This window comes from Phoenix dactylifera, chromosome 15 (assembly GCF_051530095.1).
Source record: "Phoenix dactylifera cultivar Ajwa chromosome 15, Ajwa_hap1_PhDact_Kaust_v1.1, whole genome shotgun sequence".
In the NCBI taxonomy this organism is placed as follows: domain Eukaryota; kingdom Viridiplantae; phylum Streptophyta; class Magnoliopsida; order Arecales; family Arecaceae; genus Phoenix; species Phoenix dactylifera.
The window spans coordinates 8,476,068-8,548,156 of NC_143204.1; the positions used below are offsets into that span (position 1 = coordinate 8,476,068).

The 72,089-nt window shown below is 45.4% G+C and overlaps 1 pseudogene; it reads left to right on the forward strand.

Annotated features, from left to right (window-relative positions):
• The first annotated feature begins 37,017 nt into the window (after positions 1–37,017).
• Positions 37,018–47,187, forward strand: LOC149751208 (DNA replication complex GINS protein PSF3-like; annotated as a pseudogene).
• The last annotated feature ends 24,902 nt before the right edge of the window (positions 47,188–72,089 follow it).

Sequence of the window (72,089 nt, forward strand, 5' to 3'; positions counted from 1 at the left end):
AAAGACGAGGAGCCGCCGCAGAAGAAGCTCCCGCTGCCTCCAGGGGAACGCCACCTCCAAGGGATATTCCGGTCCTCCCCAGTGTTAGGGGAGAGAAGGAATACAAGGGAGAAGAGCATATGGAGGCGCGGTCCTGGATCAAGCGTCTGGCGCGGAGCTCAATCGGGAGGCTGAACTTCAAGGAGGGGAGACGTGATCCCGGATGAAACGCCTAGAGCGGAGTTCCGCCGGGGAGAACCTCCTTGTTGATCCCAGATGAAACGGCTAGTTGGCGGAAGTCGCGAAGGGCGCGCCTCCCATTACTTCGGTAGGGGTCTCTCAACCATGCGCCGGAGAGGAGGCCCACGATCCATGGCAACCTGAACAGCTCCGGCTTGGCAGGCTCCATCGCACCTGCACCTATATTTATAGCCAAACTGCGGCCCCCCGGTCGTTCCGATGCGGGTGGCTCCAATAAATGCGGGTGCATTGAATCCGGAGCCGATCCAGCTCTCGAGGCGTATCTTCCCGCGATTTCCTGAGCGTTATTCTCCTTAATCGCATTCTTTGTGCAGGACACTCCGGGTGGCCTGTACCCCTAGGTCCACGTATCTCCGCTCGCGCCCAGGCCGCATCCGCCTCGAAGAACGCGCGTATCGCGGCCGCTTAACTGACACTCCTCGCAAGCAGCAACTGGCGATCCGATTTCCCAGGTAACCCCTCAATTAGCATTTAATGCCCATCTGGTGTTCCCCAGGCGACGCTTGGAGAGGAGGAGAAACACGATCGCAGCTGGCCACGGAGAAATCCCGTCGGGCGGCAAGCGACAGGCGCACGACCAGCGAGCGGAATTTCTCGAGGCTCGGCCCTCGGATGCCAGGCTAACCCGATGATCATCCCGGGAGCAGACTAGCCTGAAGCCCCGACCGGTCGCCTCGGCTTGCGCCAGCCTTGGCCGACCAACGAGCGGAATTTCCCGAGGCTCGGCCCTCGGATGCCAGGCTAACCCGATGATCATCCCGGGAGCAGACTAGCCTGAAGCCCCGACCGGTCGCCTCGGCTTGCGCCAGCCTTGGCCGACCAACGAGCGGAATCTCCCGAGGCTCGGCCCTCGGATGCCAGGCTAACCCGATGATCATCCCGGGAGCAGACTAGCCTGAAGCGCCGACCGGTCGCCTCGGCTTGCGCCAGCCTTGGCCGACCAACGAGCGAAATTTCCCGAGGCTCGGCCCTCGGATGCCAGGCTAACCCGATGATCATCCCGGGAGCAGACTAGCCTGAAGCCCCGACCGGTCGCCTCGGCTTGCGCCAGCCTTAGCCGACCAACGAGCGGAATCTCTCGAGGCTCGGCCCTCGGATGCCAGGCTAACCCGATGATCATCCCGGGAGCAGACTAGCCTGAAGCCCCGACCGGTCGCCTCGGCTTGCGCCAGCCTTGGCCGACCAACGAGCGGAATTTCCCGAGGCTCGGCCCTCGGATGCCAGGCTAACCCGATGATCATCCCGGGAGCAGACTAGCCTGAAGCCCCGACCGGTCGCCTCGGCTTGCGCCAGCCTTGGCCGACCAACGAGCGGAATCTCCCGAGGCTCGGCCCTCGGATGCCAGGCTAACCCGATGATCATCCCGAGAGCAGACTAGCCTGAAGCCCCGACCGGTCGCCTCGGCTTGCGCCAGCCTTGGCCGACCAACGAGCGGAATTTTCCGAGGCTCGGCCCTCGGATGCCAGGCTAACCCGATGATCATCCCGGGAGCAGACTGGCCTGAAGCCCCGACCGGTCGCCTCGGCTTGCGCCAGCCTTGGCCGACCAACGAGCGGAATTTCTCGAGGCTCGGCCCTCGGATGCCAGGCTAACCCGATGATCATCCCGGGAGCAGACTAGCCTGAAGCCCCGACCGGTCGCCTCGGCTTGCGCCAGCCTTGGCCGACCAACGAGCGGAATCTCCCGAGGCTCGGCCCTCGGATGCCAGGCTAACCCGATGATCATCCCGGGAGCAGACTAGCCTGAAGCCCCGACCGGTCGCCTCGGCTTGCGCCAGCCTTGGCCGACCAACGAGCGGAATTTCCTGAGGCCTAACCCTCGGATGCCTGGCCTAGCGCCGGAAGAAGTTCCTGAGGCCTAACCCTCGGATGCCTGGCTTAGCGCCGGAAGAAGTTCCTGAGGCCTAACCCTCGGATGCCTAGCCTAGCGCCGGAAGAAGTTCCTGAGGCCTAACCCTCGGATGCCTGGCTTAGCGCCGGAAGAAGTTCCTGAGGCCTAACCCTTGGATGCCTGGCCTAGCGCCGGAAGAAGTTCCTGAGGCCTAACCCTCGGATGCCTGGCTTAGCACCGGAAGGAATTTCCTGAGGCCTAACCCTCGGATGCCTGGCTTAGCGCCGGAAGAAGTTCCTGAGGCCTAACCCTCGGATGCCTGGCCTAGCGCCGGAAGAAGTTCCTGAGGCCTAACCCTCGGATGCCTGGCGTAGCGCCGGAAGAAGTTCCTGAGGCCTAACCCTCGGATGCCTGGCCTAGCGCCGGAAGAAGTTCCTGAGGCCTAACCCTCGGATGCCTGGCCTAGCGCCGGAAGAAGTTCCTGAGGCCTAACCCTCGGATGCCTGGCCTAGCGCCGGAAGAAGTTCCTGAGGCCTAACCCTCGGATGCCTGGCTTAGCGCCGGAAGAAGTTCCTGAGGCCTAACCCTCGGATGCCTGGCCTAGCGCCGGAAGAAGTTCCTGAGGCCTAACCCTCGGATGCCTGGCTTAGCGCCGGAAGGAATTCCTGAGGCCTAACCCTCGGATGCCTGGCCTAGCGCCGAAAGAAGTTCCTGAGGCCTAACCCTCGGATGCCTGGCTTAGCGCCGGAAGAAGTTCCTAAGGCCTAACCCTCGGATGCCTGGCTTAGCGCCGGAAGAAGTTCCTGAGGCCTAACCCTCGGATGCCTGGCTTAGGGCCGGAAGAAGTTCCTGAGGCCTAACCCTCGGATGCCTGGCCTAGCGCCAGAAGAATTTCCTGAGGCCTAACCCTCGGATGCCGGGCTTGGCGCCGGAAGAAGTTCCTGAGGCCTAACCCTCGGATGCCTGGCCTAGCGCCAGAAGAATTTCCTGAGGCCTAACCCTCGGATGCCTGGCTTAGCGCCGGAAGAAGTCCCTGAGGCCTAACCCTCAGATACCTGGCCTAGCGCCAGAAGAATTTCAAGAGTCGGGAGTCAGCGAAACGCTACCAAGAGTTAAAAAGAAGAAGGACGAAAGTGAAATGAAGAAACTCTATTTGCATTAACTTTTATTGTTTCAGGGCCGAGACCCATACAACTTGGCAAAACGCCAACACACAAAGAAAAGAACAAAAATACAGAAGGTCAGCTTGGAGGAACCCCCGGGTCGGGAACGCCGGGCACGTCCGCAGGGGGTAGGGAGGCGGTTGGAGAATCAGCAGGCAATGGCGCCGGAGAGGAGTCTAGAAGAGAGATCCCACTCAGGTCAATTTCGGGGTACTTAGCCGACACCCTTGTCAGGCCTTCCTCGAAGCCTAAGATAAAGGAGTCGGACCCCGCGTCCGACATGTCACGGACGAACTCGTCAGACTGACGATAGGCCTGTACCGCCTCCGACATATCACGGGTGAACTCGGCGGACTGACGATAAGCCTGTACCGCCTGACGCCCGATTTCCGCACTCTTCTCGGCCAGCGCCGCCTCTGCCCGCTCCATAATCTGAGCTTTCGCCTCCAAGACCTTCGCCACAATCCGGTCGTCCGCCTCGGAGGAGACCCTCAGCAGATCAGCCTGAGCCTCCTTGTGCTTCGCCTCGGCAGCAATGCGAGTAGCCTCAGCCTCCTCCAGGCGCGAATGAAGCTCCTGGTCGCTCGCGCGGGACTTCTCCAAGGCTGACTCCAATTCGCCCAGCTTGGCTTCAAGAGACCGGGTTCGGTTGCGGGCGTTGTCGGCTGACCGCTGGGCCTTCTCCCACCTCTCCCGGTAGTCGGCAGCCTTCCGGGACTGCTTCTCGGCCCGCTCCTCCGCCTTCTTGATCTCGCCCTCGAGACCCGAGGCGACCTTGAGTTGCTCCTGAGCCTCCAACAGTTGCTTCTCGAGGGTGACGAAGCCGAGTGCCCGCTCTTCGGCCACCTGGAGCCTCATCTCGAGGTCCCTGGTCGTCCTCCCCGCCGCAGCCTGACCTCCCTCCTCTACTGCCTTCAGTTGGCTCTCGGCCCTCGCCAGAAGCCTCGCCTGTTCCTCGTAGCACTCCTCCAGGCGGATCATGTACTGGGCGAGCTAAGAGATAGGAAAAATGAGGGCGTCAGGCGGGGATCAACAGAGCCTATAAATGATGAAAGCGACCAAAAGAACACTCACCGACATGAGACAGACGCAGCTGGCAGCCCCAACGTCAGGGACCCTCATCTCCCGGACCTGCCTGCGGTCCTTCTCCAGCAGCACCGTCTCGATGAGGTTTCGGGCGCCGGCGAAAGTGAAGGCCGACCCCGACTTCTCTCCGGAGTCGGACGGTGGTTCTGCAGCCTTACCCTTACCCATCGCTTGGGGAAGAGTCATGCTGACCATGCTCGGGGCGGGGACCGCCCCTGGAATTGACAGGGTCCCGCTCGGCCGGGGCCTCGGCGCGTCCCTCCTCGTATCATCCGGAGCCGACCGAGTCGAAGGCTGGGTTGGTGACCGATCACGTCCGACCCGTCCATCTCGGGCGCGCCCGGGTGATGCCTCCGGAGAAACGGTAGTCTCGGCATCGGAGGGCTGATACAGCGTCAACTGCCGGTCCGCGCCCGCGGCGTCCCCCTGATCGGTGGGTCCGGACCCGTCTGTCGGCGTCGGAGTCACCTGCCGGCGGGACTTCTTCGCCGGTGGGGCCCCGCTCGGAGGAGCTCGTTTCTTCCTCCGGACTGCTTCCAGTAGGGACGTCCTACCAACAGCCGTTGCCTTGTCCGACCGCATGACGTCGTCGATCTCTGCAAAAAGGACGAGGTGGTCGGAGGTTGAGAAACTGAAGGAAAGAACGAGACGAAAGAGGAGAAAAGAGCTAAAAAAGAAATGGTGGCGGGCTCACGGTCAGCGGGGACTGAGCTCAGACCGACGTTCACCAAGGTATCCTCGGAAATAAGGCGAGCCACCGGGGGGAGCCGGCCCTCGGCAACCAACCCCTTCAAGACGGCGACGCCATCGGATTCCTCCCTCGACAACCTCGATAGGCCAATCGGGGACTTCATCGGCGTCTCCCAGGTTGCCCTGATTCCCCAAGAGGGATCTGCGTCAACGAAAAAGAAGCGCCCCTTCCAGCCGTGAATGGAGGTAGGAGCCTCTTTGACGAAGCCGCACCCTCGCCGCGCCGCAAAGCACCACCACCCTTTGTCCTGGGGGTGGCCGCTCAGGCCGTAGCATTCCCAAAAGACATTCAGGGTGGCGGGAACCTCGTGCATGCGGCAGAGAACCTGAAAGGCCGTCAGGGCGCGCCATGAGTTCGGCACCAGTTGCGTCGGCGCCACTCTTAAACCCCGAAGCACCTGAACGACTAAGTCCGAGGGGGGAAAGCGGAACCCGGCCTGAAGAATGCCCTCATTGATGGCAACCTTCCCTGGAGGAGGATGGGACATCCTCTCCTCAGGCCCCGGGAGCGTAACATTGCAGGCCTCGGGAAGGTGGTATCGAGCCACGAACCTATCTAGGTCTTCGGCGACCAGCTCCGACTTAATGCGGTCTGCTCTCACTTCGCCCATCCCTAATGGCCAGTGAATCTACGGTCAGGACGGGGTCAAGAAGGGGGAAAGGACCGGAACGACTGGAGTACACTAATACAAAAGAAGAAAGTATGGAGAGCCTTAAATTGAAGAATGGGGCAACTCACCGGAAGAGAAGGAAGAACGGCTCCGAGAGCGTCAAAGGAGGAGCAAGCGAACAGTCCGACGGCAATGACGGCAGCGCAAAGGAGAAACTCGAAGATGTCTGTCAAGAGAAAGGCGGACGGAGGAGGGCCCCCGGTTAAATAGGCGGAAAGGTGGGTGACGCCTCGGTGACGCCAGAGGACGCCTGGCTGCCGAAGGGTTGCTCGCGCCCCAAAGGCGAATCGACGCCATTAAGGAAGGATGTCCGCCGAAATCCTCAGACTGCCAAGTCAGCAACAACCGCCATACGCCATAAAGAAGGCGGGGAGCTCGAAGCGCGCGCGCCTCTCCGAGGGATGGCGGCAATCTCGAAGCATCACTCCCTTCACCCGTTCCCCTTTTGGTTCCGGGCTCGGAAGTGGGGGGCTACTGTTACGGGGGAACTTAGCCACTATGCCCCATGTGACCGGCACGCGCGCCCAGGAAGACTACGGCAGCCCCTTGATCCAGCAATCCGACCCCGAGTCGGACATCTTCGGCTCCGCAGCCCGACCCCGAGTCGGCAGCCCCTTGATCCAGCAATCCGACCCCGAGTCGGACTTCTTCGGCTCCGCAGCCCGACCCCGAGTCGGCTGCCCCTTGATCCAGCAATCCGACCCCGAGTCGGACATCTTCGTCTCCGCAGCCCGACCCCGAGTCGGACATCTCTCGACAACGACAGGCTATTCCCCAGAGGCACGCCGCAGCCTCCTGCTCCACTACTCCCTGCAACGGTTGTATCTGGCGCTGCTCCACGATCCCCTGTAACAGCCGTACAAGGCGGAGCTCCACTACGCCCTGTCATGGCCGTACCCAGCGCTGCCCCACGACGCCCTGTAACGGCCGTGTCAGTGGCAGCTCCATCGTGCCCCACGATGACGAACCCCCCTGAAAGACCCCCCAGCCTGGTATATATGCGGCTGGGGGGAGGAGGGGGGGTAAGCAAGAACTTCCAGAGCATTCTCTTACTTGCTACTATTATCTCTCCTTCTCCTCCAATCTCCTCTGACTTGATCGTCGGAGGGCCCCCACTACCCCAGTGGTGGTGCGAGGCTTGCTTGCAGGTTTCCCGGTGGAAGGTGGAGCGCAATCAACACCAACCAAGGCAACTTAAACGGAACCCCGTTCACACCGCTGTGCCAATCGTTCTCGGTTTGGACCACCAGCAACAGTAACATATTAGATCTTAATTACAATAGTTGATTTGTCAGCACAAACTTAGTAATCACTTATTTTAATAAGATAATCAATTATTCTAATAAGGTAATAATTTGCTTAACCTCCAAGAGGTTTATTATATCTTCATTTGGACTTCTCAAGGAGTAATTTTCAGATCCCATTCAAACGAAAATTCAGAAATTGGTTAATCCATAATAACTAATTTAAGTTTGCAGTTAGGCTTTTCTAAAAGTTGAATTTGTGTGATATCTAGTGATTATATCCACTAACTAATAGTATCTAAAAAAAGCTTGTCAAAAAGGCATACGTATCTAAAAGAAGCTGATACTTAAGTGAGCCTAGTGCTCCACCACCGATCTGTAGCTGATCTGGCTATTATCTTTTGGATATATCAACTAGACATCCAAAGTTCAATATAAATATTAGTGCAATCCCTTGACATGAATTTTTTTTCCTTCATACAGGTTTCGGCCCCTTTTCTATATTCTATAACTTTGAACCTATGAACTCTAACAATTGTGAGCACCTTAGTGCCAAACCTGAAAATTTTGATGGCCATAATTTTATTTGGTGGCAGAACCAAATGCGGTTCTAGCTCACCACATTAGGCTTGATCTCAGCCATAGGTGAGAGCACTACTAAAGTTGATAACGGGTCTAATCCAACTGCTTCACGATCTGCTACTTGCCGCAACCTAAACCCGAGTTCTTCTTCCTCCCAGACTGAACCTTCTGCCTCCACCAGCACACTCTCTAGGACACCTGATGAGATCGACTATCATTGCATCCATAGATCCTAGTTGCCTTTTTAGAGATGCTGTATGACATTTATTACATAACCAAAAGTGCCAAAGAACTTTGGGACACCCTAGAAAGTAAATATGGTCTTGATGATGCTGGGGTAAATAGCTTCAAGGTCTCTGACTTCAATAACTTTAGGATGGTGGACTCAAAGCCTATGAATAACCAAATTCATGATTTTGAAATCCTGATCCACCAGCTTAGGGCTAATGGAACCTGTTACGGGGGAACTTAGCCACCATGCCCCACGTGACCGGCACGCGCGCCCAGGAAGACTACGGCAGCCCCTTGATCCAGCAATCCGACCCCGAGTCGGACATCTTCGGCTCCGCAGCCCGACTCCGAGTCGGCTGCCCCTTGATCCAGCAATCCGACCCCGAGTCGGACATCTTCGTCTCCGCAGCCCGACCCCGAGTCGGACATCTCTCGACAACGACAGGCTATTCCCCAGAGGCACGCCGCAGCCTCCTGCTCCACTACTCCCTGCAACGGTTGTATCTGGCGCTGCTCCACGATCCCCTGTAACAGCCGTACAAGGCGGAGCTCCACTACGCCCTGTCATGGCCGTACCCAGCGCTGCCCCACGACGCCCTGTAACGGCCGTGTCAGTGGCAGCTCCATCGTGCCCCACGATGACGAACCCCCCTGAAAGACCCCCCAGCCTGGTATATATGCGGCTGGGGGGAGAAGGGGGGTAAGCAAGAACTTCCAGTGCATTCTCTTACTTGCTACTATTATCTCTCCTTCTCCTCCAATCTCCTCTGACTTGATCGTCGGAGGGCCCCCACTACCCCAGTGGTGGTGCGAGGCTTGCTTGCAGGTTTCCCGGTGGAAGGTGGAGCGCAATCAACACCAACCAAGGCAACTCAAACGGAACCCCGTTCACACCGCTGTGCCAATCGTTCTCGGTTTGGACCACCAGCAACAGTTGGCGCTAGAAGGAGGGCCGAATCTCAGAGCGATCGTAATGGCACGGCGAGGTGGTCGTGGAGCTTCCAATGCCTCCGGTCGCGGGGCCTCTCGCGCCTCCGGCCGGGAGGCCGCTGCGTCTCCAACACATTCTCAGCAACACTCCACCGCTCCACCTCCCATTCAGATGGTCGAAGCCGCTCAGTTCGACCAGTTAGCCCAGCAGGTTTGCACCCTCGCGGAGGCAGTGCAGAACCTGCAGGGTGTGATGTCTCGGGCGCCGCAGCGGGCCCAGGAGCCGCTGCTCCCTGAGCGCTCACCTGTCCTCCTCAACCCGCGCTCCTTCCTCTCCCATGGGGAGGAGCGCCGGCGCGAGGAAGATTCTCGAGCACGGTCCATTCTGCCGGGACCTTCCCATCGGAGCTGCGCGGGGTACGAGAGGCGGGCCCGGGCGCGTTCCTAGACCCCCCAGTCCTCAAGGAACCCGCGCTCCAGTCGGTCCCCCTCTCGGTGCTCCTTGTCTCCCACCCATCGGTCGCGCTCCCTGGACCGGCGGGTGGACGATCTCCACCGACAACTCCAGGTCCTGAAGGGCCACTCCAAAGATCCCTTCGCCGACTTGGAGATCTCCTCCCAGCCGGCGCTTGCCTCGAGGATCCTGCGGACCCCGAATCCGCCGGGGTTTAAAATGCCGGCGATCGAGCCCTATGACGGGGCGGAGGACCCGCGGGATCACGTCGAGAGTTTCAGGACCCTTATGCTCCTCCACGGAGCATCAGATCCTCTCCTCTGCAAGGCCTTCCCGGCGACCCTCCGTGGCCCGGCAAGGGCGTGGATCGCCGGCTTGGAGGCTAACTCAATCCAGTCCTTCGACCAGTTTACTCGCCTCTTCATCACCCATTTCGCCGTCAGTAGCCGGCGGCGACTGGTCTCCGACTCCCTCTTTGATGTCCGGCAAAACGAGGGAGAAAGCTTGCGGGATTATCTTACCCGCTTCAACAAGGCTACGCTGGAAGTCCGGAACCTGAGCCAGGAGGTGGCTCTTTCAGCCCTGAAGCGTGGCTTCCGAAAGGGCAGACTCACCTTCTCCCTGGACAAACGCCTGCCGCGGAGCTTCCCGGAGCTGTTGTCCCGGGCGAACCAGTATGCGGACGCCGAGGAGGCGGCCGCCCACCGGAGCAAGGAGGCCGCCGAAATCCCTCCAAAGCTCGGAAAGAAAAGACGAAAAGAGGCACGCCAGAGGAGGAGCCCGACGCCTCAACGTCGGCGCAGAAGCCTGTCGCCGGCGAGGAACCACGACGCCCTACGCCCTCGTTCTCCGCCCCGACGTTTCAACCGGTACACTCCTCTCCTGACTCCTCGGGCCCAGATCCTCATGGAAATCAAGGGGCGGGAGGACCTCCCGGTCCCGAGACAGATGAAGAAGATTCCTGGGAGGAGGCCCTCTCGGGCGTACTGTGAGTACCACCGAGACCACGGCCACGACACCGAAGACTGCTTCCAGCTTCGGGACGAGATCGAGGCTCTCATCCGCCGGGGGCGTCTCGGTCGATATGTGAACGACCGACGTCCCCCCGCAGACTCGCGGCCGGCCGACCCGGCCCCTCCGGAGCCTCGGGAGCAGAATCGACCCGTCGCGGGCGTGATCCATACTATCACTGGGGGTTGCTCTCGGCCCGTGAGGAACGCAGGGGGCTCGGTGGAAGCATCAGGGGTGGCCGTCGCGAAGAGGCAGAGGGTCGGCAATGTAATCACTTTTTGTGATGAAGATGTAAAGGGGGTTCAGACCCCCCACGATGACGCCATGGTGATCTCCCTCACTATGGCAAACTATGATGTAAAGCGTGTTCTTGTGGATAGTGGAAGCTCAGCTGATATTTTGTTTTACGAGGCCTTCCAAAAGATGAGCTTGTCCAGACAATTGTTGCACAAAACATCCACCCCCCTCATAGGATTCACTGGTGACGCTATCTCGGCCGAAGGTGTCGTTGAGCTGCCTGTGACTGCGGGCGTTGCACCCGCAGAAGCCACGGTGCGGCTCGGGTTCTTGGTCGTCCGTGTTCCCTCGGCCTACAATGCTATCCTCGGACGACCCGGACTGAACGCCCTTCGCGCGGTGGTCTCTACGTACCACTTGCTCATGCGGTTTCCCACGGCGGCCGGGATTGGAGAGGTCCGAGGTGACCAACCGACCGCAAGGCAATGTTTCCTAGCAACTCTCAAAGGGAAGAAGCCTGTAGAAGCCTTAAGCGTCGAGTCCCTCGACGCCAGAGACGAGGTGGCCTTGCGGCACGGGGAGCCGGCCGAGGGTGTGATCGAAGTTCCCCTCGAGGAAGGTCGCCCGGACAGGACGATCCGGGTTGGCGCCAATCTCGACCTGGGAGCTCGGGCCCGGTTGGTGGAATTCCTCCGAGCCAATGTCGATGTGTTTGCCTGGTCGGCGGCCGATGCACCTGGGATCGACCCGGAGGTCATTTCTCACGCCCTCAACGTCGACCCGACCCACCGACCGGTAAAACAGAAGAAGAGACACTGTGCCCCGGATCGGATCCGAGTGGTCGACCAGGAGGTAGACAAGCTCTTGGAGGCAGGATTCATAAGGAAGGTCAGCTACCCCGAATGGCTGGCAAATGTCGTACTTGTCCGGAAGGCGAGCGGAAAGTGGAGGATGTGCTTCGACTACACCGACCTGAACAAGGCATGCCCCAAGGATAGCTTTTCGCTTCCGCGGATAGACCAACTGGTCGACGCGACTTCCGGATATCAGCTGCTGTCTTTCATGGACGCCTTCTCCGGCTACAACCAGATAATGATGGCTCCACAGGACGAGGAGAAAACTGCCTTTATAACAAACCGGGGGCTGTACTGTTACAAGGTAATGCCCTTCGGTCTGAAGAATGCTGGCGCCACTTACCAGCGCCTCGTCAACAAAATCTTCAAAGAGCAAATCGGCCGGAACATGGAGGTGTACGTGGACGATATGCTGGTGAAGAGCCGCCATGCAGACCAGCACATCGTGGATCTGGAGGAGACTTTCGCCACCTTGCGGAAGTTTCGCATGAAGCTGAACCCAGCGAAGTGCGCCTTTGGCGCTTCGGCCGGGAGGTTCCTCGGTTTCATTGTCAACCAGCGGGGGATCGAAGCCAACCCGGACAAAATCAAGGCCATCCAAGATATGTCCCCTTCGACCAAAGTGAAGGAGGTTCAGGAGCTCGCTGGGAGGGTCGCCGCGCTCGGACGATTTGTGGCAAAATCGGCCGAACGCTGCCAACCTTTCTTCAAGGTGTTGAAACGCCCGAAAGACTTCCTCTGGACGGCCGAATGTCAAGCAGCATTCGACCAGCTCAAGGAATACTTGGCGTCTCCTCCCCTGCTGTCCAAGCCGCAAGAAGGGGAGATACTCTACCTCTATCTGGCGGTCTCCCCAACCGCAGTCAGTGCGGTACTGGTTCGGAAAGAGGCAAAGCTCCAGAAGCCTGTGTACTACATCAGCCGGGTCCTACGGGATGCCGAGACGCGGTATACGAAGGCTGAAAAGATCGCCTTCGCGCTGCTGACCGCGACCAGGAAGCTTCGCCCCTATTTCCAGGCCCATTCTGTCACCCTCTTGACCGATCAACCGCTGCGGCAGATCCTCAGCAATCCTGAGAATGCGGGACGGCTGGTGAAGTGGGCAGTAGAACTTGGTGAGTTCGACATCCGCTACCGGCCCCGACCCGCCATCAAGGCCCAGGTGCTCGCGGATTTCCTCGCTGAGTGCACGGTGCAGGAGGCGGAACCTAGGTCGCCGGAAACACCCAGCCTCGACCTCCCGATTTGGACGCTTCACATCGATGGGTCGTCGAACCCCGAAGGTGGAGGGGCCGGGCTGGTCCTTACCAGTCCTGATGGAGTGATAGCCGAGTATGCCTTGAGGTTCGGATTTCCAGTGACCAACAACGAGGCGGAGTACGAGGCCCTAGTCACGGGACTCAAACTCACCAAGGAGCTCGGCATCCGGCGCCTGAAGGTCTTCACCAACTCCCAGCTGGTGGTCGGGCAGGTCCGTGGGGAGTCGTGGCCCGGAACCCGACCATGCAGAATTACGTCCGGAAGGTGCAAGCACTCATTTCCGACCTCGGCAGTGTCGACATCCAGCAGGTCCCAAGAAGTGAAAATGCCAGGGCCGACAGGTTGTCCCGCTTAGTGGGCACAGACGCGCACAACTTGTCGAGGGCGATCTACCTGGAGACCCTGGATGCCCCGAGCATCGGCGAGGCTGGAGCGGTGATGGCGATTGATCCGGAGCCGTCTTGGATGGACCCGCTTGTCGCCTACCTCGCCGAAGGGATCCTCCCTGAAGATGAAGATCAAGCTCGGCGACTTGTTATGAAGTCCGCCCACTACGTACTCTATGAAGGGAGGCTGTATCGGACCTCGTTCACCGCCCCCCTCTTAAAGTGCCTCCGCCCCTCGGAAGCGGCCTACGTCCTCGGCGAAGCCCACGAAGGCGTTTGCGGATCACACTTGGGGGCTAGGACCTTGGCGCACAAGATCATGAGGCAAGGCTATTATTGGCCTACCTTGTTGGAGGACTCAAAGGATCATGTACGGAAATGCGACGCCTGCCAGCGCCACGCCAACGTCCAGAGAGTCCCTTCTGTCCCCTTGGCACCAATCACTGCACCCTGGCCCTTCGCCCAGTGGGGAATGGATATCCTCGGACCATTCCCCGTCGCTTCAGCTCAGCGAAAATTTTTGATTGTTGCAATCGACTACTTCACCAAGTGGGTGGAGGCAGAGCCGCTGGCCACTATCACGGAGGCGCAAGTCCGGAAGTTCGTGAAGAAGAACATCATTGTCCGATTTGGGGTACCTCGGATCCTCATCTCGGATAATGGTCGACAGTTCGACAACAAGCATTTCCGTGACTTCTGCGAGGAGTTCGGGATCGAGCATCGGTTCACATCTGTGTCGCATCCCCAAACCAACGGCGAGGCCGAGGTCACAAATCGGACAATCCTCCAAGGAATCAAAGCGCGAATCGGTCGGACGGGGCAAGCTTGGGTCGAAGAACTCGAGAATGTCCTTTGGGCGTATCGGACCACGCATCGGACCCCTACCGGGGAGACGCCTTTCAGCCTAACCTATGGCACGGAAGCCGTTGTCCCCGTGGAGCTCGGACTCCCCTCACCCCGGGTGGCCGCGCACCGACCCGTGGCCAATTCGGAGCAACTCCGAGGGAACCTGGATCTCTTGGAAGAAGCGAGGGAAATGGCGCAGGTTCGGATGGCGATGTATCAGCGGAGGGTGGCCCGATATTACAACTCCAAGGTCCGACCGAAGCTTTTCAGAATCGGAGATCTGGTGCTAAGGCGAGCTAAAGCATCTCAACCTGCGGAAGGTGGGAAGCTAGCGCCAAATTGGGAAGGCCCGTATAGGGTTCGCTGGGTAAACCGACCTGGCTCCTACCAGTTGGAGGCCCTAGATGGTCGAGAAATTCCAAGGAGCTGGAATTCTGCTAACCTGCGGATGTATTACCAGTAGAACGACAATGCCAGAAAGACAGTTCAAAAATGTATAACACTTTTCATTTCAATAATTTCTGGTTACAATGGCGTGCTCGTGTGATTACAAGGAATTCCCAGAGGGGAATTAGGGTGTAAAGAAAGTAAAGAAGAGGTGGAGACTCCGAGGAGCTGAAGATCTGGGATCCCGAAACCTCCATCCAAAGCGGCTGCAATCCCACCGGAAGTGGGTGCTTCCAACCGGAGGCGCCATCGACGTCTCACGAAAAAGACGAAGAGCCGACGCGGATGAAGAAGAAGTAGACGAAGGAGAAGTCCACACTGCTCCTACCCAGAGGCGCCATCCACGCCTCACGAAAAAGACGAGGAGCCGCCGCAGAAGAAGCTCCCGCTGCCTCCAGGGGAACGCCACCTCCAAGGGATATTCCGGTCCTCCCCAGTATTAGGGGAGAGAAGGAATACAAGGGAGAAGAGCATATGGAGGCGCGGTCCCAGATCAAGCGTCTGGTGCGGAGCTCAATCGGGAGGCTGAACTTCAAGGAGGGGAGACGTGATCCCGGATGAAACGCCTAGAGCGGAGTTCCGCCGGGGAGAACCTCCTTGTTGATCCCAGATGAAACGGCTAGTTGGCGGAAGTCGCGAAGGGCGCGCCTCCCGTTCCTTCGGTAGGGGTCTCTCAACCATGCGCCGGAGAGGAGGCCCACGATCCATGGCAACCTGAACAGCTCCGGCTTGGCAGGCTCCATCGCACCTGCACCTATATTTATAGCCAAACTGCGGCCCCCCGGTCGTTCCGATGCGGGTGGCTCCAATAAATGCGGGCGCATTGAATCCGGAGCCGATCCGGCTCTCGAGGCGTATCTTTCCGTGATTTCCTAAGCGTTATTCTCCTTAATCGCATTCTTTGTGCAGGACACTCCGGGTGGCCTGTACCCCTAGGTCCACATATCTCCGCTCGCGCCCAGGCCGCATCCGCCTCGAAGAACGCGCGTATCGCGGCCGCTTAACTGACACTCCTCGCAAGCAGCAACTGGCGATCCGATTTCCCAGGTAACCCCTCAATTAGCATTTAATGCCCATCTGGTGTTCCCCAGGCGACGCTTGGAGAGGAGGAGAAACACGATCGCAGCTGGCCACGGAGAAATCCCGTCGGGCGGCAAGCGACAGGCGCACGACCAGCGAGTGGAATTTCCCGAGGCTCGGCCCTCGGATGCCAGGCTAACCCGATGATCATCCCGGGAGCAGACTAGCCTGAAGCCCCGACCGGTCGCCTCGGCTTGCGCCAGCCTTGGCCGACCAACGAGCGGAATTTCTCGAGGCTCGGCCCTCGGATGCCAGGCTAACCCGATGATCATCCCGGGAGCAGACTAGCCTGAAGCCCCGACCGGTCGCCTCGGCTTGCGCCAGCCTTGGCCGACCAACGAGCGGAATTTCTCGAGGCTCGGCCCTCGGATGCCAGGCTAACCCGATGATCATCCCGGGAGCAGACTAGCCTGAAGCCCCGACCGGTCGCCTCGGCTTGCGCCAGCCTTGGCCGACCAACGAGCGGAATTTCCCGAGGCTCGGCCCTCGGATGCCAGGCTAACCCGATGATCATCCCGGGAGCAGACTAGCCTGAAGCCCCGACCGGTCGCCTCGGCTTGCGCCAGCCTTGGCCGACCAACGAGCGGAATTTCTCGAGGCTCGGCCCTCGGATGCCAGGCTAACCCGATGATCATCCCGGGAGCAGACTAGCCTGAAGCCCCGACCGGTCGCCTCGGCTTGCGCCAGCCTTGGCCGACCAACGAGCGGAATTTCCCGAGGCTCGGCCCTCGGATGCCAGGCTAACCCGATGATCATCCCGGGAGCAGACTAGCCTGAAGCCCCGACCGGTCGCCTCGGCTTGCGCTAGCCTTGGCCGACCAACGAGCGGAATCTCCCGAGGCTCGGCCCTCGGATGCCAGGCTAACCCGATGATCATCCCGGGAGCAGACTAGCCTGAAGCCCCGACCGGTCGCCTCGGCTTGCGCCAGCCTTGGCCGACCAACGAGCGGAATTTCCTGAGGCCTAACCCTCGGATGCCTGGCTTAGCGCCGGAAGAAGTTTCTGAGGCCTAACCCTCGGATGCCTGGCTTAGCGCCGGAAGAAGTTCCTGAGGCCTAACCCTCGGATGCCTGGCCTAGCGCCAGAAGAAGTTCCTGAGGCCTAACCCTCGGATGCCTGGCCTAGCGCCGGAAGAATTTCCTGAGGCCTAACCCTCGGATGCCTGGCTTAGTGCCGGAAGAATTTCCTGAGGCCTAACCCTCGGATGCCTGGCCTAGTGCCGGAAGAATTTCCTGAGGCCTAACCCTCGGATGCCTGGCCTAGTGCCAGAAGAATTTCCTGAGGCCCAACCCTCGGATGCCTGGCTTAGCGCCGGAAGAATTTCCTGAGGCCTAACCCTCGGATGCCTGGCTTAGTGCCGGAAGAATTTCCTGAGGCCTAACCCTCGGATGTCCGGCTTAGCGCCGGAAGAAGTTCCTGAGACCTAACCCTCGGATGCCTGGCTTAGCGCCGGAAGAATTCCCTGAGGCCTAACCCTCAGATACCTGGCCTAGCGCCAGAAGAATTTCAAGAGTCGGGAGTCAGCGAGACGCTACCAAGAGTTAAAAAGAAGAAGGACGAAAGTGAAATGAAGAAACTCTATTTGCATTAACTTTCATTGTTTCAGGGCCGAGACCCATACAACTTGGCAAAACGCCAACACACAAAGAAAAGAACAAAAATACAGAAGGTCAGCTTGGAGGAACCCCCGGGTCGGGAACGCCGGGCACGTCCGCAGGGGGTAGGGAGGCGGTTGGAGAATCAGCAGGCAATGGCGCCGGAGAGGAGTCTAGAAGAGAGATCCCACTCAGGTCAATTTCGGGGTACTTAGCCGACACCCTTGTCAGGCCTTCCTCGAAGCCTAAGATAAAGGAGTCGGACCCCGCGTCCGACATGTCACGGACGAACTCGTCCGACTGACGATAGGCCTGTACCGCCTCCGACATATCACGGGTGAACTCGGCGGACTGACGATAAGCCTGTACCGCCTGACGCCCGATTTCCGCACTCTTCTCGGCCAGCGCCGCCTCTGCCCGCTCCATAATCTGAGCTTTCGCCTCCAAGACCTTCGCCACAATCCGGTCGTCCGCCTCGGAGGAGACCCTCTGCAGATCAGCCTGAGCCTCCTTGTGCTTCGCCTCGGCAGCAATGCGAGCAGCCTCAGCCTCCTCCAGGCGCGAATGAAGCTCCTGGTCGCTCGCGCGGGACTTCTCCAAGGCCGACTCCAATTCGCCCAGCTTGGCTTCAAGAGACCGGGTTCGGTTGCGGGCGTTGTCGGCTGACCGCTGGGCCTTCTCCCACCTCTCCCGGTAGTCGGCAGCCTTCCGGGACTGCTTCTCGGCCCGCTCCTCCGCCTTCTTGATCTCGCCCTCGAGACCCGAGGCAACCTTGAGTTGCTCCTGAGCCTCCAACAGTTGCTTCTCGAGGGTGACGAAGCCGAGTGCCCGCTCTTCGGCCACCTGGAGCCTCATCTCGAGGTCCCTGGTCGTCCTCCCCGCCGCAGCCTGACCTTCCTCCTCTACTGCCTTCAGTTGGCTCTCGGCCCTCGCTAGAAGCCTCGCCTGTTCCTCGTAGCACTCCTCCAGGCGGATCATGTACTGGGCGAGCTAAGAGATAGGAAAAACGAGGGCGTCAGGCGGGGATCAACAGAGCCTATAAATGATGAAAACGACCAAAAGAACACTCACCAACATGAGACAGACGCAGCTGGCAGCCCCAACGTCAGGGACCCTCATCTCCCGGACCTGCCTGCGGTCCTTCTCCAGCAGCACCGTCTCGATGAGGTTTCGGGCGCCGGCGAAAGTGAAGGCCGACCCCGACTTCTCCCCGGAGTCGGATGGTGGTTCTGCAGCCTTACCCTTACCCATCGCTTGGGGAAGAGTCATGCTGACCATGCTCGGGGCGGGGACCGCCCCTGGAATTGACAGGGTCCCGCTCGGCCGGGGCCTCGGCGCGTCCCTCCTCGTATCATCCGGAGCCGACCGAGTCGAAGGCTGGGCTGGTGACCGATCACGTCCGACCCGTCCATCTCGGGCGCGCCCGGGTGATGCCTCCGGAGAAACGGTAGTCTCGGCATCGGAGGGCTAATACAGCGTCAACTGCCGGTCCGCGCCCGCGGCGTCCCCCTGATCGGTGGGTCCGGACCCGTCTGTCGGCGTCGGAGTCACCTGCCGGCGGGACTTCTTCGCCGGTGGGGCCCCGCTCGGAGGAGCTCGTTTCTTCCTCCGGACTGCTTCCAGTAGGGACGTCCTACCAACAGCCGTTGCCTTGTCCGACCGCATGACGTCGTCGATCTCTGCAAAAAGGACGAGGTGGTCGGAGGTTGAGAAACTGAAGGAAAGAACGAGACGAAAGAGGAGAAAAGAGCTAAAAAAGAAATGGTGGCGGGCTCACGGTCAGCGGGGACCGAGCTCAGACCGACGTTCACCAGGGTATCCTCGGAAATAAGGCGAGCCACCGGGGGGAGCCGGCCCTCGGCAACCAACCCCTTCAAGACGGCGACGCCATCGGATTCCTCTCTCGACAACCTCGATAGGCCAATCGGGGACTTCATCGGCGTCTCCCAGGTTGCCCTGATTCCCCAAGAGGGATTTGCGTCAACGAAAAAGAAGCGCCCCTTCCAGCCGTGAATGGAGGTAGGAGCCTCCTTGACGAGGCCGCACCCTCGCCGCGCCGCAAAGCACCACCACCCTTTGTCCTGGGGGTGGCTGCTCAGGCCGTAGCATTCCCAAAAGACATTTAGGGTGGCGGGAACCTCGTGCATGCGGCAGAGAACCTGAAAGGCCGTCAGGGCGCGCCATGAGTTCGGCACCAGTTGCGTCGGCGCCACTCTTAAACCCCGAAGCACCTGAACGACTAAGTCCGAGGGGGGAAAGCGGAACCCGGCCTGAAGAATGCCCTCATTGATGGCAACCTTCCCTGGAGGAGGATGGGACATCCTCTCCTCAGGCCCCGGGAGCGTAACATTGTAGGCCTCGGGAAGGTGGTATCGAGCCACGAACCTATCTAGGTCTTCGGCGACCAGCTCCGACTTAATGCGGTCTGCTCTCACTTCGCCCATCCCTAATGGCCAGTGAATCTACGGTCAGGACGGGGTCAAGAAGGGAGAAAGGACCGGAACGACTGGAGTACACTAATACAAAAGGAGAAAGTATGGAGAGCCTTAAATTGAAGAATGGGGCAACTCACCGGAAGAGAAGGAAGAACGGCTCCGAGAGCGTCAAAGGAAGAGCAAGCGAACAGTCCGACAAAGGAAAAACTCGAAGATGTCTGTAAAGAGAAAGGCGGACGGAGGAGGGCCCCCGGTTAAATAGGCGGAAAGGTGGGTGACGCCTCGGTGACGCCAGAGGACGCCTGGCTGCCGAAGGGTCGCTCGCGCCCCAAAGGCGAATCGACGCCATTAAGGAAGGATGTCCGCCGAAATCCTCAGACTGCCAGGTCAGCAACAACCGCCATATGCCATAAAGAAGGAGGGGAGCTCGAAGCGCGCGCGCCTCTCCGAGGGATGGCGGCAATCTCGAAGCATCACTCCCTTCACCCGTTCCCCTTCTGGTTCCAGGCTCGGAAGTGGGGGGCTACTGTTACGGGGGAACTTAGCCACCATGCCCCACGTGACCGGCACGCGCACCCAGGAAGACTACGGCAGCCCCTTGATCCAGCAATCCGACCCCGAGTCGGACATCTTCGGCTCCGCAGCCCGACTCCGAGTCGGCTGCCCCTTGATCCAGCAATCCGACCCCGAGTCGGACATCTTCGTCTCCGCAGCCCGACCCCGAGTCGGACATCTCTCGACAACGACAGGCTATTCCCCAGAGGCACGCCGCAGCCTCCTGCTCCACTACTCCCTGCAACGGTTGTATCTGGCGCTGCTCCACGATCCCCTGTAACAGCCGTACAAGGCGGAGCTCCACTACGCCCTGTTATGGCCGTACCCAGCGCTGCCCCACGACGCCCTGTAACAGCCGTGTCAGTGGCAGCTCCATCGTGCCCCACGATGACGAACCCCCCTGAAAGACCCCCCAGCCTGGTATATATGCGGCTGGGGGGAGAAGGGGGGGTAAGCAAGAACTTCCAGTGCATTCTCTTACTTGCTACTATTATCTCTCCTTCTCCTCCAATCTCCTCTGACTTGATCGTCGGAGGGCCCCCACTACCCTAGTGGTGGTGCGAGGCTTGCTTGCAGGTTTTCCGGTGGAAGGTGGAGCGCAATCAACACCAACCAAGGCAACTCAAACGGAACCCCGTTCACACCGCTGTGCCAATCGTTCTCGGTTTGGACCACCAGCAACAGAACCAATTTGGATGAATCATTCCAGGTAGCTTGTCTAATAGATAAACTACCTAATTTTTTGTCTAATTTTGCTAAGACTCTGAGCCATACTCAAAGTCTCACCCTAACCCAAGTTTTGAACTCTATTAGAATTGAAGAGCAGTATAGGCTCAGGAGTAAAACCTTTACTGGATACAAAAATAATGCTTATAATGTAGAGGCCTCACCTAAAAAAAATCAGAATCGACCCTTCCGTCATAACCAAAATAAGCATTTCAAAAAGAAACCCTACATTTCTAGAAACTCCACCACTACAATGGAAAACCTATCCAATCCCAGGAGCAGAAGAAGAAGAAAGAGGAAGGCAGTGGTCATTTCTATTTTGTGTGTGGTCGGACCAACCATTTGTCTCTTCAATGCTTCTATAAGAAGACTGTACCTCTTTAATCCAAGAGAAATGTCCAAATACAACCAGTGCTCAAGTCAACATGGTGACTTTCGGTGTTGGCTCCTCTGAGACTGTTTTTAGGTCTGTTTTCTTTACTCCTGAAGTTAACATGACTTTACAAGTACTTGATTGGTGGATTGATACCGGAGCTGGTATTTATTTTGTTCGGATCGCTCCTGATTTTCTTCTTACTAGGTCTCAAGTAGAGGAGCTGTGATCATGGCAAACAGCTCGAAGACACGTGTGCTAGGAGTGGGACGTGTGGAATTAAAGCTTACTTCTGGAAAAGTCATGTCCCTGCACGGCATCTAACATGTTCCGGTTATTAGGAGAAACTTTATTTGTGGTTCTTTACTTGTCTCGTAAGGCTTTCGTCTTGTTTTTGAGTCTAATAAAGTTGTAATTTCTTATGGTGTGATGTTTATTGAAAAAGGATTTCTTAGTGAAGGATTGCTTAAGTTGAATGTTATAGTTTTTTTAATGAATTAAAATCCTTTGATTATGAATATAAAACCTCCTTCTATTTGGCATGGTAGATTAGGTCATGTAAATTATAATTCAATTAAGCAACTTATGAACCTAAATTTAATACCAAAAAGTGATTTTAAGAATCATGAGAAATGTGAAATTTGTGTAGAAGCCAAACTTCCTAGGAAGCCTTTTAAATCTGTTAATAGAAATTCAGAAGTGATATTTGTGACTCTGGGAGAACTTCTAGGGGAGGTAACAGATACTTTGTGACCTTCATAGATGATCTATCCAACTTCTGATACATTTATCTAATTAAAACCAAGGATGAGGTGCTCAGCAAATTTAAAATTTTTAAGATTGAAGCTGAGAACTAACAGGAGAAGAAAATTAAAATTCTTAGATCAGATCGGGGAGCTGAATATACATCTAGTAATATAACTCAATTTCCTATTCTCCCTAATCAAATGGAGTAGCAGAAATGAAGAATAGGACTTTAATGAATATGGTTAACTCCATGCTTGTAAGCTTAGGAGTACTAGAGAATTTGTGGGGGGAAGCTCTAGTTTTATCCTGTTATATCTTCAATAGGATTCTCTAAAAATAATAATCTTACCCCATATGAAGTTTGGAAACATAGAAAACCTAATTTTGGCCATTTGAAAGTGTGGGGGTGCTCGGCAAAAGTGAAAATACCTGATTTTAAAAGAAAGAAAATATGACCTAAAACAGTGGATGCCATATTCATAGGATATGCAACCCATAGTAATGCAAATAGATTTCTGGTGATTAATTCAGAAGAAAATGATATTAGCAACAACACTGTCATAGAAGCCAGAGATGCACTATATTTTGAAGATATCTTCTTATTTAGGACTAGAGTAGATAGTGGTATAGCTAGTAGCTCTAGCAGAATAAGGATAAGAGAAATAGAAGTAGAAACAGAACCTAGGACGAGTAAGAGATACAGGGTGTTGCCCAAGGTGACAATCCAAGAGGGGGGGGTGAATTGGTTTCTTCTAAATTTTTGGTGCTTTAAAAGGCTTTTCTTAATTAAGTGCGGTGGATGCTTTCTTAAATTATTTGACTGAGTTAAACTAGTGCAAAGATAGAAGATAATGCAAGAATAAACGTAGGCACAAGCACAACACAAACACAACAATATATAGTGGTTCGGTGCTCTCCTTAGCACCTACGTCCACTCCCCAAGCGACTCCTTGGGAATTCACTATAATCTCGCGGATTACAGTTGGATTGTTTTCCGGGCTCACAATCCAAAAACCTTTGTTGGTTTTACGGGCTCACCAACGAACCTATACACTTTGGTTTTTCGGGTTCACCAAAAACCTTTGTTGGTTTTGCGGGCTCACCAACGAACCTATACACTTTGGTTTTCCGGGTTTACCAAAAATCTTTGTTGGTTTTGCGGGCTCACCAATGAACCTTTGCACTTTGGTTTTCCGGGTTCACAAAAAATCTTTGTTGGTTTTGCGGGCTCACCAACGAACCTTTACAAAGTATTTAACAAATGAAAAGAAAAGATTCGAACTCCTAAATGAGCATATGAAACAATATAAACTATAAAGAAGAGTTAGAAAGTATTTATCGCTTTGAAGTGGCTTTGCTCTTCTTTGTCAAGGATGCTTCACTCTTCAAGGGAGGATGGAGCTCTTGATGCCTCTTTGAATCTGCTCAATCCCTTTCTTTGATTCTTGAATGAAGCACTTGGATGAAGCTTGCCTTGCTAGGGTTCTCTCTTGAATGCACTTGATGTATTTTCCCAAAAGCTTGCTTCCTCTGATGAATACTCCCTCTTAAATACTTCTCCAACCTCCAAATAGTCCTTTCTGACCGTTGGATTGAAGAAACTAGCCGTTTATAGCCGTTGGAAGTCCAAAAAGCATTTCTGCACAACTAGCCGTTATGTTCAGCCCGTGTTTGGGTCGGCTCAACCTGTCCTTGGGTCGACCCAACCTTTACTTGGGTCGACTCAACCATTTCTTGGGTCGACCCTCTCAGAAAATACAGAAACTTGAAATTCAGCCTTCTGTTGCCTTGGGTCGACTCAACCATTTCTTGGGTCGACCCTCTCAGAAAACACAGAAATTTGAAATTCAGCCTTCTGTTGCCTTGGGTCGACCCAACCTTTCTTTGGGTCGACCCAAGGTCAGCTTCAGAAAATTCAGAGCCTTGAATTTCAGCCTTTCTTCACTTGGGTCGACTCAACCTTTCCTTGGGTCGACTCAAGGTTTACTTGGGTCGACTCAACTTCTTCTTGGGTCGACCCTCTCAGTAAATCCAGAGGGCATTCTTCCTTTGCATTTTGAGGTTCTTTGGAGGTTGGGTCGACTCTTGCTTACCTTGGGTCGACCCAACTCACTGTTCATTTGTGCTGTTTTTGCAGGAGTGTGCCAGATGATTCCTCGATGTGCCGGGGTCGACCCAATCAACCTATGGGTCGACTCAATCCACACTTTGCTGCATTCTCAAGGTTAGTTTCATCCAAATGAACAAGACCATATATATATTTCCAATTAAGCAAATGTACTGAGAGCAATGAACTTATAAATGAAGTATCAATTTTAACTTATAGCATACTCTAGAGAATTGCTTGTTAATCATCAAAATAACACTATCATCCTCAATCTCCCCCTTTTTGATGATTACAAAATAAAGAGTATAAGCCTATTGATACTTGTCTTTAAAATCAGTTTATAAAAGGGATTGAATTTCAGAATTTCAGCTTTTCATATATATAAGTGAAATCTCCCCCTATATCATTCAAAATTTACCAATTTGATTTTTTTGAATGGCTCCCCCTTTCATTTATAATTCATTAGCAATGAAACTTCAAAAATTTGAGATAAAATAAGAGTTTCAGCTTATGTATCGAGGTGAGAAAGGAGCGTGCCAAATTCTGAATTTATATGTGCCAAATTCTGAATTATGATAGAAATTTTTGATTTGATGATTTTCATTGTTACAAATTGCTCCCCCTTAAATATGTAAGCTTTCTTATATGATTTTCAATTTGTTTGCCCATTTATTTCTCTTTTCTTTTCATAACTTCTTTACTCACTCTTTCTCACAAAAGTAATACTCTTTCTTCTCAAATGAAATACTCTTTCTTTTCTTAGAGTGAATACTCTATCTTTTCGTCTACCCCTTTATATACTCTTTTCTTCTCCCTTTATATACTCTTTCCTTCTCTTCTCTTTTATATACTCTTTCCTTCTCTTCTCCTTTATATACTCTTTCCTCTTCTCCCTTTATATACTCTTTTCTTCTCTTCTCTTTTATATACTCTTTCCTTCTCTTCTCCTTTATATACTCTTTCCTTCTCTTCTCCCCCTTTTTGTTATCATCAAAAACATATATATGGGAAAAGATGCAATAAAGAACAAACTTCAGACTTCATTGATCAAAATAGGAACATTTTCATATATTAATGCTCAAAATGATGAAAAGTACAATGTTCCACAATCAAGATTTAAAGATATAAGGGAAAGACAAGATTCATAAGGGAAAAAGCAAGATATATATGAGAAAAGGCAAGATACATACGAGAACTAGATTTCTAGCCTAGGCTCTAAATATAGATGCTAAGATCAGCCTAGGGAGACTCTAATTGAGAGTGGAAAATAGGGTTTTCGGAAGAGGACAAAGGGTAAACAGTGCCCTAGATAGCTCACGGGTCCCCCTTTTAACAGTGGGGTCCCGACGTTGGGTCGACTCAAGAAATTTCTTGGGTCGACTCAACGTTGGGTCGACCCAATTCTGGGTTGGGTTGACCCAAGTGCAGAATTTTTCTTTTCTCTTCCGTTTTGCTTCTAAAATGTTTTTCTTGCTTCCAATCCTTATAGACTCTTTATGGGACAATGATACATGAGTAAGGAATCTATAGATAACAAGTTTGACTCATGTTTCATGGGTTTTTAGAAATGGGAGGAATGTATCATGAGATTGCTTGCTCCCTTTTATATCTCTTCAATAAAAAGGATCATATATGCCTAATTTCCTCCTTAGCGTGCAGACTCTATCTTCACTCAAGGGTTTTGTGAATATGTGAGCTAATTGTTTTTCAGTACATATATGCTCATATGTTTCCATTTTGCACATGATCCCTAATAAAATGATATCTTATTTCTATGTGTTTGGCTTTAGGAATGAGATATTTAGAATGTAAGCCAGAAGTGATCTCTAAATGTAGATTCCAAAGATAGTTTTGAAATCAAGTGTAGATGGAATCTTTTTCAAGTTATTTCAAGGAGTATCAAGAATAATATTCAAAGAAAGGCACGGATGAAAATCCAAATAAAAGTATTGGGGCATAGATACCAAAACATGAATTTATGTAGTGTAGGATACATAAAATTCAAGGCTTTGAAAGTTCTTTTAGAGCTCTCTTAAGGACTTTCTTTTACTCCTTTAAAGATCATAACATCAAAATCAATTAAAATGAATTGGCTCATGATTGAAACGCTAAAGTGCAAGCCAATAAGAGCTCATTAGTAGATTCCAAAGTAAATTTCCAATACTAAGACAAATGGAATCCTTTTCACTTAGTTTTCAAAACAAGTGATTTACCAATTAAGTACAGATGAAAATCCAACTTTCAAAAGATATTCAATGAAGCACAGAGTTTAATACCACTTTACATTTGGTATTCTTTCTCTCATCTTTAGTTGTGAATTTACATGATTAAGTTCTATATGATCTCTCCCTCTGAAATTTTCTTTCTCCCCCTCAATTAATCATTCCATTTGAGAGTTTAGAGTTTGAAGATAATTTTCAATAAAGAGATTGAGTATTTAAAGCTCCCCCTCAAAAGATGCATTTTCTTTTAAACTTTCTTTTCTTTTGTTGAATTTCAGATTTTAATGATAAACGTGAATAAAACTGAAACTTTATGATATCAAGAATGTAGAGTGATCTAGAGTTATTCAAAATTTATAGCAATCACTCTTTTTAATCTTTTAAGAACAAGTTATGCTTCCTCTTAATCTTTGAGAAAATGTACTGAAATATTAATCAGAAAATGATTCATTTGAAGCTCAAATTCTTTCAAAAGCATTTACATTTTCTTTCTTTTAAGAATCATTTGAGTGAGCTGAAATATTTCTAGACTTGAGATCATTCACTCTTTTAATAATATATATACATATATATTTTGATGAAAGTCTTTAACAATGTAGGAGAGGAAAAAAAATATATAGATGACCATTGAAGTATATGTATTTATAGAACTCAATTTCTTAATCAAGGTTTTTCAGCAATGAATATATGAAGCACAATAAATCTTTTCAATATCAAAATAAAATCATATATTAAAAAATATTTGTTTGCAATCAAGATCATCAAAAGACACATCATTCAGACCAATATTAGTACACTTTGAAGATAAGAAATGATATGTTTCAGATGCGTATCAGGGTAAGCAATCAAGGCATCAGCATTATTCTATTTTTCTTAAGCTGTAATTTTATCTAGAAATTCATATTGAGTTATTCCCCAAAATGATGCAATCATTGAAGCATATAATGAAGGTTACAAAAATACAATGATAGAGGCATTTTTAAATTAAGTTTAAGCTTTTATACAACATCAGATTCTGAATTTCATAAAAATTTTCAAGGAGCCTTTCAGGATTATAATTTGAGATATGCATCTTCTACATTGTAGCTTATCTTAAATTATTAAGATTGAAGACACATATTTCAAGAACATTAGAGCACATCCAGAATCTTTGTAATTCATATTGAATTTTGGTACAAATTGGAGGATATTATGTACTAATGTTAGGCAAGATAAAAGATATGTCAGAATCAATCCATTTTGCCTAATTTGCAAATTCAAATAATTTTTTTTTTTTTTCAAAATATATTCATTAAAACAAAATGATGTTGTTGTTGGTAATAACATATTTCAATCAAAATTTATAGGCATGAAGCATTACAAGTTATATCTAGGAAAGATCTTTGCTATTTGAATATTGAAAACACATAATTCAAAATATGCAAAACATAACAAGCATGTCATGGATCAAAATCAATTCTTTTCAAATAAAATTTCCTTTATTTAAATACAATTTAGCACTGATTTTATCCTTAAGGTGTGTTTTCAAGTGATTCAAACTTCATTTGATTTTTCACAACCTTCTTATATATTTTTATTTATTTATCATTCATTCCCCAAATTTTTAATTTCTTTCTTTAACCATTCAATGAACATTTTGATTATCTTCATTTATTTTTCGGTTTTACTTTTCTATGCTCTATATTCTATTTGCTCCCTATCCGGTGGAGTTGGAAGGGGCACGAGGTACTACCACTAGCCTCCCTCTTGTGCCGTCCCTAATATGCCCTGCACCTAATAGTTGGGTCAAATAGTGCCGGGTACTACCACTAGCCTCCCCATTGGCACCATCCCTATGATGAGCAATATAGAAGGTTTAAAATGTTCACTTCAACCTTTTCCTGTAATTAATTACGGATTTTATCTCTTCCAAAGGAATGTTCATATTAGTCTCACAAATGTGCCGAATGTATTATGCTTGTTTTGCTTTTCCTTAAGATTGAAGTATTTGCCTTTACTTAGATTTTACTTCTCTTGAATAATATCCATTTTCTTTTCTTTACCTCTCTCTCTTTTTGTTATTTTCAAGTAGTTACATGAAAGAGCAGAATAAAGAATTAATCTAATATGCTGCATATAAATATATATCATGCAAACAGCATTTTCATTATGCCCAATGATTCATAGCTTATCACAAGTTATTTTGAATTAGAGATTTGAGGCATAAACTTGTGTATTTCATGGTTATGCATTATATAGGAAAAAGTAAACTTCAATTTAATCACACCATGAAACAATCATCACTAGCATGAGAATGAAGCATGATATCAAGATGATCAGCAATTAAAGGTTTAATCATGCTACCATATAATTTCAGATTATTGATTTTGCTCAACTAACTCACAAGAGAAGAGTTTAGATTACCAGTGTATTTAGCATTCTTCAAGCCAAATACCTTTTAGATTCTTTACACCCTTGGCTGAAGAAAATCTCTCTCCTTTTTTTGTTTACAAAGGAATGTTTATTGTATCTTTCATCAAGGTGTCCTTCAAGTTGAAATTTCTTGCTCATAAATCCTGTATCATTAATAAACTCTTTTTCTTTCTTGAAGGAAAGTCATTAGTTTCTTCAAGATACAAAACATTCATACAATATATTTCTTTAGCTAGATGACTCAACATAAGATATGACAATAATTGAATATTAAGTCACTTTACTCAAGAGATTGTCTAAATATAAGCAAGCACAAGTCACTTGAACTAAAGAGATAACTTCATTAAGTAAAATGGTTCAAGGACAAGCATGTGAGGCAATAGAAAGATTCATCAAGATCAAATCAATTTCTTATTGTCAGAAGCAATTTAGCTTAGATTCTATTTGCTTAAGATAATTATTCATAAGATATACCAGTTAAGTTTTAATCAAATTATCTTAAATAGTTGTGTCTATCAAAATTCTGATTGTTACATAGAATCAAAATGATAAACTATATTCTCAATAAAGGATCTAGTTTTAATAAGAATAGTATGAATTGATATCTCTACAACTAGTATCTTTTCATTGAATATTCTATATGCATTGCTTGAAGAGTAATATCCAAAGGAATATTTGTTTTACCAGATTTGACATTATTTTCATAAGAATATATCAAGCATGACATGTATGACTGAAAAATATAAAAGATATACAATATATCATTTTCTATTTTTCAGAAGATCAAAAGGAGTTTTCTAATAGAAACCATATGTATGACAAGCAATGATGATAGCTTTTAACAGATAGATGACTATCATACAACATTGTCTTTTTCATTTCTTCAAGGATTCTATCAACTCTATTTTATTTATGGTGTTCTTGGTGTAGAAACAATTGTATTCAATATTATTTTCTGTGCACAACTCAATAAGAAATTGGTTTTCAAAACTATGCCATGACAATTTTATTTTCATAGTTTGCAAACCTTTTTCATTTGAACCCTTTTTGTGAGTTTGTGCCAATGCAGAAAATATTTCAATTTAAGTGTCAAGAATAAAACCAACATTAGCTTTGAGAAATCATCCATAATTACAAAATTAGAGAGCTTATCTCCTAGGTTCACAATCCTAGAGATCCAAATAAGTTCTTATGAAGAGTTTTCAAAGGCTAAAAGGTGAAAACAATATTTTCAGATTTAGAAATGATTCTAGTTTGTTTTTCTAGATGACATACATAGCAAACTTTGACCTTGCAAAGAATAATCTAAGTGAACCAATGACAAGGTCTTTTGAGATCAAGTCCATACTAGTATGAGTTGATTTTATATGCCAAAATTAGACTCTTTAATCTTGGTATTCTTAATGCATATAAAAAAAAAATTATACCAAGTAGACATTCTTATGTTTGTGATCAATAGAAGATAATGTCATGGATAAGACCTCTCAATCAAGCATATAGAGAATTTAAAGAGTTATTCTAAGAGTATTGATTAAGCAAGTTATCCATCAATAACTGAAGCATAATATAGAAAGATGGAGTGATTTGGATATATTTTCTTTTCATGCCAAAAGTATCACTTATATCACAGAAATGATTAATACCTGCAATTTATGTTTTAATTGGATACTAAGGCAAAGAGAATGATGATATATGCAAGGATTACTAATTTCATTATTCTTTTCATTTCAATTACTTTTCTTAAGTATATTTTAAGTTTCATTCTTTAATATATGTCTAGAGCACCCAATGTCTAAATTAACATCTTTTGGTTGGAGCCTTGAGTGCTAGATATACTTACAGAAAATATTCAGATTTTCAACTTAGGAACCCAAGCTCTTTTGGGTCCTTGTAGGTTAGCTATTATTATTCCTTTTGGAACCCATATTTTCTTAATAGCTATTTTGTCCATAGACTTGCAAATTTTAGGATTACAAGGAGTGAATTTCTGCATCATCTTGTTAAATTTGACAAACATAGATTTAACATGAGTAGTAGATAAACTTACAATTTTCTGTTTTTGCCTATTAGGTTCATCAGATAAATTAGAATCTGTTTTAGGACAGATAGTAGAGGATTTAACACACATGTCATTAAGGGATTTTTGTGTGTACCAAGATTGATATCCTAATCCAGCCTTTTCAAATTCAGCTCTTTGATTATTTATCATTAAGTTCAGTTTTTCAGAGCTGATAGTAGATTTTTCAACTATAGACTTAAATTTGTTAACTTCTTTAGTTAGCCTTTCATTGTCTTCTGAAAGTAATTTATTATTTTTCTGAGTTATATCATAGCTTTCAGCAAGAGATAGATTTTTCTGATTTAGCTTTTTATTCTTTAACCTAAGCTTCTTATATTCAAAGTATAGATCATGAAGAGCATCATGAAGTTCATCAAATGTAAAATCAGATTGAGCTTCAGTATGTACTTGATTTTTGAATGAGAAATCACTTTGTGTTCGAGTACATACCTCATCTTCAGGTGCTCCAAAGCATAGATTTTCAGTTTCAGTTTGATGCTCTTCTTCTTCGGAACTAGTTTCAAATTTACTAGAAACGTTAGTGCATTCATATTTAACTTCAAGCATATTCCATATTTCCTTAGCAGTTATGCAAAAAGATATGCTATTAAGTTCACTATCATCTAATGCACAATATAGAATATTCATGGCTTTTGCATTTTGCTGAGCCCTTTCTTTATCATGATTAGTGTTTGTGTGTAGCCCATTGACTATGATACTCCATAAATCGTAGTCATGTGCTTGAATGAAAATGCGCATGCGTGCTTTCCAATATGTGTAGTTTATACCATCAAATAGTGGAGGTCTATCAATTAATTGTCCCTCACTCATAGAATATCCCACTTGGGTTGTCATGATCTTTAACTCTTGATTGTGAGATCAATGAGTACTATTAGAGCACCTTGCTCTGATACCACTTGTTGCCCAAGGTGACAATCCAAGAGGGGGGGGGGGGGTGAATTGGTTTCTTCTAAATTTTTGGTGCTTTAAAAGGCTTTTCTTAATTAAGTGCGGTGGATGCTTTCTTAAATTATTTGACTGAGTTAAACTAGTGCAAAGATAGAAGATAATGCAAGAATAAACGTAGGCACAAGCACAACACAAACACAACAATATATAGTGGTTCGGTGCTCTCCTTAGCACCTACGTCCACTCCCCAAGCGACTCCTTGGGAATTCACTATATCTCACGGATTACAGTTGGATTGTTTTCCGGGCTCATAATCCAAAAACCTTTGTTGGTTTTACGGGCTCACCAACGAACCTATACACTTTGGTTTTCCGGGTTCACCAAAAACCTTTGTTGGTTTTGCGGGCTCACCAACGAACCTATACACTTTGGTTTTCCGGGTTTACCAAAAACCTTTGTTGGTTTTGCGGGCTCACCAACGAACCTTTGCACTTTGGTTTTCCGGGTTCACCAAAAACCTTTGTTGGTTTTGCGGGCTCACCAACGAACCTTTACAAAGTATTTAACAAATGAAAAGAAAAGATTCGAACTCCTAAATGAGCATATGAAACAATATAAACTACAAAGAAGAGTTAGAAAGTATTTATCGCTTTGAAGTGGCTTTGCTCTTCTTTGTCAAGGATGCTTCACTCTTCAAGGGAGGATGGAGCTCTTGATGCCTCTTTGAATCTGCTCAATCCCTTTTTTTGATTCTTGAATGAAGCACTTGGATGAAGCTTGCCTTGCTAGGGTTCTCTCTTGAATGCACTTGATGTATTTTCCCAAAAGCTTGCTTCCTCTGATGAATACTCCCTCTTAAATACTTCTCCAACCTCCAAATAGTCCTTTCTGACCGTTGGATTGAAGAAACTAGCCGTTTATAGCCGTTGGAAGTCCAAAAAGCATTTCTGCACAACTAGCCGTTATGTTCAGCCCGTGTTTGGGTCGGCTCAACCTGTCCTTGGGTCGACCCAACCTTTACTTGGGTCGACTCAACCATTTCTTGGGTCGACCCTCTCAGAAAACACAGAAACTTGAAATTCAGCCTTCTGTTGCCTTGGGTCGACTCAACCATTTCTTGGGTCGACCCTCTCAGAAAACACAGAAACTTGAAATTCAGCCTTCTGTTGCCTTGGGTCGACCCAACCTTTCTTTGGGTCGACCCAAGGTCAGCTTCAGAAAATTCAGAGCCTTGAATTTCAGCCTTTCTTCACTTGGGTCGACTCAACCTTTCCTTGGGTCGACTCAAGGTTTACTTGGGTCGACTCAACTTCTTCTTGGGTCGACCCTCTCAGTAAATCCAGAGAGCATTCTTCCTTTGCATTTTGAGGTTCTTTGGAGGTTGGGTCGACTCTTGCTTACCTTGGGTCGACCCAACTCACTGTTCATTTGTGCTGTTTTTGCAGGAGTGTGCCAGATGATTCCTCGATGTGCCGGGGTCGACCCAATCAACCTATGGGTCGACTCAATCCACACTTTGCTGCATTCTCAAGGTTAGTTTCATCCAAATGAACAAGACCATATATATATTTCCAATTAAGCAAATGTACTGAGAGCAATGAACTTATAAATGAAGTATCAATTTTAACTTATAGCATACTCTAGAGAATTGCTTGTTAATCATCAAAATAACACTATCATCCTCACAGGGTAGAGAAATTTTTTGGAGATGACTTCCATACTTTTCTTATAGAGGGCTCTCCAACTACTTTTGAGGACGCAATGAAATCTTTGGATTAACTTTTTTGGAGAGAAAGGTGGACAATAAGATGCAGTCAATTATTCAAAATTATACTTAGGAACTGACTGATCTTCCTTCTGGCTGTAAAACTATAGGATGCAAATGGATCTTTAAGAAAAAACTTTGGCCTGATGGCTCTGTAGATAAATTTAAGGCTAGATTAGTTGCCAAGAATTTTATTCAGAGAACTGGGATAGATTTCTTTGATGTCTATGCACTTGTAGCTAGGATTATTACTATTAGAGTTCTGATAGCATTAGCCTCTATCCATAAATTAGTGATTCATCATATAGATGCGAAAACAGCTTTTCTAAATGGAGACTTAAATGAAGAAATTTATATGGACCAGCCAGAGGAATTTATAATCCCAGGCCAAAAAAAAAAATTTTGTAGATTAGTCAGATCTCGCTATGGTCTTCAACAAGCATCCAAGCAATGACATTTGAAATTTGATGAAATCATACTGATATTTGGATTTGAAATCAATAGTATAGACGAATGTGTATATCATAAGAGAGTTGGAAATAGATTTGTGATTTTGTGCCTCTATGTAGATGATATACTGATCTTTGGGACAGATCTTTAGATAGTTGATGAAGTAAAGCAATTTTTCTGTCATAAGTTTGATATGAAAGACTTGAGACAAGTTGATTTAATTTTAAACACCAAAATAATTAGAAGTGCAAATAGAATTGAGTTATCCCAAAGTCATTATGTTGACAAGATTCTCAATAAATTTAGTTATCCCGATTGTCCGCCTGTTTCGACTCCCTTTGATTCCTCTACACACCCTAAGAAGAACTTAGGAATTTCTTTCCTTCAAAACTTATATGCTTAAATCATAGGCTCACTAGGATTCCTAACAAACTACACCCGGCCAGACATAGCATATGTTGTAAATAGACTAAGTAAATATACTATTAATCCAAATAGAGATCACTGGACAGCATTAGAGAGGATTCTTAGGTATCTTAAGGATATCAAGTTCTATAGTTTGCACTTTAGTGGGTTTCCTGCTGTTCTAGAAGGCTATAGTGATGCCAACTTGATCAACAATACCTTAAATATTAAATCTACCACAGAATATGTCTTTCTCCTAGGAGGTGCTGCTATGTCTTGGAAATGTACCAAACAAACCTTGATATCTAGGAGTACCATGGAGTCTGAACTAATTGCTTTAGACACCACTAGCACTGAGGCTGAGTAGCTCAAAGATCTACTTATAGATCTTTCTGTAGATGAGTCACCTTTACCACCTGTCTTCTTACATTGTGATTGTAAATCTGCAATAGATAAGTGCTACCAAGAAAATGGCAATATAAAAATGAATAGGCACTTAAAAGTGCATCATAAATCATTAAGATATAAATTGAAAATAACGTTATAGCTTTGAATTTTGTAAAATTTGAAAATAATTTGGCTGATCAGCTTACAAAAGGTTTATCTAGAACAGTAGTTCTAGAGTCGTTGAGGGGGATAAGACTTAGCCCATAAAGATAGATCACCACGGTGGGAACCCAACCTTAAAAGATTCAATGGGTAGAAACAAACCGGAGTGTGACTAAGAGGAGCATTGTTTTATATTTTTCTCATCCCTATGGCGCTAGTGCTCATAAAAGCAAGCGGTAGGATGAGTTTGTTTGTATAACTTTTAATGAGTCCGAGACCCAAGAGGCAGGAGTTTCCTTATTAGGACTCACCTATATGTGCAGTCGTGAGGCTGCGATTATGGAAAATGGGCAATTTTCTAAAAAAGCAAATGAAAAATACCTACGTATGGCTATATTAGCGCAATCCGCTTAGAATCCAGATCGGGTTATATTATGTGTGTTGTTGATTTAATCTGAGCCATGGATCGATGTTCAAGGTTAAGACCACCTTGGCTCCACAGATGTAATCAATTGTCACTAAGTGAAGGTTTAAACCGAAAGGTACCTGCACCTATTATATAATATAAGATATCCAGCATTTTGTTTTGATTTAAAAATTAATTTTTGTGGGGGATTGCTATTAAAAAAATTTAATTTTTAATGGCATGCGGCCCAAGATGCGCGTCTCGGGCGCGCGCTGGCGCCCTCCACAGGCTGGCCGCGTCTACGAAAGGCGCGGACGTGTCCTGGCGCTCGCTGGCGCCCTCCGCGGGCTAACTGCGTCCGTGGTAGGAGTAGATGTGTTCGCGGAAGGCGCCCTTGTTGCCTTTTTTTGGCCAACGAGATGTTGGCCCAAGAGGGTTATAAAAACCTCCCCTTTTCCTCCTATTTGGTGACGAAAAGAAAAAGAACAAAATTCTGGAAAAATTCTAAAAAAAAATATTGCTCTTCCTCCATTTGGCCACTTTTTGATTTTTATTTTTTTGCGCCTTAATTCAGCGAAGTTCTATTTTCTTTTTATTTCTTTCTTTGTTGGATCTGCAATTCCAATCGGGTTCGTGTTGGCTTCTTCTGAGACGTACTGAAGAAGAAGCTTTGGGTTGTCTTTTCTCTGAGGAGAATTGCCGGAAGACCCGTACGTGAGGGCAAATACTTCTTTGGGACAACGCCTACGCGCTTCGACCTGCCTTCATTCAGGCTATCTCCATTTACCTTTATTTCAAATTTAATATTAGTAGATCTATAACATTTACAATTTATGATTTAAATTTATTACATGTTCTATATAATAAATTTTTTTTGTGCTAAAATATATTTTCTTTTGATGCCAATGAATATATATATATATATATTATTTCTTTTAAGATTGTTCTATTAATTGTCATTATAGTTTTATTTACTTATTTAGGTGATATATTGCGAACAATATTTCATGAGGATTATCACTTGTTACGTTGTTATTCTAGATTGTTCATATTTAAAATTAACCAAATGGTTTGGCTATTGTATTTTGGTTATTTAACTTTTGGATGCCACAACATAGTTAAAGTGTTCTGAATAGTTTTGGAGTTCACTACACAAAAACTAAGTACTTTGTTTTTACCAACCAATCAGTTGTCCAAATGGTAGGATTATGAATAGCAATAGCAGAACTCAACTGCATGAATGCAGTGTCATTTCATGTAACATGAAACCATAGGTGACATCTTATGTCACATGAATTAAGTTTTAGGAAGACTTGTTTCTGTTGTCATCCATGACATGTTACACTTTGAGTTGAGAAATAATCTGTTGGCCAAGCAGCTTTTCATGCACAAACTATTGAGATTTCCCTGCAACTTATGAGTAGATCCTTGGTGACCGCTCATACAATGCCTCATCTATGAAAACAATAAAATGGTTGTCTCAGCGTGCAGTTCCCATTTTTATTTGTCATTGATATTTATAGTTTCATGTGCTTCTTAATCTTGTGCCGCACTGCAGTGCTCCAACCATTGTGTACCAAAATTCTTGCACTCCAAAAGTCCTTGCCTTCAAACTTTTCTGCCTTGGATAGAGTGCCTGCTGGTGTGCTGCCACTTCTTTGGATTTATTCTCGATTTTTTATGGTTTTGAACCCCAATTTTCACCTTGAAATGCAAATGTAAGCAAACTACAAGAATATACAAGAAAAAATGGGAAAAAATTATGACACAAACAAGATTATTTGCCTAAACATCACATCTCATGACAGTGTAACTGCAACCACACAAACATTGCAAAGTAAAACAAGATTACTTGTCCAAACATCACACCTATGTACCTGTAAAGCAGAAACCAATTTAGGACAACATAACTGCAGCTGTATGGAGGTTGGTAGAATTTACACTGTTTGCAACCATTGTGAAATTGAGACTCATGCTATCCTGTTTGTAATTAATTGTATTATATATTGTAGGGAAAATCATACTGCGATTTACTTACTCCAGTTATTAAAGAGCTAAACGGAGACATGGACTCTCAACTGTAGTCAGCTTTTTCTTGGCATGTGATTCACAATGACTTTAACTTTATAGCTTGATGTCAACTCATTCTTACTTATTGTGTATAAGTCTGAAGCTTAATAGATTTCATATCCAATTTTTATGGCAATTAGCATTTTTGACAGTCTTAAGGTGTGAACCTGTCATCTTTGCTGGTAGAAAATGGGCAATTGCAGTCTTTGATCTCAGCTGGAGAAAATGCCAGGATATTATGATAGAGATGACATCATCATGGAGGAAGAGGTTAGGACTACTAGATTTTCATTTCTTGTCCTTGAGATGATGCAGAATCTTGACAAATTATGTCTTGATCAATGTTGTGCTTGCAGCCCATTTCAGTTGTTTTTCAAGTTGGAGCACATGGTTTTGGCCTGCTAGATCCTGGTTCAGAAACAAACAGTGCAAGTTCTCTAGAAACCATAAGCAGGTGACACTTGATGTTTATGTTCTTTGATTCTATATAGGTTGAAAAAGGTGCTAAAGTGGACCTGCCCTTTTGGCTTGCTCATGAGTTGTACTTGAGACAAGCAGTATCGATTAGTGTTCCTGCCTGTTTTAGCCAGGAGTAGGTTCCATTTTTTGCTTACTGCTCAAAAATTCGATCTGTATGAATTCTGCATGCATGTCATGAGCATGACAAAGACCTAGATTCAGCTGAGAAGAAGTAGGGGAAGTGAAGCGGGAGGAATAAGGGAAGCTGTTGATCCCATAATACTAAAATTTCAGGATACCACATATCTCTTTATAAAAAGATTGTGGCATCTTGTCTTTGGATGTCCTTGAGGACTCCACTTCCACATCATCAGCCATTTGGGTACCCCTCCATGATACCTTAAGAACAAAACTTAACAAATCAGCAATTTTTGTTATGCTGGATTTTGTACATTGTTGAAAATTGAAATGATTATAACTTTTTCGGTGCCTCCCCTGCACCAACCCCCAAACCACCTCTAATTGTAGGGCGCCCTATCATGAGTGCTTTAGAGATCTTTTATTTGCAAATTGTGTACCTTGATGTCACAGAACCAGGAAGGAAATCCAGGCTGATGCAGCATGCGTGGATTTGAGGATCCGTTGCCCCTACTTTTATGAATTGGGATGCTAGATTGCCCCCCTGTAAGTTCTCTAATCTATAACTAGCCAGACAGATTATTACAGTAGCCTCTGTAGGAACACTTGTTTTGCGAAAGTTTTGGATCTTCAAGCATGTTATGGGAGAAGGGATAAAGATGCAACTAATAGGAAGACGGTTGAATTTCTTTATAAATTTTATTCTTTATTACGTTTTTACTCCATCAATAATGCTTCAGTGCATTTCTTTATATCCAGAACAGGTACCTTCTTTAATGCATCTATGCAAAATCCAAATTAAAATCATGCTGTACCATCTCATTTATATAATTTTGTATGCTTCCATATTCATGTGACAGATTGGTTTGTAGCTTGTTAGATTGATATATCTATCATAGTTAGGGATCTTGATGATAAATATCTAATAGAATAGCAACAAGGTGCGACAGTTGACAGATAGAAAAGAATTAGATTGAGGTTTAGCATATGTTTTTGACTCGCTCCAGCAGGAAAGTGTCTTATAAGGATTGAAGCTTAGGAAACCTGTAATATAAAGCTCAAATTGCTGAATGATATGGTTAGTGTGAGAAGATTTATAGAGCCCATTGCAAATAAATGTGACATTTTACAGAATCAGAAAGAAGATGGAGTCAGACTGATTTCATGCCTATGTTTAGGGTTGAAAATGAATTGAATATGGATCAGATGCTGGCAAATCCATATTTATTCAGAGGGTAGTAATACAGATATTGGAATTAAAGGGATACTAGAATTTTTTTATATTTATTTTAAACAGATATGAATTGGATATTAATCATGTCCATGTTTGTTCTAAATAGATGCGGATGTAACGTTGAATTTCATTTAGGATACAGAAATGAAGGAGTTGCATTTGCATTATTTGGCAACAACTTGAGCAAGTTATATATGTGAAAGCTGAATTAGATCATAAAATCTAGACATATATCTCTTCTCAAAGAAGGAGAGCAACAAGAACCTTGTTTGGAGAATTCAGATAATTAAAAGCCCTGTTGGTGGTCGTCATGAACATGTGCTCATCAATGTCAATGTTAGAGGAGTCCCTATGCACATTTCCAATTAGAAAGGGTTTATTTTTTCATGAATATGTTAAGTACCTGGATATCCAAATCTAAAAATCTTGAAAAAAGGATATCCAGATATTTGAATCTGAATGCAGAAAAACTTATAATCTTTATCCGTATCAATATACGACAAATTTTCTATCTTTTTATCCCTGTGCCAGATATAGTTTTTATATCTGAATGAGACCTGATATGCATTTCAATTAAGACCAGATCTGTTTTTAACGGACCCACTTTCAGCTATGTTGTCCTGTCTGCTACTAATGATGCCAAGTGATTCAATTTGCAGATATTAGTGCTATTCTATTTCAGAAGGGTCTTGTATCAGTAATTGAGTTTCAATCCAAACATGGGTTTATTTGCTGGTCTAACTATTGATAATGAAAATACTTATGATTTGCCAAACTCTTTACTTTGTAATTATGCTGAAACTAGCAATTTTCTTTAAAGAATTTCTATTCCCTATGATCAAGCTGTCAGTCTGGATTGATGAGATTGATTTTTAATTAAAAGAAATAGAAAGAACTAGTCTTCTCAGTTGCATGAAAGTCTATAATCTCTCAGGCTCTGCTGTGGACAGGGTTAGCGACAAAAGTATCGGATCCTTCCTTCATTATGCATTCACCCATAGATTCAAGGAGATATTGAGCAAGTCACATAGTGCTTCTGTTGCGACCGTCCCCAAATTCTTGACACGTCTTAGTGTCTTACAGAGGAAGAATCCCAATGTGAGCTTCTGTTCTTTGAACAACCGTCCGGGTTTATTTCCTAATCATTGATGTGACATTGATATTTTGATTTTTCTTTTTTTTGCCTGTTGGAAGTGCTCGAAGCTGCTCGGCATTCAAGAAATGGCAGCTAGGTGGATCAAGATTAGAGAAGGCATCCATTCTTAGTACGAAAAGGAAGACAACCATGCCAACTTGCCCATCGACTCCATGACTAGGTTTGTCAAGTTTGACAGTTCCCCTCGCTACTGTTTCCTGGAAGGGTTCCTCATTCTTGAATCATGAGAGCAGAAGGATGATCTTTTAGTGGTTGTTGTAATACAAAGTAGTTTAAACTGGCTTATTGTGGTTTCTAGATGCCGTAGCAACTACCCTAAGACAATCCAAGTAAGATTGTCTTTGATATGCTGGTTAAAATTTAGTAGTAACAGACTACAAGATCTCAAATACTATTGTGGCCCCAGCATATTTTTTACATAAAAAAGTAGAGGCTTGTGTTTCTTGTTTGTGATGAAATTCTGCATCCTACTGAAACAACAAAATGGTACAATTAAATTGATAGGATAGCAAACAAAACATCCTACTAAATTTGACTATTAATATTATAGAGATATGCTAGTTCAAGTAGAAATCCCCAAAGATTCAGCAAGGAACTAAATGTAGGTCATCCATTTGGAAGTCCGCATGCGACAATGTGGCAATGGATGAGCTGATATGGTTAACATGCAACAATCCATGAACCTGGAGATCCAAAAGTACCAATCAATGTCCATAAGTAGAAGTCAATTGTCACAAATAGGAATATAGATTTTACATAGATGCCTAATCACCTATGCATATCGCTATTAAAGAACATTGCTTTGCCACGTATAAAATCTCGCCAAGGCAACACGGACAGCACATTCAGATAGCAGCATAGAAATTCCTATACCTTCATCCTGAAGCTTGGTCCAATTGTATCGCTAGGCCGAAAACATCCTACTAAGAGGTAATGTGGCAATGCCAATTATTTCAAAATGTCCATCCTACTGAAGTTGAAAAAAAATTCTGATTTATGGAAAGCACCCCAACAAATCAATACATTGCATCCAACAGGGGCATCTGTCAAGTGCATTAGGAATCCTTCCCTCCCGAGAGAGTTCATAAACATCTTTTTTTTGATAAGAAAGGCAGAGCATAACTATTAATATCTACAGAACGTTGAAACATACAAGGATTAGAGACAGTAGAAACAAAGGATAGTAACTCATGAGGAGTTTCATTCCACAAGGAGTCTCGAGCAGAAATGCTGCCTTCAGACAACCAATATACGGCTTGATTTGTTTCTCTGTAGATGTGCTGAACTTTGGAAGATCTAGCATGTTGAAGAAGGAAACAGTATTCAAGATTGAGTTTGACTTATCAGGTGGCTTTTTGAGCCAATTAATAACAACTGAAGTGTCCCATTTTCACTTCACTGTCCAGCAAAGCCCCAACGGAGAACGTAGCTCTTAAGCCTTCCCAGACAGCAAGGAACTCAGCAGAGACAGCAGGGTCAGAGTGAAAGCCACAGCTAGAATGGGAGGAAAAGAGTTGAAAGCACCACAGAAAATAAGTTTGAAGGCAGAAGCTGGCAGGGGTGTCCTAGAAAGGAAGAAAGAGGTTGAAGAAGAAAGCTTAAACCCAAAAAATATTTTGGTTTCCAAGTTAGTAGAAGCTAGGATTTCAGTCTAGCCAGGGTCCATGATGATGGTAGAAACTTCCGAGTTCATAAACATTTTGGCTACACGTATTTCTTAAGTGCATATAGACGATGCACTTAAGAATCACAACTCTAATGCCATCAAACACATACACACACACATAGATATATATATATTTAAGTAATTCACTTGAGTCCCAGAATCACAACTCTAATGCCATCAAACATCCCCATGTACCAGTCGAGTGCCCAACACAAGTTCTTCCATATGTCATACAATTTATCTCTAAGAGCGCGATGATCAAAAAGTCTTATGAGATGTTATTATTACACGAAACCTGATCCACTCCATCGGTGATGAAACCAAATTTCCCTTTCAGTAAATCAGGATACCGGCCAAATCATTTACTTGAAGCCCAACAATGGTGGTCCTTGAACCCTTCTGGGTGGAGAACATTCATCATGTCTATTACCGAAAATATATGCAGATATATTTCAAACTTCCAATTTTCCCATAGTAAATAAACTACAAGAGCTTTTATGCATTTTTCTACTTCGTAGAGGTTTGCGATCTCCACGTCCCTCAAGAACATGGCCGCTGTGCTCACCTTCATGGCTTCCTCCCTCATGCCGGTAACCTGCAGGTATTGTTCCACGGCGAAAAGAAAGTTATCCACCTCCTTCGCGGACCGTCGTCCGCAGAACTCCTGTGGCTTGGGAACATCATGCTTCTGCAGGGGGCGCGTAGCCTCTCTTGCGACCTCCATTGTTAATGGAGAAGAGGATATGCCTGTGGTGGTACTCTCCTTTAAAAGGTCAACCACCTGATTTTGGAGAGCCTTCACCATGATCTCCAACTCCTCGTTACGCCGCAGCACTTCCTTATAGCGCCGCTCCATATCGAAGGAAATCTGGTTCAGCTGAGCGGCGATTTCACCTCGGAGGGTTGCATCCCTACCCTCAAGGTCCTCCATCCGCCCTTCAACCTCAGCTATTTGGGCCTCGCATCTCCGTAATCGATTGTCGGCGGAGATAACCGGAGATGCAATACGTAACCCATACAGGAAATCATCAACTGGATGTGCTACACCCATTGCTGTGCCTCCTCCTGAGGCTGGATTGGGATCCACGGTCGAGGATGATGCGTCCGCCATTCCCACCATGGAAGTTACTGTTGAGGACCTTTCTTCCTCGACCATGGATCCCTATCCAGCCTCAGGAGGAGGTACGGTGATATGTGGAACACATCCAGTTGATGATTTCCTGCATGGTTTACGTATTGCATCTCTAGTTATCTCCACCGACAATCGATTACGGAGGTGCGAGGCCCAAATAGCTGAGGATGAAGGGCGGATGGAGGACCTTGAGGGTAGGGACGCAACCCTCCGAGGTGAGATCGCCACTCAGCTAAACCAGATTTCCTTCGATATGGATCGGCGCTATAAGGAAGTGCTACGGGTACTATCAGGTCCGCGTGGCGGAGGACATTGAGAAGACTGCATGTGTGACAAGGTACGGGAGCTTCGAGTACCTTGTCATGCCTTTTGGCCTCATCAACGTACCAGCAACTTTCTGTGCTTTGATGTAGCATGTACTCCATGACTTCATTGATAAATTTGTGGTAGTATACTTGGATGACATTGTTGTGTACAGCCAGACGTTGGATGAGCATGTGGCGCACCTGAGGCACGTCTTCTCCTCCTTACGGCAGCACCAGCTCTTTGTTAAAAGGAAAAAGTGTGTGTTTGCACAGCGGAGGGTGCCGCTCCTCGGAAACATCATTGGGGATGGAAGGTCTTGACGGATCCCTCGAAAATTTCAGCCATAGCCGAGTGGGAGGTACCTACACGAGTTACACACTTACGCTCTTTTCTTGGCTTGGCAAATTACTATAGGAGGTTCATCATCGGATATTCGAAGTTAGGTGCCCCACTGACGGATTTATTAAAGAAGGATCGACCATGGCAGTGGTCAAACCAATGTCAGGAGGCATTTGATCGTCTCAAGCAGGCGGTCATGGTGGAGCCGGTCCTCATGCTACCGGACTTTTCCACTTGTTTTGAAGTCCACATCGACGCATCGGATTTTGCCGTTGGAGGGGTGCTCATGCAGGAAGGGCACCCAGTGGCATACGAGAGTCGAAAGTTGAACGACACCGAGCGCAGGTATATGGTTCATGAAAAGGAGATGACAGCAATTGTGCATTGTCTTCGAACCTGGCGTCATTGCCTACTCGGATCTAAGTTTGTTGTGTGCATTAATAACGTGGCCATAAGCTACTTTCAGACCCAGCCAAAGCTCACCCCCAAGCAGGCGAGATGGCAGCAATTTCTCACTGAATTCGATTTCGACATCGAGTACAAGCCGGGCCGAACTAATTCGGTCCCTGATGCCTTGAGTAGGAAGGTACAGTTGGCTGCGGTTTCTTCCTTTTTCGAACCAGCAGGTAACCCAATGGAGAGGGTCAAAATCGAGATGGAGAAGGATCCATGAACTCATCAAAGACGGCAAGGCGCGACGTTTCTGGACCGAAGGAGGGTTGATATTGACACGAGGGCGACGTGTCTATGTGCCTTCAGGTGGAGGGCTGAGGTGCGAGGTGTTGCGAGAACACCATGATTCTATGTGGGCGGGACACCAGGGGGTGAATCGGACCCAAGCTCTTATAGAACATAACTACTATTGGCCAAAGATATGGGATGACATCGAGGAGTACGTTCGCACTTGTCTGCTATGCCAACAAGACAAGGTCGAACATCGACGGCCTGCGGGGTTGTTGGAACCATTACCTATACCAAAGCATCCGTGGAAGAGTGTCCCCATGGACTTCATCATCGGACTACCTCCGGTGGATGGGAATAGCTCTATCATGGTCGCGGTGGATCACTTCTCGAAGTATGGAGTCTTCATTCCAGCACCTACTACTTGCCATGCGGAGGACGTGGTGCGGTTGTTCTTCACATATGTGGTGAAATATTGGGGAATATCATGGAGCATCGTTTCCGATCGCGATGCTCGCTTCACGGGAAGATTCTGGACAGAGTTATTTTGGATACTCGAAACGGAGCTGAAGATGTCCACGGCCTACCACCCTCAAACTGATGGCCAAACAGAGCGAACCAATGCATTATTGAAGATGTATTTGAGGCACTATGTGAGTGCCAACCAGTGGGATTGGGTGCGACTCTTGAACCAAGCCCAATTCAGCTACAACTTACAGCGATCGGAGTCGACGGGTAAATCACCGTTTGAGGTGATTACAGGGCTACAACCAGACACTCCGGAAAGTATCGCAGTGGACTGCATGGGACGTAGTCCGACCGCCTATAGGTTCGTGAGGGATCTGAAGGAGGATACAGATTTGGTTTAGGTCTTCTTGTTGAAGGCGACCAAACGGATGAAGAAATGGGCTGACATAAAGCGGCGGCAGCTGAATTTCAGGTTGGTGATCGGGTATTGGTGAAGCTTTACCATCACATGAAATTGAAGTCGGGCTACCACAAAGCACTTGTGAGGAGGTATGAAGGTCCCTTCATCATCACACATCGAATTGGAGAGACAACGTACCGATTATCGCTGCCTTCGAAGTTGAAAGTGCACCCGATGTCCAACATGTCCCTGTTGAAACCGTTCAAAGAGGACACAACTAACCCTTCTCGGGCTCAAAGCGGGCGAGCTCCAGTGGCCGTACGAGTTCATTACACCAAGAAGGTTTCTGAAATCAAGGTGGACAGGAAAAAGGGTAACCGTGTGCAATACTTAGTCCGATGGAAAGGACTATCAGATTCAGAAGCAAGCTGGGAGTATGGTGACGAACTATGGCAGTTGGAGGACATCATTAATGAGTACCGCCTAGCCTCGTCAGGGGCGACTTCGGCTTAGGTGGGGGAGGGTGTCACGGCACCTTGAATCGGGGCTAGACTGGATGCGGATCAAGGTATAGATCATATCAGGTCGCTGGATGGGTTCAAGGTCTGACCGTGCTTTCTAGAGATTTGGGCAACTTGGAGACTAAATCTGGGCCTAGGATCACCTAGGGAAATGTGTGCAAGATCCAGGAGGAATACCCAAGAGCATGGGGCCGGGGGCACGTGCTCCAAGGTGTGTATTGGCAAGAATATATGCTAGTTCATCATTAGGAGGAAAGCTGCTGCAACGAGTCCGATTCAATGTTGAGGGCTTATCTCGAAGCATGGGCTGAATTTGGGAAATTGGGATGCATAGAAATGTGTGCTACTGATGGAGGTACGTGGCATAAGTCTCCAGAAGGCAAGGGACACGTTTTTAACACGTTTTCTAACTAAAAGATAAATGGTTAGAAAACGTGGTTGTAACGCTGTTTCCACACGTTCTCACGTTGAGGGGTATTTCAGGGCTTTACAGAATTCTGTTCAAAGTGGGAAAGGTGCCATCTGGAAGGATGTTTCATTCTGAATCCAACGAATCCAGTTTCATTGTAATCCAAGTTCGGTGGGGGCACGAACTTAGCCATTTCAGCTGATTACGCAGAATCCTGCGGAAATCGGGGTTTTTCTATCTTATCTAGAATTCATCCTTATCTTGTACATGGGAAGTTGAGTTCGTGAGGGACTTGTAATTGGAGGTTACTCCTCTATAAGAGGACCCTCAAAGGGGAGGGATTGGTATCGGATAGAGCTCGAGAGACCAGAAAGACCAGGAGAGCTTATTGTAATCAGTGAAGTGGTTATTCCATAAAGTTCTCTTCCCCTGTATTTCTCTTTCTTCTTCATGGTATTTTCTGGTGTTGTGCTTTGCTGCATTATTGTTGTTAGGCGTGACCTAAGTCATAGAGACTAGGTTCCCATGCCAGGAAGGCTGATCAGTTATCTTTGGTAGACCGAGCCGCACGTTGTTGGAATTTGCTCTGAAATCCCTTCTTACATGACACAGCTCAACCCCAACCTAATCCACAAGTGCATGGTAGTAATAATACGGCCCCTTCTGGTTTGCATACAGAGCATGCAAAGAGCATCATGACTTTGCGTAATGCGAAAGTCATTGAAACTGTCTTGTTGGGACCGAAAGACACTTCTAATTCTAATTTGCCCAAGGATGATGAAAAGGACAAAGAAGAAATTAAGGTCCTAACCTCTACTGAGAAAGTAGAATGCCTTTTTCGCCCAGCTTTTCCACAACAGTTAAGGCCGTTGCAAAAGCTCAAACCAAATTCTGAAATTCTAAGGCTTTTTAAGCAAGTCAAGATCAACATACATCTTAGTTCTTACAGAGGAGGAATCCCAATGTGAGCTTCTGTTCTTTGAACAACTGTCTGGGTTTATTTCCTAATCATTGATGTGACATTGATATTTTGATTTTTGATTTTTTTTGCCTGTTGGAAGTGTTCGAAATTGCTCGGTCTTCAATGTTAGCATTCAAGAAATGGCGGCTAGGTGGATCAAGATTAGAGAAGGCATCCATTCTTAGTACGAAAGGAAGACAACCATGCCAACTTGCCCATCGACTCCATGACTAGGTTTGTCAAGTTTGACAGTTCCCCTCGCTACTGTTTCCTGGAAGGGTTCCTCATTCTTGAATCATGAGAGCAGAAGGATGATCTTTTAGTGGTTGTTGTAATACAAAGTAGTTTAAACTAGCTTATTGTGGTTTCTAGATGTCGTAGCAATGTATGTGTTGGGAGAAAGATGGGAATATACCCAAAATCAAGGAGAGCCCGTAATATCCAGCAAGTTCGATAACCTGTTGGGAAGGACAATCCTAACACGGAACCGCAGGATCTTACACCTTGCACAAGACGAAAAACAACGAAACAAATCACTATGGAAGACAGTTAACATGACACACCAGAATTTACCGAGGTTCGGCAAAACTTGCCTACTTTCTCAAGCCCGCTCGATTCTATTGCAGTAGAACAATTACAACACACAATTCCGAGTCAATCACAAACTGATTGTTCAAACAAAGGAGAAACAACCTTCTTCCTTTTTCAAGAGAAAAAAACTCTTCCCCTCAATCTCTCACGTTCTTAGGTCTTTCTCTCTATCTCGTTGTAACCCTAGCCGTCACAACGTTCTCCTTATGTTGTTATCCCCAGAGTCTTTGGCCACGAATTTATATCCTTGAGATTTTTCCAAAAAACACTCTTTACGCTCGTTTCAGCAATTTTGTCTGAGCTGGAGTCGACTCCGGCAAAGCATGAGTCGACTCCCGCACAGTGCGAGTCAACTCCAGATTGTGCGAGTCGACTCTCTCAGGCGAGACAGAAACATCCAAAATTTGGAAAAAGCTTGAGTCGTTCCCGACAAAGCGCGAGTCGACTCTCTCAGGCGAGACAGAAACTTCCGAAATCTGGACAAAAAATGGAAGTCGACTCTGGCACGGCGCGAGTCGATTTCAGCACAACGCGAGTCGACTCCGACGCAGCGCGAGTCGACTCCGATGCGGCGCGAGCCGACTCCGACGCGGCACGAGTCGACTTCGGCATGGTGCGAGTCGACTCTTGAACTGCTGAAAACCTATAGAAGCTTCTACATCCAAGATTTCGATCCAGAATACATCCATGTGTAATCTGAAACACCTTGGGTCTCCACACACTCCAACAATCTCCCACTTGGAGACCTTAGGTATGCCTTCTCATAGACTTTGGTTCCTTTGCTTCCACTGTAACTGAATCGAAATGGTACCTCCTCAATGTCTTCAAAGAAGACCAGCAGAAGCTGAATTCGATTTCAGCTTCTCCACCATGACAACCTTCGTCAACATGTCCATTGGATTCTTACTGGTGTGGATCTTCTCCAGCCTGACAAGCTTCTGTTCGAGCATCGACCTCACGAAGTGATACCGTATATTAATATGGTTCGTCCTCGCATGAAAGGCTGAATTTTTCGCTAGATGAATTGCGGTTTGACTGTCGAAGTACAACCAGCAATCCTTCTGCTCCTTCTCAATTTCTTTCATCAAGTTCTGAAGCCATATCAATTCCTTGCACGCCTTTGTTGCTGCCACATATTCAGCTTCTGTCGTTGATAGTGCAACTACCGGCTGTAACCTGGAGATCCAACTGACAGCCCCGCTTCTCAGGGTGAACAAGTACCCTATTGTGCTTCTCCTGCTTCCAAGTCTCCTGCCATGTCTGACCCTCCATAGCATAGTGCTATGCTTTTTGTGCCCTTCAGATATCTGAGTATACACTTGACTGCTCTCCAATGCTCCAAACTGGGCAGCTCATGAAGCGACTCACTATTTCCACTGCTTGAGCAATGTCTGATCATGTACACACCATTGCATACATCAAGCTTCCTACCGCCGATGCATACGAGATTTTAGACATGTCCTCTACTTCCTTCCGTATCTTCGGATTTTTTCCCTTTGAAAGCTTGAAATGGGCACCAATCGGTGTGCTAACTAGTTTAACACCCTCCATGCTGAACCTTCTGAGTACTCGACGAATGTACTCTACCTGAGATAGTTTGAGGATGTGCTTAGACCTATCTCTGGCGATCCGCATGCCAAGGATCTGCTTTGTTGCTCCTAGATCCTTCATTGCTTCAATCCATACAAGCTCTTCTTGAGCTTACATACTAAGTCACCCTTAACGTATCCCTCGGGCTGCTGCATGTAGATCTCTTCCTCGAGATTACCGTGAAGAAAGACTGTCTTCACATCAAGCTGCTCCAAGTGCAGATTTTCTGCAGTTACCATGCTCAGCACTGTTCGAATGGTGCTCATCTTCACTACAGGAGGAAATATTTCTGTGAAGTCAACATCGGCTCTCTGCTGAAAACCTTTGACAACCAATTTGGCCTTGTGTCTTTTCTTACTGTCATGCTCTTCCTTTAGCCTAGAAACCCACTTGTTTGATAGTGTTTTTTACTTTTGGGTAGATCCACCAGATCTCATGTCTGATTCTGCTCCAATGACTTCTCGTCATCCATGGCAAACTCCTACTTCTTCTTGGCGTCAACCTGCAATGCTTCCTGATAGCATTTAGGTTCACCACTATCTGTGAGCAGCAAATAGCTAAGAGTCCCATCATATCGCTGAGGAGGCTTTCCGTGTGTGGTACGGGTGGATCTTCTTCGCTTTGGAGGGGGTGCCATAATTGTAGTTTCCGTCTCTTGCCCGGACTGAACCTTCTTATCAGAATTTGTAGACTCCTCTTCATAATCTATAAAATTTGGCTCCTTAGGTTTTTCTTCTGAAACTGGGTTCTTCTGCATCTCGTTCTCGTTGAAGATCACATTTTTTGCTTCTGATGATTTTTCTATTTTCTGGATCCCAAAATCTATATCCAAACTAATGACCACCATATCCAACGAAGATGCATCTTTTTGATTTGGCGTCTAGTTTACCTTTTTTGGTGGAATCCACATGGACGTATGTGGTACAGCCAAAAACCCGTAGATGCGCCAAGCTAATCTTCTTCCCTATCCATTCTTCTTCAGGAATCTCAAGTTGTAGCTTCTTAGATGGCCCTCTGTTGATCAAATAGGCAGCAGTACTAACTGTCTCTGCCCATAATTGCTGTGGCAATCCAGCATGTATCGTCATGCTCCTGGCACGCTCGTTGATTGTCCTGTTCATCCTTTCAGCAACTCCATTTTGCTGTGGTGTTCCTGAAATAGTTTTTTGCATAATTATTCCAGCCTCTGCACTATAATTTTCAAATTCTTTGCTGCAGTATTCACCACCATTGTCGGATCTTAGGCATTTCAGCCTCTTTCCTGTCTCGAGTTCAACCGCTACTCGCCATCTCTTGAATACACCAAATACTTCTGATTGTGTCTCAAGAAGAATATCCATAACTTCCTGATAGCATCATCAATAAAGGTCAGAAAATACTGAGCTCCACCAACTGAAGATAATTGAGCGGGTCCCCACACGTCAGTGTGCACGAGATCAAGCTTTTCCAGCTGTCGAGGTTGACCGTCTTCGCTGAAAGACACCTTTTCTGCTTCCCAAGAACACTGTCCTCGCAGAAATCTAACTTGACCGCCTTAAGACCTTGCAGCTTGCCCATCTGATGCATAGTCATCATGCCTTGATGGCTCATGTGTCCAAGTCGGTGGTGCCACACCTTGGCATCCACAACTGCAGTTGCAACAGCAATGGAGTTTTGCGTGCCATTGGTGATATAGAGAGTCCCAACCCTTTTGCCACTAGCCACCATCAGCAAGCCTCTCGAGATCTTCCACTGGTCATCCGTGAAAGTTGTTCTATACCCATCGCTCGCTAACTGTCCAACAGAAATCAGATTTCTTTGCAGCCGAGGTACGTGCCTCATGTCCTTCAGCTCTAGTGAAGTACCACCATTGATCTTCACTTCCGCGCTTCCCTTTCCTTCGATATTGCAAGGCTCTCCATCCCCTAGGTAGACTGTGCCAAAGTCACCAATCTGATATCTTCTAAAAATTTTCCTTTGGGATGTAGCATGGAAAGATGCGCATGAGTCTATTACCCAAGACTCATCATCGGTAGACAAAGATAGGACTAGGGCATCAGAATCACTGCCTTCAGCGAGATTGGCCGAATCTCCGCTGATTCCTTTAGTGTGCTCACCTTGCTTCCCTTTAGGAGCTTTGCAGTCCCTCCTAAAGTGCCCTTTCTTCCCGTAGTTCCAGCACGCTGCCTCCTTGTTCTGAGGTGGTCTAGATACCTTTTCTCGACTTCAAGCCACTTCGATGTCGACCAACCTTCTTTTGCGATCTACCATGCTCATATGTGTTCAATGCACTCCCTGAAGACTCTTTTTTTGGATAAAGGTAAGTGTGTATATATCTAAATTGAAGAAATGACGTACAAATGCATAGGGGCATACACCAGAAATCAAAGGCTAGGAGGGCATACCCCTCTAGCCACGAGAACTAGCTACAAAGCTTGTAAGAACAAAATGAGTCTATTACCCAAGACTCATCATCGGTAGACAAAGATAGGACTAGGGCATCAGAATCACTGCCTTCAGCGAGATTGGCCGAATCTCCGCTGATTCCTTTAGTGTGTTCACCTTGCTTCCCTTTAGGAAATTTGAGTCCCTCCTAAAGTGCCCTTTCTTCCCGTAGTTCCAGCACGCTGCCTCCTTGTTCTGAGGTGGTCTAGATACCTTTTCTCGACTTCAAGCCGCTTCGATGTCGACCAACCTTCTTTTGCGATCTACCGTGCTCATATGTGTTCAATGCACTCCCTAAAGACTCTTTTTTTGGATAAAGGTAAGTGTGTATATATCCAAATTGAAGAAATGACGTACAAATGCACAGGGGCATACCCCAGAAATCAAAAGCTAGGAGGGCATACCCCTCTAGACACAACAACTAGCTACAAAGCTTGTAAGAACAAAATGATTAGAGTATCAAAAGATATCATCAGAGAATCCTCACAAACTATGAAGCCGTCTATTAGCAGGAGATGGAATCACACCCCGTGTGAGATTAATCCGAGTCACAATACAAAAAGTAATCTCTCTCAGAAGAACACACTCATGCGTAGGGCCATCGCCTTGCAAACGAGCATTACGTTCCCTCCAAATGTAGTAGACCACAGTTGCCACCATAAGCTTTGCAGTTCGACCCAAGAGTGAACGACCATCCATGTGAGAAAGATAAGAGATCGTATCCATCCATCTATGCGAGGCCCATGGAATATTACACTTGGCACAAAGAACGGACCAGATGCGCTGAGAGAATGGGCACTCAAAAAATAAATGATCCACATCCTCATGCCCAACCCCACACAAAACACATTAGGCGACCTGAATAATGCCAAAGCGTATAAGCTTAGCTTGAGTATACAAGCCATCCTGGATGGCTAACCAAAGAATAAAGGACATTCTTGGAATAGCTTGGCTATGCCAAACAAGCTTCCACTAGTCCACTCTACTATGACGCGGGCACAACGACTCCCAAACACCACGAACAGAGAAGGAACCCTTCGGAGCATCAATCCACTGCAAGACATCCGGCCTTCTGCTATCTAGCCGGAATGAAGTAGGAGTACTACTAATGAGCTCAAGCCATGCAGGGGAGAGAGAGATAGGCCAGTGCAACTCTTGGCCGTCAATAATAGCCTCCACCTTGGCATTCTGCCCAAAGCCAGAATCATAGATAAACCTTTCCGCAAACACCTCAATAAGAGGACCAAGGGGATGCCAATGGTCAAACCAAAGTGAAATACTACTCCCATTGCCTACTCGATATCTCATCTTCCATCGGACAGGGCTGCGAAGACTAAGAATCTTCCGCCAACTCCAAGAGCAATCCCTAGGGTATTTGATCTCCCAAATACTTCTGCCTCGCAAAAGATAAGAGCGAACCCAAGAAGACTAAAGAGAGTTACCGTCATCATTACAGAGAGCCCATAAGTGTTTGGTCATGGCTGCCCTATTCCAAGTCACCATGTTCTTAATGCCCAAACCCCCTTTAACTTAGTCGTTATAAGTGGCACACCAAGATACCTAATTGGAAGCGCTCCTTCATTATACCAGAGGATATCCAAAAGCTGCATTCGAAGCTTGGAAGGCACTCCACAAATGAATATGCTGCTCTTATCTGGATTTGGTATAAGTCCAGAGAAGTCTCGAAATTGCTGAAGACAACCACCGATCAAAGACACAGAAGCCAAATCCACTTTACAAAAAATCATAAGATCATCTACAAAGCACAAGTGAGAGATCTTTTCCTTTTCTCAATGCCAATGGTACTTGAAACCACTGTCCCTTACCATATTAGCCATCAGACTCGAAAAGACCTCCATGGCTAGGACAAAAAGATAAGGTGACATAGGATCCCCTTGCCGCAAGCCCCGACCCCCAGGGAAGAATCCATGAAGTTCACCATTAATAGAGATGGAGAAGCGAGTAGTGGAGATACACTCCGCAATCTATCTAACAACTCTATCCGGAAACCCCATAACATGTAATACAGCTAGTAAAAAATCCCACCGAACGGAGTCATATACCTTCATTAGATCCACCTTAAGTGCACATCTCGGAGAGCCACCAGAGCGATGATAGTTCCGCATTAACTCTTGGCAGAGGATAATATTATCACTAATACGTCGACTCGCAACAAAGGCCATTTGGAAAGGTCCCACCAATTTCGGAAGTACCACCTTCACCCTATTTGCTATGAGCTTTGCAATACACTTGTAAACAGTGTTACAACAAGAAATTGGTCTAAAGTCCTTTACCTTGGCAGGGTTTTGAACCTTAGGAATCAAAGCAAGTGTTGTAGCATTTACTTATTTCAGAAGATGCCTGGAGGAGAAAAAAGATTGGATAGCTGCTATGACATCTGCCCCAACTATATTCCAAGCCTTCTTAAAGAAGCCAGCACTAAAACCATCTGAACCGGAAGCTTTGTTGTCCTTCAAAGAGAACATCACCATCTTTATTTCGTCATCTGAAACAGATCGATCTAAATCCTCCCTCTGAATCTTAGCGAGCCACTTTGGAAGGACTGGCTGAAGCATGTCCTCATCAACACCCACAACCGCATGAGAACCTAGAAGATTCTGAAAGAACTGCACAATGGTGTCACTGACCTCACCCGGAGTCTCCACCCGAGCCCCATCATCAGTAGAAATAGATGTGATCCTGCTACGACTCTGAAAAAGCTTCATAGATTGGAAGAAGAACCTCGAATTCTTGTCTCCCAAATTCAGCCACTGAACCCGAGCCTTTTGCTTCAAAAAACTTTCTTCCGCTTTGCTCAACTCCAAATAATCCTTAATGAGCCTTGACTCCTCGGTGTGAAAAGTCAAGTCAAGGGGATGATGCTGAATTATATGTTGTACCTCCTCCAAAGCCTCTTTAACTCGCACGACTCGCCGAGGCAAATTTGCAAAGAACTCCTTATTGAACTTTTTCAACTCCCCTTTCAAATGCTTCAACTTATGGCATAGTTGATACATCGGACTTCCTTTTACATCTATAGCCCATGCCTTAGCTACCAAGGATAGAAATTGCGGATGCTCAGCCCAAAGATCAAAGAATTTAAATGGTGTTTTTCGCAAAGGTAAGGCAGCAAGTGTTACCACTATTGGAGAATGATCTGAAACACCGGAGTGAGGAAAGTAAGCTTCAGAGCCTGAAAAATCACACTCCCATCTCAAATTGGAGGACCCGGTCTAGCTTCTTCATAATAGGAGCCTCGTCCTGCCGATTAGACCACGTGAAGAGACAGCCATTCTATCGTAAATCACTTAGGCTAGATTGAAATAAACAAGTAGCAAGGTCATTCTGCCAAGAAGGCCAACTATGAGAGCCCCCAACCATCTCCTCTTGTGACTTTATAGCATTGAAGTCCCCCATGAGCAACCATGGAGAAGATTCCCATCCCACACTGCGAGAAACTAAATCAGCCCACAATTCACTCCGCTTAATAGGGCAATTATCACAATACACAATCGAGACAATGAAAGAGGAATTCTTAGCAACATCCCTAACATACACATGCATCACTTGGTCGGATGAATTTATAAGAACCACATCCACCTCCTGAGGATTCCAACCAATCCAAATCCGTCCATGAGAAGAAGCATAATAGTTGCACAGTAAACCCCATTTCGAAAGATGGTGTTCGCCACCTTTTCTTTATTTCTCTCTTTAACTTTAGTTTCATGCAAACCACAAAGTGATAGTCTTTCCTTTCGAATAAGTTGTTGCAATTCTCAATGCTTGAAAGGATCATTCAAACCCCTAACATTCCAACAACCAATAATCATTAAAACTAAGAAAAGAGAGAGAAATCAAGCTCCATAAAGGACTACCTCCATTTAGCCCCCCTCAGGCAGTAGTATTTTGGCCCTTTCTTGCCCTTGCCACCTGACCCTTTCATCTTCTTTTTTTCAAGCGAGTCTTTGCCTTAATAACCAACTGATTAGCCGTAAGAGTAGTAGCACCATCAGCACAAATAGCTAGCGGTTGTGGAGTAGCTTCATCCATTTTGGGTGAATGCTCTTCAACATCATTTTCAAAATAACACTTTTCCTCTTCAAATTCCACATTGTCCTGAAGGTCCTCAAAAGCAATGAATTGCGTGGACTTCTCATCCATCCTCTCCGAGCTAGGTGAATGTAAAACAATCACATTAGATGGTGTTGCTTCCAATTCACGCCCACAAGGTGCTGTCAACCCTTTATTCTCACAATGAGGAGTTGAAGGTGCCCCACATTCACCGGTGACTTTCCTTTTTTACGCCTTGTAACTTCTTGCCATTCGCCTTCACTAGTAGAACCCACCTTAGGCACCACTTTGTCACCACCATCGATCTTAGGAACCCAAACTTGCTTTGTTTTCTCCTTGGCCACTTTAGGGCAAGTGCCATTCAAATGGCCAAACACTCCACAAAGTCCACATTTATGAGGCAGCCACTCAAAGTCAACAACAACACATATTTGCTCCCCATTAGGGCATTGCAAATCAAATTCCTTAATGAGATCCTCAGAAGCATCAATCTCCACACAAACCCGAACAAAACTAAGTCGCTTCCTTGCAAGGGTGATGTGATCCGCATACAAAGAAATCCCAATAGCGCTAGCCACAAAGCTTAAGCCTTAAACAATCCAATATTCAAGTGGCACATTGTAAAGCCAAACCCACACCGGGATCTTCCCATATCTTCTTTGGCCAACTTCAAGTTAGGTTGCCACGTTTTAAGCACTAGCGGCCTATTCGCCATATGCCAAGGAGCCTTGTCTAGGATGGTGCATGCATGCTCAACACTATCAAACTTGAAGAAGAAGAAGCCACTTTCAGAGGCTAGAACCTCTTTCAATCCCGAACTACCCCATATCTTATGAGCAATTGAATTGACAATTGGAAATGGGAGCTTATTTCTAACAAAGTAGCCAATGTAGCCTTCTATGCCTCACACCTTTCTTCAACAATGCTAGGAGGTGGTAGCTGTTAGAAAACCCCGATCATGCCGCTGAAATTTAAAAAATTCAGATGCAGCGGAAGAGGCATGTGCGGGATCAACCGTTCATCGCATGAACGTTGTTTAAAAACCGTTCGTAGATAGATAAGGATTAAAAACTTTTAAATAACATTAGAAGATCAGATCTTCACCTTTGTGTGGGTAGATGATCACCGCAAACTGATGATCGTGGTTTAGGATGAAGGTTCGCTTGAAGCCGTTCAAGTGCCCGGCCTCTACGGGTATCCACACGAAGCAGAAAACCGATCCAAGCTTTCTATCTCCCCGGGGTGCTAGCTCCCTTGCAGAGATAACTTTGATGGCTGATAACCTTCCTTTCAATCAATCCTTGATTGTGCTTGGGAGGAGGAAGAAGAAGGATGAAGAGAAGAAGAGGAACGAAGCCCTGCAGCCTTCTTTTTCTTCCTTGCGTTTGTACCAAACGGTGGAGGAAGAAGGAGGCCACCAAGATCCTTTTCTTCCCTTTGTTGTTGGTGGCTGAAAAGAGAGGAGAGGAGGGTGGCCACGTGATGGAGAGGAGGAGGGCTTCTCTCATCATTAGGGCACCTCCTTTCAAAGCCTTATAAAGGCATCTAGGGCTCCTATTTGGTTTAGTCCAAATCATGAATCAATTGGGTTCAATCTATGCTAGTCCTAATCCAATTAGAACTTGAATGAACCATGACTCAATTGAACTCTTCAATCCTAATCCAATTAGGAGTCATGTTGATTCATTAGATTAATAATTAATTAGGACTTAAGAAATCCTAATCCAATTAGGACTTGTTTAATTCTAGTCCTAATCCAATTAGGACTCTAATTTGAATTCGAAGTCCTAATCCGATTAGGACTCTAGGAATCCTACTCCAAGTAGGAACCCAAATTTAATTCAAAACTCCTAATCTAATTAGGATTGTAGGAATCCTACTCCAAGTAGGAATCCCAGTCCTACTCCAAATAGAATTCTCAGTCTAAGTAGGAATCCCAGTCCAAGTAGGAATCTCAGTCCAAGTAGGATTCCTAGTCCTAATCCAATTAGGACTCTAGGAATCCTACTCCAAGTAGGACTCTTGTTTTAAGTCCAATTAATTAATTCTCTTTGTTCCTTCTTCAGCTTATTATCAATTGAATTGATTACTTGTGATTCCTAATCACGATTCAACCATCGGATCGGTCAATGCCTCTAGTGTGTGTGACCCCATAGGTTCTACTTTGACTGGTAGTGAGATATATTGTGATCTCTATCACAATATCATTGAAAACTCCTTTCAATAGGTCGGAACGATTCCAACTCTACTCATTAGGGCTTATCGATCATCGAGATAATCCCTATGAGTCCCACCATCCACCAGTGACACCTAGCAGCATGTAGTGGCTACCCAGCAGAATAGAATGATGAACCTCTAGGTGCAGTTATCATGTGATACAGTCCTTCTATCGTGGATCCCTACAGGACGGAGGTCATGGATAACTCGTCAAACCTCTTCGTCTGTTATATGTCAAGATTTATTTGACTCGAGTTCGTTAGTGGAAAACTCTTTCTCCACTTTATATTACCGCCCTGGCCAAGGTCTTAGAACTCAGTCTAACAAATCACATAGGATCACTCCTCTTCTATCAAGGTCGATAGATTCCATGTGAGTGCATACCCTACTCCTACAGTGAACTTATTGCAGCCAATCTACACTACAAGGACCCATATGACTAGAGACCATGTATACGTATAGTCAAACTACAATAACCTCACTGTGAGTAGCTGAAGCACCGCAGGTCAAAGGACCAGTCATACTACTGCAACATCAAGCAAGTCACTGACGAGTGGATAGACATCCAAGTGACTTCTTGTCTTGGTCACGCTCAGTACCCTTGTTCTCTAACAAGCACCTGCACTATCACTTCAGTGTCCCTACACTATGGACTCAAGTCTCGTCCATCCAGAAGGAAAGTGATCTGTGCACTGATCGGATCGATCACCGTCCTCGTGATGATCCATTGATCAGGAGCATTTAGAAATTAATCACTAATGATACATGGCTCAAATTCTCAACTCTTGAGAATATGCATCATCATCTTATTAATTTCTTGGACGATTCATAGACACATAAATAATATGAATGATAAGATGCCTTTTATTTATTCAATAATAAATAGTCAAGTACAAAATTATGTCCCTAGAATTAACAATGTGTCAGCCAGATTGGCTTCTAGGGCATACATCTAACAATCTCCCACTTGCACTAAAGCCAATCAGCCATAAACCTAAGCCCCATCTTCTCAAGATGCGTTTTAGTTTTCTGCCGACTTAGCTGCTTAGTGAATGGGTCCGCCACATTTTCTGTGGAGTCTACTCTCTGATCCTCTACTTATTTTCTTTCGAGGTAGTCGCTTATTAGGTTAAACTGCCGCTCTATGTGCTTCGATTTCCGGTGAGACCTTTGGCTCCTTAGCTAGTGCTATGGTGCCTTTGTTATCGCAGTAGAGTGTTATGACATCTGATGACATTACACCTAACTATGCAATGAACCAAAAGATTTCCACTGCACCCTTAGAGACGGCTTAACATTTAGCTTCTAAGGTAGAATCTATAATGATCGGTTGTTTGGAACTCTTCCAATTTACTGAACCACCATTGCACATATTCTGATGTAGACTTTCTATCATCAATATGTGTGCATCCTTCTACCTTCAACTCTGATCTTCTTCCAAAGACCAAGAATATGTCCTTAGTTCTTCTCAAGTACTTAAGACTGTTCTTCACAGCTATCCAGTGCATTTTGCCTGGATCTGATTGACATATGCTCGTGACATTCACAGCATGTACTATATCAAGTCATGTACAGAGCATGGCATACATGAGGCTCCCTATTGCTGATGCATAGGGGATCTTGCTCATGCGTTGAATCTCTTCAGATGTGTTGGGGCACATCTTCTTGGAGAGATTAATTCCATGCCTTAGGGGTAATAGACCCCTTTTAGAGTTTTCCATGCTGAACCTTTTCAGCACTTCCTCTATGTACATCTTCTGTGATAGGCCAAGCATCCTTTTAGATCTATCTCTATAGACCTTTATTTCCAAAATATAGGATGCTTCCCCAAGGTCTTTCATGGAGAACCTTTTTGACAACCTGACCTTGACCGAGGTTAGCATGGGAATATCATTCCCTATCAGGAGGATGTCGTTCACGTACAGTATGAGAAATACGACAGCGCTCCCACTAACCCTTTTGTAAACACACGGTTCCTCTTCGTTTTTGATGAAATCAAACGTTTTGATTGCGTCATTGAAACGAGTGTTCCAACTCCGAGATGCTTGCTTTAGTCCATAGATGGACCTTTGCAGCTTGCAGACCTTGTGATCTCCATCACTTGAAGTGAAACCCAAAGGCTGTTCCATATAGATATCTTCATCAAGATATCCATTTAGGAAAGCAGTTTTCACATCCATCTGCCAGATTTCATAATCATGAAATGCTGCAATGGCAAGCAATGTTCGGATGGATTTTAGCATGGCTACAGGTGAAAAGGTCTCCTGATAGTCAATGCCTTCGCGCTGACTATACCCTTTCGCCACAAGCCTTGCCTTATAGGTCTCTACCTCTCCATCCGAACCTATTTTCCTTTTGTAGATCCATTTGCATCCAATAGGTACAATACCTTCTGGTGGGTCTACTAAGGTCCAGACTTGATTGGAATGCATGGAGTCTAACTATGACTTCATAGCTTCCAACCATTTTTCGGAATCGATATCAGATATCGCCTCGTCGTAGGTTTTGGGATCTTGTGTATGATCCCTATCTCCCATTAGGAACATTTCCTCGGTATCCTCTTCTTGTATACCTAAGTATCTATCGGGAGGATGGAAGACCCTACTAGATCTACGAGGTGGTCGAGGGACATCGTGTACTGGCTCTGTATGAATGGGTTCGATAGGATCCATGACTCGTTGCTTTTCAGAGACTTTCTCTTCAAGCTCAATTTTCCTCCCACTGCCTCTATCAAGGATAAACTATTTTCATGAAGATAGCATGGCGTCTCATAAACACTTTGTGATCCTTTGGGATGAAAAATTGTATCCTAATAACTCTTTCAGGATATTCAATAAAACGAGCATTAATTGTCCTATCCTCTAACTTGCGCCTGTTGTCGCTTGACGTGGGCCGGACATCCCCAAATCTTGAGATGACCAAGACTCGGCTTCTTACCATGTCATATCTCATATGATGTGGTAGGAACGGACTTTAGAGGGAATTCTATTCAATAAGTAAATAGGGCATCTATCTAAAGAAACAAGGGTAAATCAGTGAAGCTCATCATGGATCGGACCATATCCAATATAGTCCGATTCCTCCTCTCCGACACTCCGTTGAACTGAGGTGTACCAGGAGGAGTCCATTATAAAACTATACCATTCTCCTTGAGATAATCTCGGAACTCTCCATTAAGGTATTCACTTCCTCGATCTGATCGAAAAACCTTAATGAGTTTTTTGTGTTTATTTTTCTACTTCATATCTAAGCTTTTTGAACCTTTCAAAAGTTTCATATTTGTGTCTCATACACATATCTATACCGTGAGTAATCATCGGTAAAAATGAAGTAAAAAATTACAACCCCTAGCCTGCACATCGAATGGGCCACACACATCAGTGTGTACTAGGATAAGTATTTCAGTGGACCTCCCTGTGTCCTACAAAGGATAATTTGGCCATCTTTTCTTGAAGGCAGAATTCACAAATCAAATATGACTCGAAAGTCAATGAGCCCAAAAGCTCATGTTTCTCCAATTTGTTTATTCTGTCTTCTCCAAAATGGCCAAGCCTGAGGTGCCATAAATACTTTAGATTTATCTCATTTTTGGATCTATTAGATCCTATGGTATTCACTGTTTGCTCACAGATACATCCACATGTATGTGATAGAGACTGTCAATCATAAAACCATGTTGAATCAATTTATTTTTCAAATAAAAATTTTTCTGTGCTAAATAAAATACAGAAATCAAATTTCTGCTAGCAATAGGTAACAGTCCCTAAGTATCCTGAGCATATCTGACAAACCTTCTGAAGGTCTGTCACCCTTGATGTTCTTTATGCTTTCCATGTATGTAGGACAGTTCCTCTTCCAATGGCCGTCCATGATGCAATGGAAACACTTTTCCTTGCAATTGGCCTTTTTCTTGGAACTTCCTTACTTGGTATTTTCTTAGTCTTCTGCTTCTTCGCAGGCTTCTTCTTCTTCCAAATAGACTCTCTCTTGAAATTAGAAACCAACTTGACAGCGAAAACGATGCCCCTTGAACTTCTTCAAGGTCCCTAATGTAGTTACCAGTTTATTTAATAATTCTATTTTAGTGCATACAACCTTGTTCATATGGTAGTTTACTATAAACTATTCATATGAAGCTGGAAGGGATTGCGGGATCAAATCCGTTTGCAATTCCTTGTGCATGGTCATGCCAAGCTTCTCTAAGTTCTTTATCATGGTCAAACCATGATCATGGACAGACTGCCCATCGTGCATCTTGGCTTTGAAGAGCCTCTTGGACACTTCAAACCAAGCTGCGTGACTCTGATCACCATACAACTCTTGCAGGTGATTTAATATGTCCCTGGCAGTCTTCATGTTCTCATGCTGGCATTGTAATTCATTGGACATGGATGCCATTGTGCAGCACCTAACCTCATTGTCATTGTTCGTCCACTTTAGCATGCGTCTTACGCTGATCAGTGATCGGACAGATTGGTAACACGGGGATTCCATGGTCTAGCACATACCCGAATTTCTCACAATTCAAAACTATTTTTGAAATTTGCTGAGCCAATCTTTATAATTGGGTTTGGTCAAACGGTTGTTCTATAGGATATGAGTTAAGAGTCTAGAAGCTGACTTTATAATTCTCAGAGAGTAAAGATTCTAGTTAGACTTTTGTACTTGATCCTAATCTGTTCTAAGGTCTTTTAGAACAAATGTAACTCCCACTATTTTCTCGAATTCCTCACACTCCCCAGGTAGGAAAACGGAAATCCCACACGACTAGGGTTTCTAGTGGGTACTGCGGTCCCACCGATTTACATGCCACCTCACCTAACAGTTATTGATGACACATAGATTGATGAATGTACAACTCTTGTACAATGCTTCTCAAGCATGTTGCAGTGTAACTTGGTCTCTAAGCCATGAAAACCTCACCTAACAGTTATTGGTCCCATTTCTTAGTTAAGTCAGACCCACCGTATAACCGTAGGAATAAAGTCGTCATTGGGTCCTCACCTAACAGTTATTGGTGCCCAACCCCACCTTTACCCTACAACATCTCATGTCTATAGAGAGGTCCAGCCCCCCGATGCAACTTGACCACTGTATCCAGCCGAGACAAATCAACATCAGAAAGACCTTAGCAGCTCTACTACGGTGGAAGACCTATGGACTTAATATCGGTTAATCAGGTCTTAGTGTTTGCAACTTGAGCTCTTCATAAGAGGTAATCGAACAATTGGCCAGGTAAGCAGGTGGGAGGCTCCCCTTACTCAGAGAGTAAGGTCCTAATTAGTAACCACCTTTCATGCTTTCCTAGACACCAATTAGATCAATTAATCTAATATGACTTGCTCATGTTGGTTCACTCTCGACTTGATTGAGGAGGTTTTAGTTTTGGTCTCATTGGGTTTGTTACATCACATGTAAACCTATCTACCCCGCTCTCATTCACATCACATGCAAACGGCACATCACAGGCAGTTATAATCGCAGCAATAATTAAAGCTAAACTTTAAATGGGTGATGATCATGGATTCTAATTAGGTCGTATTACAAGCACATGCACGTCAATCGATCATTGGTCTTCAACTCTTGAATTGGTTCCAAGCCTCCTTGATTCGATCCTTGACCAACTCTTGATCCAATCGCCATCAACCGCTTAGACCCCTGTTCATCTCATGCCATGTCTTCAACTTGATCGTTGACGTACATCACATCACAGAAATACAACCAGATGTAAAATAAAAATAATAATAAATTACATCTTCTTTTAGGAGGCACGCAGGCCTCTCAAAACATCAAATAAGATGCATGCAAGCATCTGAAAAATTACATGACATTGCAGATCACATCGCAGGTCTTTACATTTAATACCAAAAGGGTTTGAATCCTATGATCATCACCACATGCAGCAATTATAATTTTCAGATCTGAAAACTAACTGATTATCTCTTGACATAGGTTGCTGATCATGCTAATCATGATTCTAAACTTTGTAATCTCATTAACAATGCAATTAGAATCATCATCTTATCACATAAAAATCAGCATGCAAAAATCAGCACCCTAGAAAAAATCTGCATGCAGAAAATTTTCAGCATGCATAATCTTTCAATTTTCAGATCTAATAAGCCTACTAATAATTAATCCTTACCTTAATCTACGAAGCCTAGGCTCTGATACCACTGTTAGGAACCCGCCCATGCCGCTGATATTTCAAAAATTTTTCAGATGGCAGCGGAATCGGCATGCACGAGTTCGACGTTCATCTCATGAACGTTGTTTCGAGACCTTTCGTAATTAGGTAAGAATTAAAACTTTTAAAACTAATAGGAAGATCAGATCTTCACCTTTGTGCGGGTAGATGATCACCGCAAACTGATGATCGTGGTTTAGGATGAAGGTTCGCTTGAAGCCGTTCAAGTGCCCGGCCTCTACGGGTATCCACACGAAGCAGAAAACCGATCCAAGCTTTCTATCTCCCCGAGGTGCTAGCTCCCTTGCAGAGATAACTTTGATGGCTGATAACCTTCCTTTCAATCAATCCTTGATTGTGCTTGGGAGGAGGAAGAAGAAGGATGAAGAGAAGAAGAGGAACGAAGCCCTGCAGCCTTCTTTTTCTTCCTTGCGTTTGTACCAAACGGTGGAGGAAGAAGGAGGCCACCAAGATCCTTTTCTTCCCTTTGTTGTTGGTGGCTGAAAAGAGAGGAGAGGAGGGTGGCCACGTGATGGAGAGGAGGAGGGCTTCTCTCATCATTAGGGCACCTCCTTTCAAAGCCTTATAAAGGCATCTAGGGCTCCTATTTGGTTTAGTCCAAATCATGAATCAATTGGGTTCAATCTATGCTAGTCCTAATCCAATTAGAACTTGAATGAACCATGACTCAATTGAACTCTTCAATCCTAATCCAATTAGGAGTCATGTTGATTCATTAGATTAATAATTAATTAGGACTTAAGAAATTCTAATCCAATTAGGACTTGTTTAATTCTAGTCCTAATCCAATTAGGACTCTAATTTGAATTCGAAGTCCTAATCCGATTAGGACTCTAGGAATCCTACTCCAAGTAGGAATCCAAATTTAATTCAAAACTCCTAATCTAATTAGGATTGTAGGAATCCTACTCCAAGTAGGAATCCCAGTCCTACTCCAAATAGAATTCTCAGTCTAAGTAGGAATCCCAGTCCAAGTAGGAATCTCAGTCCAAGTAGGATTCCTAGTCCTAATCCAATTAGGACTCTAGGAATCCTACTCCAAGTAGGACTCTTGTTTTAAGTCCAATTAATTAATTCTCTTTGTTCCTTCTTCAGCTTATTATCAATCGAATTGATTACTTGTGATTCCTAATCACGATTCAACCATCGGATCGGTCAATGCCTCTAGTGTGTGTGACCCCATAGGTTCTACTTTGACTGGTAGTGAGATATATTGTGATCTCTATCACAATATCATTGAAAACTCCTTTCAATAGGTCGGAACGATTCCAACTCTACTCATTAGGGCTTATCGATCATCGAGATAATCCCTATGAGTCCCACCATCCACCAGTGACACCTAGCAGCATGTAGTGGCTACCCAGCAGAATAGAATGATGAACCTCTAGGTGCAGTTATCATGTGATACAGTCCTTCTATCGTGGATCCCTACAGGACGGAGGTCATGGATAACTCGTCAAACCTCTTCGTCTGTTATATGTCAAGATTTATTTGACTCGAGTTCGTTAGTGGAAAACTCTTTCTCCACTTTATATTACCGCCCTGGCCAAGGTCTTAGAACTCAGTCTAACAAATCACATAGGATCACTCCTCTTCTATCAAGGTCGATAGATTCCATGTGAGTGCATACCCTACTCCTACAGTGAACTTATTGCAGCCAATCTACACTACAAGGACCCATATGACTAGAGACCATGTATACGTATAGTCAAACTACAATAACCTCACTGTGAGTAGCTGAAGCACCGCAGGTCAAAGGACCAGTCATACTACTGCAACATCAAGCAAGTCACTGACGAGTGGATAGACATCCAAGTGACTTCTTGTCTTGGTCACGCTCAGTACCCTTGTTCTCTAACAAGCACCTGCACTATCACTTCAGTGTCCCTACACTATGGACTCAAGTCTCGTCCATCCAGAAGGAAAGTGATCTGTGCACTGATCGGATCGATCACCGTCCTCGTGATGATCCATTGATCAGGAGCATTTAGAAATTAATCACTAATGATACATGGCTCAAATTCTCAACTCTTGAGAATATGCATCATCATCTTATTAATTTCTTGGACGATTCATAGACACATAAATAATATGAATGATAAGATGCCTTTTATTTATTCAATAATAAATAGTCAAGTACAAAATTATGTCCCTAGAATTAACAATGTGTCAGCCAGATTGGCTTCTAGGGCATACATCTAACAGTAGCACCTTAACCCGACCTTCTTCTCTCAATGGTGGTTCATAATGCAACGAACGAGAGGTCTTGGAATGTTCTACCAATTGAGGCCCATGCAATACATTAATAAAGCTAGGCTGAACTTGAGGATTTTCAGCCACAATCACACTAGGCCCATTGGTATGCACGGCCTCCACAAGATCACAGACCACTCCGATGCCTTGAGCTTGATTCAAACTTGATGGAGAGGCTGGCTACTTTTTTTGGAGATAAATGAATCTCCCAAAGGCAACTGATCATTCAAATAATTTCCAAAAGTAGTAGCTTGCAATACAGGAAAGTTACCTAGTTGGGCTTGAGAGACAAAGGAAGGAGAGGGTGGCTAACTTAATTTGGAGAGATTTGAATTTTCTAAAGCTAGCAGATTTTTGAAATTCTTCCCATAATTACTAGCTTGCAAAGAAGGAAAGTTTCCTTCATAATCAGCATCATCATAGGCAATAATTTACTTCCGAAAATAGCACCTTTGCCATCAATAGAAAAATCTCCAATTGAATTTTGCAGCAGTTGTTGAGGGAAGAGTATTGCCGCTGTAGGAGGCTGGCCCCTTGAGGAGGCACACCACCATCACCAATGGCTCCAAACCGACCTGCATTCTTACCTCCAAGGGGATGCACCATATGATCCAACCCAGCAACTTGAACACCACCATTAACATCTCCAACCTTGGTATTTGGCAGCCCCAAGGCTATTCGTGCAGAACTAGCATCCACCACTCCCTTCTTGTCACCAAGAACAACCTTTGAACTAGCAGCACCACCATACTTAGACCCACTCGGATCAAGATTCAAAGCACCGCAACCAGAGCCTAAACAACCAATAACTCCACCACCAACAAGATTCTTCTTCACCTCACCATCATTCGAAGGATAATCCATCAAAGAGGTGACAAGAAGAGCCCACCAGAACCAAAGAATCCCACAGAAAAAAAAAAACCACCAAATTAATCGGATCAAAAAGAGGCTAATCCACCGACAGAAGAGAGAAAAGAAGGAACAATCGTAATCAACAAGAAGAATCAAGGATGATCACGAAGGAAGAAAAGAAATAAGAGAGGGAGGGAGGAAGAGAGAGAGGTCCTCATTAGACCGTCTCCTGGACTATTTGGATCTTCCTTGCCTTGCTACCGTGGAAGTAGAGGAGGATGAAGACCCCTTGCTGCTGTGGAGAAGGAGGAAGAAGAAGGGCTATGTGGCATGAGGAAGAACTCCTTCTTCCTTGTTGCCGTGTGGTCTTTCTTTCTTTCTTTTCTTCTCAAACTTCCAACGCCTTGGAAAAGGAAGAAGGGAACTCCTTTGCTGCCATGGAGGAAGAGGATGAAGGCTCCCTCTTGCTGCCGTGGGAAGGAGGAAGAAAGGAAGAGGAGGCGTGGAGAGGAAGAGGAGAATTTTTCCCTGAAGACTCTGCAGCACCTGTGGACTTTCTTCTTGCTTCTTCACTCAGAAGCACTTCGATTACGTCATCGAACTTCAGCTTACCCGTCGGCGACGAGTTGCTCACTGCCATCACCGGGCCTTCCCAACTATCCGGTAACCCAGATAGATCAGCAACATCCGAATCTCATCGTCAAAACTGATTTCTACTGATTCCAACTAAGCTGTGAGTCTGTTGAAGTCGTTGAGATACTTCCGAGTTCATAAACATTTTGGCTACACGTATTTCTTAGGTGCATATAGACGATGCAAGAATCACAACTCTAATGCCATCAAACACATACACACACACATAGATATATATATTTAAGTAATTCACTTGAGTCCCAGAATCACAACTCTAATGCCATCAAACATCCCCATGTGCCAGTCGAGCGCCCAACACAACAAGTTCTTCCATATGTCATACAATTTATCTCTAAGAACGCGATGATCAAAAAGTCTTATGAGATGATATTATTACACGAAACCTGATCCACTCCATCGGTGATGAAACCAAATTTCCCTTTCAGTAAATCAGGATACCGGCCAAATCATTTACTTGAAGCCCAACAATGGTGGCCCTTGAACCCTTCTGGGTGGAGAAAATTCATCATGTCTATTACCGAAAATATATGCAGATATATTTCAAACTTCCAATTTTCCCATTGTAAATAAACTACAAGAGCTTTTATGCATTTTTCTACTTCGTAGAGGTTTGCGATCTGTTCACCATATTTAGCTGCCACTTTGTTAAATGTCATGTCATGCCCACTGCCCATGATTTGTTGTAGCTGGTGGCATGTAGCCGAACCATGCATAAGCTGTACTGTTATGGATCTCTATTATCGTATACGTCGCTTTAACTACATTCTGTTTATAACATGGCATCATGAGGAACTTAAGAGTGGTGATAGTCAGTAACAAGAATTTAATATTAGAAAAATAAATAAAATGTGCGTGCCATTTGACTTGAGGAGAACTTCAAAATGTTTAATTTTTTTAACAGTCATAAGAACTGATGAGAGTACAAAAGTATGATCTACATACCACTTAAATTAATATTATTGGAAATAGATAATGATAATATCGCCAATTTAATATTATATTTTTGTTGGGTACATGTGATCGTAATTTAAGGCCAAAATGCGTATTTAGTACAGATTGGGCCGAGACAGATGCATAACTCAGACCGGGTACGCCCAACCTCGCCATGGTCTGATCGAACCCACCATTCATCGAGTACACTTGCATCCGAGCGACACATGAACCAACCGCGGAGGTAGAGGATAACAGGGGAGTATTTCGTGATACACCCCAAGCGGCCGTATTCCCAGCCTTCCGAATCCACGGTTCAACCTTCTATCTTCAGCATCCCAAATAGATTTAAGGAGATTGAATGCTCCATTGCAGTCCAAATGAAATAAAATTTTTGGACATGAAGTAGACATGTTAAGATTTCATATGCATTATGAATCAGGTCAATTGGAACTTCGGAGAGAAAGTTATGAGAACATAAAAGTATTTTGATGCTTAAGAGTTACAAAAGTCCGATTGATCTGATTCAAATTTTGTTGGAAACTAGGATTTCGGAGATTTCTAAATACTATAAGAACATAAAATTTGAAGATAAGATGCGATTTGGAGAGCCTTCCGAACTTCATGCTGACGTTGGTACTCGAGGGTAAAGTTGGAATATTGCATGCAAGCGTGTCTAAGTCGTGCTTCCTAAACCCTATGTAAGCTGGGGGAGAGAGGCAGCATCACAAAAAAATAGTGAAGGGGCTTCAACTTCATGGAGGGCTGATTACTTTGGTGAAGGGTGATGGATGAACCCTTGACATGTTATTTTCTTGAAGTAAACTCTAAATTTTTGTTCTAGTCAATTTATATCAATTGATATATTTTGGTTTCTTATTTGTTTATGTCGTAGATAGTTCTTCAATGATTTATATCTATTGATACATGGATTACTTTAGTATTAGATTCGTTGTAGATGTAACCGGCATGATGAATGCTTAGAAATTGAATTCATGTGTTCAACTAATATGCCATGATTAGATCTATTCTACGTTTGAACCTTTAAATCAGAAACTATAGAGTGTATAACTTGGATGTAATATTGTAAAGAAATATTCTGGATCGCTAACCATCTTTATATTATTGAACTTAATCTTATTATTAGTTTCTCTCAACTTCAAAAAATAATCTGAAATTTTGCTAATAATGCATAGGCCGCTCCTTGATGAATCAAACTTAGTTTATTTATTTATTATTCTTTACTTTCCATTTCTAGAATCAATCTGAAATTACATCTGAAATTATGCCAATAACACATAGATCGCTCCCTAAGAAATCAACCTCGGACTCCCTAGTTATACTACTTGTGTGATTCTCCTGCACTTGGAAGAGCAGTTTTATGAACACATCAAGTTTTTGGCACCGTTGCCGGAGAAAGGTGTTCCGCTGTTGTTTATCTCTATATCCTTGTGACATCTTCCTTTAATCGGTTTGTGTCATCGTCCTTGTTCCTTTCTGTTCTGCTATTTCAAAAAAAAAAAAAAGAAAAAGAGAAGGAAGAAAAAAAGAAAGAAAAAAAAAATTCGGGGCAGATTTTGCTTCTAATTTCCTTGTGGGTTCTTTAACGCTTCCATTGAATTGTTCTCAATTCAAACCTTCCTTGAACCCTTTGTTGGTTCCAATTAAATTGTTCCTTGCGAGTTCTTGTTTCCTAAGGTTATTATCGACTCCTTACTGTTTCCTGTTGTGTAGAAACATCCAAAAGGTTCTTATTTAAGAGCTCATAAGGTGAAGCTAAGTGGTAAAAGGCAAGAGGGTGAGATCATCATCAAGAAAAAGCCATAAAAGAGTGTCCACCGGAGAGAGGAGTGTGTGAGGACCTATTCTGTTTATACTAATCTTTTGATTGCAGCATACAAAGATGAGTAGTGAAGGTAGTAAACAACCAGATGTTGATATGAAGTTATGGATGAAAGCCATTGCTGATCAACTTACTAAGCTCGGTGCACGAATGAATGATTTGGAATCACCAAGCAGACTCAAACCTTTAAGGGGGCGGATGTTTGAAGAAGAAGAAGAAGAGGAGTATTCGGATGGAAGAAGTAATGGAAGGAGGCAAAGAGATGAATCAAGAAAAGACAGTCATTTGAGAAGTATTAAGATGACAATCCCTGCATTCCAAGGTAAAAATGATCCTGAATTATATTTAGAGTGGGAGAGAAAGGTTGAACATGTGTTTGAATGTCATAATTATTCCGAGGAGAAGAGGGTTAAACTAGCCATTGTTGAGTTCCATGATTATGCTAGTATTTGGTGGGATCAAATGGTGACTAGTAGACGTAGAAATGGGGAGAGGCCTATTGGTACATGGGATGAGATGAAGGCTGTCATGAGAAAAAGGTTTGTACCCAGCCACTACTATAGAGATTTGCACAGGAAATTGCAAAGTCTAACTCAAGGCTCCATGAGTGTGGAAGATTACTATAAGGAGATGGAAATAGCCATGATTAGAGCCAATGTTGAAGAAGACCGAGAGGCAACTATGGCTAGATTCATTGGAGGTTTAAAGAAGGAGATAGCTGATCTGGTAGAATTGCAACATTATATAGAGATGGAGGATTTGCTGCACAAAGCTATTCTAGTGGAAAGGCAATTGAAAGCTAAGAGTACTTCCAAATTTACTACTAGTTCCTCATGGAAATCGAATTAGCAAAATAACAAATCTGTGTCAAAGCCAAAAGAAGATGCAAAGGCCAAAAATTCGATTGCTGCACCTAAAGGTAAAATGGAAACTAATTCATCCTCTAGATCTCGTGATATCAAATGTTTCAGGTGTCAAGGAGTTGGACATATTGCTTCTCAATGTCCAAATAAAAAAGCCATGATACTGCTGGATAATGGAGACATAGAGAGTGTGAGCTCAAGTGATGATGACATGCCACCATTGGAGGATTGTAGTGGTGTTAAAGTTGCTGAACCTGTTGTTGGAGATGTGCTTGTTGCTAGGCGTGCTCTCAACATGCAACCTAAGGCGGGTGGTAATGAGGAGCAACGTGAGCATATATTTCATACAAGATGCCATATAAACGACAAGGTATGCAGCTTAATCATTGATAGTGGGAGTTGCACTAATGTTGCTAGCACCTTGTTGGTTGAAAAATTGAGTTTGCCCACATTAAAGCACCCTAATCCATATAGACTTCAGTGGCTGAATGGTTGTGGAGACATAAGGGTGACTAAGCAAGTGATGATTTCATTTTCCATCGATAAATACAAGGATGAAGTTCTTTGTGATGTGGCACCTATGCATGCTGGACATCTACTTCTTGGGCATCCGTGGCAATTTGATAGAAGGGTTAT